The 72089-nt window shown below is 44.3% G+C and overlaps 1 protein-coding gene across 1 annotated transcript; it reads left to right on the top strand.

Annotated features, from left to right (window-relative positions):
• Nucleotides 1-15468: 15468 nt before the first annotated feature.
• LOC147635691 (Cyclophilin-like peptidyl-prolyl cis-trans isomerase family protein) lies at nt 15469-67349 on the top strand. Its single transcript, XM_086803093.1, has 7 exons — nt 15469-15693; nt 16087-16110; nt 16233-16320; nt 16592-16684; nt 16876-16908; nt 17016-17072; nt 66911-67349. Exons 1-7 carry the CDS (start codon nt 15548-15550, stop codon nt 67019-67021), a joined length of 552 nt encoding a protein of 183 aa, XP_086659219.1. The 5' UTR covers nt 15469-15547; the 3' UTR covers nt 67022-67349.
• Nucleotides 67350-72089: the final 4740 nt, after the last annotated feature.

Raw genomic sequence — 72089 nt, 5'->3', positions numbered from 1 at the left:
TCTCCTCTAGCTTCTCTATGGCTGATTGTAATGTTTTTGTCCTCCTACAAGACTTACATCTCTCATGATAATCATAAGCATAATCCAATGTGTCAGAAAACTTTGTCAATTTATCTCTAGCTTTCTCTATTTTTTTAGATGAAGATGCTTTGTAGAAAGATTTAATGACCTCATTTAACTCCTTTGCTAGATCAACCATGCACCAATATTTGCATCCATCTCCCTTACAAGGCTCACAAATATATTAGCATGCATTAGTTTTATGATCCTTGTCTAGGCAAATTGCACACCCTTTTTTCTACTTTTTCTTCCCCATCTCGATGATGAGGAGTGTGGACTCTCACATACAGTGCACCAATATTTGCATCCATCTCCCTTACGATAAGGCTCACAAATATATTAGCATGCATTAGTTTTATGATCCTTGTCTAGGCAAATTGCACACCCTTTTTTCTTCTTTTTCTTCCCCATCACGATGATGAGGAGTGTGGACTCTCACATACAGTGCACCAGTATTTGCATCCATCGACAAGGCTCACAAATATATTAGCACGCATTAGTTTTATGATCTTTATCTAGGCAAATTGCACACCCTTTTTTCTTCTTCTCCTTTCCCATCATGATGATGAGTGTGGACTCTCACATACAGTGCACCACCACGTTGTCCCAAGACCAAGCTTGCACACCATATAGAGAGCTTGGTACTATATTAAGGTCAATGCCATGTACACGACTTGGCTACCAACAGTACTTAAAGTCGAATGTGAAAAAGGAGACAAAAAATTGAAACAATGGATCATTCCACATATCTTCAAAAATCAGAAATAAAAAATGAACCTAAATGTTCCGATATACGGACTCCTAGAGTTGAACTCAAATCTCAAGATGGTTCAAAATTATGATTCCGGATGGTTCACATGCAATATGTTGCATCTGACCCTCCAACCCATTTATTTTTTCACCCCTGCTAATTCTTATGCGATTGGAAATGGTTTATCCAGCTCGGATGATGTAGCTCTTTGACTTCGCTTAACGTGGCTTCCTTGACTTAGCTAACTTGGACCTACGTGAATGGTAGGAGAAGCTCTGTAGATCCAGATCCAGCTTAGGCTTAGGTGGATGCAGACACTAAGATGGATGATGCTTGAAGGGTTGTCCACGGGCAACGTCCCTTCACATGCCTGACCACTGGCTATAGCCATGATTATCCATCGCTAATGGCCCAATCAAACTCTTTATCATCCCCATCTCACTAATCACCCTCTTCGGCACTGTAGCCTACACCCAATCTTCATCACCATGATAAAATCCATCCTTGAATTCAACCGCTAAACGACCATGGGTAATATCATAAAGCAGGATCGCCAGGTGTTGATGGTAAAACTTCCATTAACGAACTGAGACACAAAGATTGATTGCCATTGAAAACTTTATTGCTTGCTTCATTTAGGAAAATGCATGTCGAATACAAGAAGAAGATAGTGGTTATAATTCCTCCATGCACGTAAAGCGCTATCAAGAGCCAATAGTGTAAAATGAAAGGTTCTAAATGCTAAGAGTGCATTCACATGCTAACAAGCTAAACTCCAAGAGTATCACGTGCTACCTAAAATTGATCTACATCCCAAGACATCACCTATGACTTCATGCAACGGGCAACATGTTGTTAGAGCCTCTTATGTTGTGGATCTCTAAGAATATATAGTACTACTTTAAATATTATGCCTTTAAGAGATTTAAACCTTCATCTCCACCTTTTCTATTTGCATCCATGAATAAATTCTTGTAAAGAAATATAAGGATTAGAAAATTCCTATCTACATTTAGATGACTACAAAATCTAAAATATAGTTTAGTCACGTTAAGGCTCACTCACGTTTTCTATGCACCACCATGCATTACAAGGTTGATCATTGCAACCAACTGCCTCTTTCTCTATTATTACCCTAGTGAATCTATCAAATGCTTCTTTCATTTGTTTGCTAGTTATCACTGAATTGTTCTCAAATATTTATTATCATCTTCAAGGCCTTTCAGCTAGTCCAATTTGCTAACATTTCTAAACAATGATTGATCTCCAATAGTAAGATAGTTGTTGTTGTCTGTTAGTAAGAACCTTCACTTCCTACAACTTTGAGCACCTCACTTGCTCTTTTTGCAATGCTTGTTGAGCTGCACTTAGCCTAACTCAACATACCTCCAAGGATGATCAACTTTGAAAGGGAGAATTCGCATGGTATAATGGATCTTTTGAATATAGAGAACCATCCACCCTCCATCCACCCCACAAATCAATATTTTTCTTTCCTTATCTTTACATGGTATAATGGATCTTTTGCTTATAAAGAGCCATCGAGGGATTTTTTATGAGCATTTCCTAGTAGTGAGCGCTTTTTTATGAGCATTTCCTAGCGAGCGCTTTTTTATGAGCATTTCCTAGCGAGCGCTTTTTTAGAATTGGGCAAGCAGATTCCTAAAAGATTCTCTTCCTCCAAGAGAGAGAGGGAGGAAGAGAGTGGGAGAGAAACAGAGAGAGAGAGACATGACAACATTAAGTGAGAGGGAGAGGGAGTGAGAGAGAGAAAAACGTGTCAACATTACATCCTCTAAATTAAGCTTATTTCCTCCAAGTGAAAATAAAACCAAGTTCATTCACATACAACTTCCAAATATATTCAGTCAGAACTGTTGTTCAGTCTTGGTATGTAAGATACTAATAAGAAGTACACAATCTTGTTTACTTCCATGGGTTTTGCTTTGTACTCCGGGGTGAACACACAAAGTAAGCAAACGAAGTTCGTTCCCTTCCACACTTCCTCAAGTAAGAGACGCTTGGAAACATCATCAATAAAACCATTGGCTCGCCATATCACAATTAAGCCCACCACTTTGGTCTTCACTTGAGAAATATCATCATCACTACCAAGAAGTGGTAAGGATGTGAGACCTTTCCATGTTTGTGCGACATTTATGGTCTTTTGCTTGACCTCCGCATTGGTGGCCTCCCTCACAATACACCTAGCAACAACTTCAATGCTAACATTTGATGAGGCCATCACAAGAAATATGTAGGAGGGTTGTGGGTGGTGTACTCTACTAACAACACTTAGCTAAATGGTAATTAACAAGCTGCTATGGAGCTTATCTCTATATTTATAGGCATGGGAGAGGTGGATAAAGAGATATTTCTTGTAATTTTGTAACAAACAAAAAAAACACCTTTCTTTTTTAATGACAATAATAAAGGCATCTTTCCTCATTTTCTAGATTACAATAATAAAGGCATCTTTCCAAAAAAAAATTGGGGAAGAGCGAGTATATATGTTTTCTTTTTATACTTGCAATTTCAGAAAAGCTTTCTTGCTTGCTTAAAGGCTTCATTTGATTTGTGGCCTCAGGGGGTACACCACTAAGAAACCCTATGTACCACGGGCATTCAAGGGGTATTTTAAAAACCCCATACCTTTGAATTTCTTATGAATAAAATGACCCCTTTTTCTTTACAGGATTACGGGTTTTTTTTTAAATCAATTAAAAAACCACTTCTATAAATGTATTTTTGTAAATTTACCTTAAATTTTTGAAATAAAAAACACCTTCATTTAAACTCATGTGCTATACTTACATATTTTTAGGTGAACCTCCCAAGTTTGTGGCCCACCTTGCTTCTCTCTCTCCCTCATTGTTCCCCTCTCATTTCCCTAAGATTTCTAAACCATTTAATGCTCCTAATGCGATTACCATTCATCAATAGTAGAAGACCACATTATGCAATACAATACCTACTTGAAAATGCAATGGACTAATAATATTCAACAAAACTCAACTTTAAACTCATAATGCAATATGAGAAGCTTAACAAACTTTGCTTGGAAACAAGATCACAAAGTTCATACACATTCCCTCTATTAAGAGAGAGAAAGAGAGAGGGGGGGAGAGAGAGAGGGAGAGGGAAAAAGAAAGATATTGCACAATCGAACCCTCTATAATGAGGTTATTTCCAATGAGGTTACAAAAGTCCCAAAATACTATAGGACATGAAATGATAAAATTTAGCATGTGAAATTCCATGCATTCAATGGTCTAAATTAGGATAGGCATTTTAGAGCTCCAAGTCTGAAAGGATAGGTTGGGGATGAACATTTTCTCGTTCTGGCTCAAACCAAGAACACGCAAATATATGAAGTACAAGTGCTTGCATGCAAGATAAGGCTTCTTCTTGGATTCTATATCTACAAAATCTAGACACATACAACATGGTTCATCTTTCACATGCACATTGTATTTTCCAACATGTGCATCGTCCTCGTGCGATTTGATCTTGAAAACTTGATACTTGTTCTCCAGCCTCTACACTTCTTCTACCACCCTAGCTTTCATTTTCACAGCAGCCTTTATTTTTTTTGCCGCTTCCTCTGATATCGATGCCCCACTGCCAATAGGCGGGGTGGGGATGACACCTTTTGCATTCTTTCTCTCCACCTAGTATCCACCTTCCCATAATGAATAGACCTTGTTTGTAAGGTTAATTCTCATAGCAATTGGCCATATCTTAGGTGGCAGATTGGATTTTGGATCTATGTTGGTGTCCATGCACACCCTTTGTAGATCTGGCTATATGTTTTCCACACCTCTTACCACCTCAAGGAGTCTATAATATAGAAATGAAGCATGTGATCAGGGGAAAACCACATCCATTGTCTGATGAGACTATTAGGGTGCTTACGATACCCTTCAAATAAAGGTACAGGCACACCCTTTGCAGATCCGGCTATATGTTTTCCACACCTCTTACCACTGTAAGGAGTCCATAATATGCAATGAAGCATGTGATCATGGTAAAATAACATCCATTGTCTGATGAGACCATTAGGGTGCTTGCGATACCCTTCGAATGAAGGTGCGAGCACACCCTTTGCAGATCCGGCTATATGTTTTCCACACCTCTTACCACCGCAACAAGGAGTTCTGTTGCATGTGACTTTATTGCCAATGTATGTCTTTTGGATTGCCCACATTGCTTCATTCACCTTGCGCTCAATCACACTAAACTACGTGGCTTTCGCTACTCTTTGAGAAGTAGTGCTCATTTATCCTCACTCTCAAGTGGAGTAAAGAGCAAAAGAGCTTGAAGAGCCGTTTTTGTATTTTGGAAGGGCTCATTTTTTTTAAAGTATTTCTTTCTCCTTAAAAATGGGTGGAAGGGCTCATTTATCCTCACTCTCAAGTGGAGTAAAGAGCAAAAGAGCTTGAAGAGCCGTTTTTGCATTTTGGAGCCTTTTTTGGCATTTTTGACAAGTCAGGGAACACATTTTAACTAAGTACTTCCCATTGAAAAGTTGAGTGTTTTGTTTTATTTTTTTACGTATGTATTTTATCTTTTGTCATCTTGCTCACTCGTGTTGCAAAAACTAGAAAAATCAAAGTAGGGGCCTTTGTATTCTAGGGAGATCTATAATTAAAAAAAGATCATTTAAAAAGGAGATGGTTCTTGCCTCATTTATTAAGTAAAATCACGAATAAAAGGGGTTTAAGAAAAACTTTAACAAAACTTGAAATTTTAAACTTTTGAATTTCAACGAAATTAGTTCTTCACATTAAATTTTAACACTTAGCATCTTAAATTACACAAGCTTTAAAAGTTAAACGGTTGGGATGGATTCTGGAATCCAACCTTGTGAGTGCACTTTATTAGAAATACAAACTTGATGTTTGTGCAAAGTCCTTTAACCAGGTTCAAAATATAAAATCAAAGTCCTTTAACCAAGTTCAAAATATAAAATCACTTAGCATCTTAAATTACACAAGCTTTAAAAGTTAAACGTTTGGGATGGATTCTGGAATCCAACCTTGTGAGTGCACTTTATTAGAAATACAAACTTGATGTTTGTGCAAAGTCCTTTAACCAGGTTCAAAATATAAAATCAAGGTCCTTTAACTAGGTTCAAAATATAAAATCAAAGCAACGAACTATAGGGTAAGGTTTAGCTTCAATTTTGGTCAAAGGCATCTCTGGAAATACAAACGAGGTCTTTGATTTGAGGTAACAAATGAAACATGTTTGACTTGTTGGTATCCTAGAATATCCATTTGAGAGAGCCTTTGTATTGCAAAATACCAACAAGAGTTGAGAGTTGACCATTATCTTCTTCCTCGCATAAATAACTACACAAAAAGCTCCATCACACCGCCCGGGCTTCTAGACCACCCCACCTTGTCACACTTTTGGAGGTCTTCCGCGTAGAGCCACTTTTGCTCTCAAAATCCATTAAAGATGTTTTGCAATCGGAGTTATAGGTAGAAAGCTATGGCCATTTTACTGAAATCAAGTGTGCAAAAATAAGAATTTAGAGTACACATGATGTTAAGTCATGTGTTTTCCAGAATACATTCCGAAGGATATAAAACTAAAAGAAAACACTTTAAGTACATTCCTAAGTACAGAAAAACTAAAAGAATACTCTTTCCAAAAAAAATTGTGTTTTTTGAAAAAATTTGTGCCAAAGGATTTGTGGCCAGTTCTAGCTGTGAAGATGAGTACAAGGCAGCATTTACAGGTATAGTTAAGTGTGTTTGGCTCATACGCCTTATAAATTACTGATTTGGGTATTGAAGAGTCCTTAGACACTACCATCTTTACTCACAGGCAGATCGCTATGGCATTTTTGCGAGAAATCCAGTTTTTCATGCTCACACAAAGCACATTGATGTGTATTATCATTATGTCAGCAAGAGATACCTTGCGAACATTTTCTCGTTCTGGCTCAAACCAAGAACACGCAAATATATGAAGTACAAGTGCTTGCATGCAAGATAAGGCTTCTTCTTGGATTCTATATCTACAAAATCTAGACACATACAACATGGTTCATCTTTCACATGCACATTGTATTTTCCAACATGTGCATCGTCCCCGTGCGATTTGATCTTGAAAACTTGATACTTGTTCTCCAGCCTCTACACTTCTTCTACCACCCTAGCTTTCATTTTCACAGCAGCCTTTATTTTTTTGCCGCTTCCTCTGATATCGATGCCCCACTGCCAATAGGCGGGGTGGGGATGACACCTTTTGCATTCTTTCTCTCCACCTAGTATCCACCTTCCCATAATGAATAGACCTTGTTTGTAAGGTTAATTCTCATAGCAATTGGCCATATCTTAGGTGGCAGATTGGATTTTGGGTCTATGTTGGTGTCCATGCACACCCTTTGTAGATCTGGCTATATGTTTTCCACACCTCTTACCACCTCAAGGAGTCTATAATATAGAAATGAAGCATGTGATCAGGGGAAAACCACATCCATTGTCTTACGAGACTATTAGGGTGCTTACGATACCCTTCAAATAAAGGTACAGGCACACCCTTTGCAGATCCGGCTATATGTTTTCCACACCTCTTACCACTGTAAGGAGTCCATAATATGCAATGAAGCATGTGATCATGGTAAAATAACATCCATTGTCTGATGAGACCATTAGGGTGCTTGCGATACCCTTCGAATGAAGGTGCGAGCACACCCTTTGCAGATCCGGCTATATGTTTTCCACACCTCTTACCACCGCAACAAGGAGTTCTGTTGCATGTGACTTTATTGCCAATGTATGTCTTTTGGATTGCCCACATTGCTTCATTCACCTTGCGCTCAATCACACTAAACTACGTGGCTTTCGCTACTCTTTGAGAAGTAGTGCTCATTTATCCTCACTCTCAAGTGGAGTAAAGAGCAAAAGAGCTTGAAGAGCCGTTTTTGTATTTTGGAAGGGCTCATTTTTTTTAAAGTATTTCTTTCTCCTTAAAAATGGGTGGAAGGGCTCATTTATCCTCACTCTCAAGTGGAGTAAAGAGCAAAAGAGCTTGAAGAGCCGTTTTTGCATTTTGGAGCCTTTTTTGGCATTTTTGACAAGTCAGGGAACACATTTTAACTAAGTACTTCCCATTGAAAAGTTGAGTGTTTTGTTTTATTTTTTTACGTAAGTATTTTATCTTTTGTCATCTTGCTCACTCGTGTTGCAAAAACTAGAAAAATCAAAGTAGGGGCCTTTGTATTCTAGGGAGATCTATAATTAAAAAAAGATCATTTAAAAAGGAGATGGTTCTTGCCTCATTTATTAAGTAAAATCACGAATAAAAGGGGTTTAAGAAAAACTTTAACAAAACTTGAAATTTTAAACTTTTGAATTTCAACGAAATTAGTTCTTCACATTAAATTTTAACACTTAGCATCTTAAATTACACAAGCTTTAAAAGTTAAACGTTTGGGATGGATTCTGGAATCCAACCTTGTGAGTGCACTTTATTAGAAATACAAACTTGATGTTTGTGCAAAGTCCTTTAACCAGGTTCAAAATATAAAATCAAAGTCCTTTAACCAGGTTCAAAATATAAAATCACTTAGCATCTTAAATTACACAAGCTTTAAAAGTTAAACGTTTGGGATGGATTCTGGAATCCAACCTTGTGAGTGCACTTTATTAGAAATACAAACTTGATGTTTGTGCAAAGTCCTTTAACCAGGTTCAAAATATAAAATCAAGGTCCTTTAACCAGGTTCAAAATATAAAATCAAAGCAACGAACTATAGGGTAAGGTTTAGCTTCAATTTTGGTCAAAGGCATCTCTGGAAATACAAACGAGGTCTTTGATTTGAGGTAACAAATGAAACATGTTTGACTTGTTGGTATCCTAGAATATCCATTTGAGAGAGCCTTTGTATTGCAAAATACCAACAAGAGTTGAGAGTTGACCATTATCTTCTTCCTCGCATAAATAACTACACAAAAAGCTCCATCACACCGCCAGGGCTTCTAGACCACCCCACCTTGTCACACTTTTGGAGGTCTTCCGCGTAGAGCCACTTTTGCTCTCAAAATCCATTAAAGATGTTTTGCAATCGGAGTTATAGGTAGAAAGCTATGGCCATTTTACTGAAATCAAGTGTGCAAAAATAAGAATTTAGAGTACACATGATGTTAAGTCATGTGTTTTCCAGAATACATTCCGAAGGATATAAAACTAAAAGAAAACACTTTAAGTACATTCCTAAGTACAGAAAAACTAAAAGAATACTCTTTCCAAAAAAAAATTATGTTTTTTGAAAAAATTTGTGCCAAAGGATCTGTGGCCAGTTCTAGCTGTGAAGATGAGTACAAGGCAGCATTTACAGGTATAGTTAAGTGTGTTTGGCTCATACGCCTTATAAATTACTGATTTGGGTATTAAAGAGTCCTTAGACACTACCATCTTTACTCACAGGCAGATCGCTATGGCATTTTTGCGAGAAATCCAGTTTTTCATGCTCACACAAAGCACATTGATGTGTATTATCATTATGTCAACAAGAGATACCCTGCGAGACAAATCAACTTGGCTTATGTGCAAACACAGGTCATGGCAAATTATTCACGAAGGCTCTCTCACAAGTAAAGTTTAAAGCTTTTCATCGCAAAGCTTTAAACTTAATTCCCTTTGGGGATTAGTTTGGGCTCCCTCTCATGGTCCAAAGAACCTGGCACATCTATACTTTTAGTGTCAGCTCACCCCTTGTTCACATCATCACTCCTAGTAGGGAGGGATTTGTAGCCATACGTGTGGGAAGAACTAGGACCAATCGGCCCACTTTTTCCCTCTTTAGGAGGGCTTTTTCCCTCGTGCTAGTATACACCCATGTTGGGGTATACTTATCATCTTTGTACAGCACACATTCATTATCTATCTATCATCTCATTCTGTGCTGCTCCCTTGAGCTTCTCCACTGTGTGTGTGTGTGCGCGCACGCGCTCACATACTTGCAACCCTATTTTCAACATGATCCTCTTGTTAGTAGCTGGTGTGTTCACAAGGGCAGAGTTGAGAACATGGGGAGCTTTGTCACAGTTTTGTCCTTAATGTTTTAGCCATTGTTGATGTGCCATAGGGTTTTAAAGCACCACACTTTGTGAATGATGATGTTAAATATGGTGTTTTTTCTTACAAAAATAGTAATTAAAAGAAAGGTTACTTGTTCTGAGTCTTGGGCAATGGTCTTCTTTCATGCTCATGACCAAATCTCTACTGTAGAGAAAGTTTTCATTAAGCCAAATTGTTCACCAACTTTGCATCTGGTAAGCAACTTCTCTCTTAGATAACTCTCCATTTTACTTCCTTGACTTTGTTTGTATATTAGTTACTTACCTTTGTCTTTTTCCTGTTGTAGGACTAAGCCCAACATTCAAGGTTACAAACTTGATAAGATTTCCTTTGCTGCTATTGAGTTTGCTACAATTGGACTTAGTGTGGTAGAGGGAGTTTTAATTTTACCATAAATCCTAATTGCACAAATATTTTTCAAAGGCTAGGGGTCTTTAGAAATCTTAAAGAGTTTAGTGCCACCACCACCAAGGTCATATCAAAAGCCTCAACTTCTTATGATAGACTTCATTGACCTCCTTGGATCTTGGATGTATTTGCTGCTGGCATTTGTGAAGGACTAATAAATGTCCACACTAGGCGACAGACTAAAAGTTTATCAACTCATGGCCTTCACCTTGAAGAAGGCAATGTTATTATATAGCATCAAGGAAGATGCTTCCTCCAATGCTTCTCCAACCTATTCGACTAACAAGTCTCAATTTGAAACATTGCAAGTTATTCTTTAAAATTTTCAAAGTGTGGCCCTTGTCCCTTACCCCTAAGAAAATATGCCCTTATTCCTGTGAAAATATGCCCAAATCAATTTTTGAAATGAAGTAGGAAGAACCCCCCAAAATTAGTGTTATTCATCTTTGCACGAAGATCAACATAGCGGAGTTGAAGAGTAGGCTTAGATTTGAGTTTATCTCTTTCTCCTCGTTGCTAGCTTCATGTGTGTCTTCTTACATCTGTGAAAAAGTTAGTAGGCGTTCTATGAGATTCCTCTTAATATTTAGCACATATAGAACATTTGAAAGTGTTATACTAGAATTCTACTTTTATAGTAAAGAAATGGTACTAGTTTCTTTACTAAAGAATTTTGCATTGTTTCCCATGCTATAATGATGTAATCTCTTAAAGGCTCTTAAAGACTTGAGGGTGGAGTGCCAATCTTTGTGTCTAGTGTTAACCACTCTGACTAACATGGTTTTGCCCATTGCTTTTCCATATTACCTGCATGTATTGCTTGTATGTAATGGAAGCTTATCTTTTGTAAGATGACACAAGAATATATGAAACAGCCTTACTCTGCGCTTAATGCCAAATAGGGAAGTCAAAGACTTTGTGTATATACTTGCTTAAGACTAGACATAGTGGCCATAGAGTACGTTTAAGTTATGGCCGGCTAAGTCCTCTTCTCCCTACTCTCTAGCTTGTTGCTTTAGTTTTATTAAATTGCTTGCATGCCTGATGGATGCTTGCTTGAATAGGTTTGATTGTAGGATTATTCCTTTCATGAGCTTCCCTCTTCTATCCACCTCTTCAGAGTGAGAACCACAATGATTAATCAATGCTCGATGGATTCATGCATGCTAGATGGATGCTTGCCTTGAATAGGTTTGATTGTAGGTTTCTTCCTTGCATGAGCTTCCCTATTATATCCACCTCATGTGAGTGAGAACCATAGTGAAGGAAATCCTCTTCTTGTCTCCATTTAGGTAGATAGAGCTCTTCCTAGATGGATGCTTTTCTTGATTAAGTTTGATTGTAGATTTCTTTCTTGTATAAGCTTCCCTATTCTATCCAAGTGAGAACCATAGTGAAGGAAACCTCTTCTTGTCTCCATCTAGGTAGATAGAGCCCTTCCTCCACACTCATGGTGGCTACTATGGAAGCTCTCTGGTGTGACAATGAAGTGAGGATATAGGTGTCGGGGCTAGCACACCCACAACTAGGAAGTTGCTTCTCAAGGCTCTATGACAAAACTCCCAAAATGACACTTGGTTCAACATAGATAAGGTAATGTCTTAACTTGAATATATTTATTTTTTCCACCCTTGGCGAGAAGCCTAAGGACTTAGCTTTGATTCCCATCCATTCCAAGCTATTAGGACCATCCAATATTTCTCGATGTTGATTAGGAGGTCACACCCAAAAGGCATAGGGTTTATAGCCTTGGAAGTGTTTGTTTTATTATTTTTATTCTTATTTTGAATAATTTTTTGCATTATGACATTTAATTTGTAGGTTTTGGTTGGAAGGGGAAAACCCTAATTTCTTGGCCATTTACATAAGATTTAGGCCCAAAAGTCTTAGATTTTGTTGTATTAAGCCAAGAGGCTTCTTAGTAATTGAAATTAGGAGTGACATCCACTTTGAAAACATTGTCTACAAGCTCCAATTGTGTGAGTTATAGTTGGAAGTTATTTTCTTTTACTGTTTATACATTATTTGCATTTGGTAGCATTATAGCACATAAAATCAATTAAAAACAACCAATAAACATTTAATTTTCACTTGCATTAGAAATAATAAACACCCCAAAACAAGTCCAAGAGACTAAGATAAACTAGGCCCAAACAACTCTCGAGTTGGTCACATGAGCCCACAGTGAGCCCATCTAAATGTGATGCGAGCCTAGTCTGAGACATAATGTGAGCATAGTGGTAGTTTCACCTAATATTGTACTAGGCTATTATACAAGGCCATTAAACACGCTTTGAAGAATTGTAAGGTCACACCTTCCCATGTCCCAAATACCAGAGCCTCAATTTCCAAGGAAAATTCTTACCCTTCTCAATTATGAGGATTAAGGCCCAATTATTACTACTCACCAACCTTATCATAGGTACATGGCTCTGATTACCACTTAGACACTAGACAACCATGAGCCTAGCTCACCAAAACCAGTAAGTCCCAACCATATATGATGTGAGCCCAACGAGATGTGATATGAGAATAGCCAGACATGACGTGAACCTACCAACATAATGTTGTGAGTGCACTAGACGTTAGCTACCCTAATATGACATGAGAGACAAGCTCACCAAATATGTCTAACCATATTTCATATAAAACGGTGCAAGTCCCCACCACTATATGTGATGTGAACCTAGCTAGACATGATGTGAGCCCCACAAGATGTGACGTGAGTCCCCAAAACGGTGCAAGTCCATGATGTGAACCTAGCTAGACATGATGTTAGGCCAACAAGATGTGAACCTAGCTAGACATGATGTTAGGCCAACAAGATGTGAACCTAACTAGACATGATGTCAGGCCAACAAGATGTGACATGAGTCCACCAAATTTGCATGAGGCAAGTTGTTCAAATTTACGTGAGCTTACTAAACATTGAGCCAACAAAAATAAAGCGTGCAAAAGTTTTTTAAAAAACTTAACACAAAAAAACATTTCATTTATTTATTTATGCAATGTAAGCTTATCTGATTCTATTTGGATGTGACCCAATATCAAAACTGTAACGTTTCCTTATTTCCTAATAACGCGTTACCGACATGCTTAAACTTTCTAATATAATTATAACCAACCACTCAATGATTCCCCTAAGAAAAACTATGTGATATGTAAACTTGGTCCAAGAAAAAGGACACGATAATTTTGTTAAACATACTGCATCAAACCATACTTCCTTAAACCCACCTAGTCGTTGGTTGAATGTAGTGGATCAAACCATACTTCCTTAAACCCACCTAGTCATTGGTTGAATGTAGTGGATCAAACCATACTTCCTTAAACCCACCTAGTCGTCGTTGGTTGAATGTAGTGGATCAAACCATACTTCCTTAAACCCACCTAGACTTCAATTCATCAACAAAGTGCTTCTCTAATGATAAGGCAAGCTTTCTTTAAATCTACCTTAAGCGAGGAGCTTTCGGATTTCGAAAGACCAGATAAATAAATGTAGAGTTGGGTGGAGATACGTGCACCATGATCTCCCAAGCCCTAAAATTTCCAATAGGCTCAATGTGAATAGCACCATCATAGATCAAACCATCCTCTCTTTGGGCAAAGCTCTAGTGAGGAAGCGGGAGCAAGACCAAGACCATCAAGTTTCATCCCAGTTAGAAGTGCTCAAGCTAGACACACTTTTTCAAACTCTAAGTGTCAATACCGAGCTAGGAATGCCTTTAGCAGGGGCCTAGGCCAAGTTGCTCCATTACTTCCCTTGTGGTAATCAAGACATGTATCTTTCATAGCACCATCACGAGCATGTAGCCAATCCACAACATACAATGCAAGCGAGAGTATTGTCCCTTAAAGGGTCCTATTTTGGATGCTTTCTCATTGCAAAACCAACTTCTAGTTCCTCTAGACGAGGACAAGAAGGAGCATGGAATGTGGGGAAAGGTAAAGAACCAGTCCCAACATCAACTTCCAACCTCGATGTTCCACAAGGGCACGTGATCAATGCTATGAAAGCCATGCACAGCCTGGACCCTATAGGGCTTGAAACTCCGAACCTAGAGACATAAGGTTATGCAGAACCATATTCCCTTACATTCCACTGCCTCCCACAGGAATATGCACAAGACATGTTAAGGATGGCATTTGGAATGGGAAGGAGGGTTGCTTTGAATAAAGCACCCAGAGGCCCAGATCTGGGCAAGGCTAAGCATCACACAAGTATTAACTAATGGCCCCAAGAATAACGCTTTGGGGCCTTATTGGATTGGCAACATTTTTGTTTTACCTTGCAAAAATTATTTTCTCAAGTTTGAAAAATCAAAATCTTCAAGATCTAAGGTGTTTTAGCTATATTTTAGTTCCAAAATCTACAAATTCTCAATAAACACCTTAAAAAAAATGATATAAGTTTTGTGATTTGTTGAGAAAAATGTTTTTTGTTTTGTTTTGTTTTGTGGATGGTGCTCTCAACCTATTGAAGCCACCTCAAAGGTGGATCTAGGACCCTTTCACAAACGTCTAGCCAAGTGCTCGAACATGAAGGAATACAATTAGCTTAACTTTTTTGCATTGTCCGAAAAAATACGCATTCACAACCGTCATTGGACTAGTGAAGCAAATCCGAGGTGGTAGTCCACCAATCACAGCCATTGTCAACAAAAAGTGTGACCGACAAGAATTGCTTGCGGTCGTCATGTAGCCATGCATGAAAATGGGATCAAGAGAGTTTCGAACCTTGAGCCTCTTTTAAAAAGAGTGGGCGATTCAAAAATGGCATAAACTTATCATCGGGCAGTAGCTCAGTTGTTAAGGTGTTTTGATGTCAAAACCCAGGTTATGGGTTCGAACCCTGTTGGCTACCTGATTGATGTGCCTTGCCCCTGATTTGTGGGATAAGGGGGGTCCCATGGGTACTAAGCCCGTCTCTTCTCTAACGCCAAACTTTTTAAAAAATAAAAAAATAAAAAAAAAGTGGCATAAACCATGTCCATCTATAGGGTTTGTGAAGCCAAAAACGGACAAAAATGGCATAAACCATGTCCATCTATGGGGTTTGTGAAGCCAAAACGGACGAGCAAGATGCTTGAAGATGGTCGGCCGTCCGGGCGGCCATCTGCATACAGTCCGGACACACTTTACACCAAGAGTTCATCGGCGATACAATGTTCGTCGGACCGGTTGCCGACGCCCAGGGAGAGACCGGTTCTTCTTCGTTCGTTCGAGAGGGAGATGGCTGCAGTAGAGTGGCACGTGCGACCGCAGAACCCTAAGAACCCTGTGGTGTTTTTCGATGTGACCATTGGCACGCTCCCCGCTGGCCGCATCAAGATGGAGCTCTTCGCTGACATCGTTCCCCGCACAGCCGAGAACTTCAGGTAAATAGTCATGCTCTTTTGCGAGCTCCGAGGGCTTGGGTGGTTTCATGTTTCATCAATAAGGGTACCCCCCACATGTATCTCCCACAATGCAAAGTACCGGTAAAGATACCCTTATGCTTATCATCTTCCTTTCATTCAAAGCTCGGGTCACCGTTAACCCTAAGGGTTTCTGTACCCTGCCCCGGTGATTAGATGCTTTCAATGAAACTTTGCAGTCACCCGCAGCATTTGGGGTTCTTCATTGAAAGGTTTAAACGCGTATGAAATTCTACACAGCCAGTTCAGTTTCTTTGCACTTGCAAGCATTAAAGTGGCTGAAAAAGAAAGCAAACAATTTCAACTTGCAGCTGCAAGTTTTGAAAATTCTTACTATCTCTCATGTTGTGGCAGGCAGTTTTGCACGGGAGAATACAGGTATTGTTGAAGTCTGGTGCTGTGCAGACGATCAGTTTCTTCATTCTGTTATCATTGAGAAATTTCATTTCTCAAGTTTCACGTCTGCGGCGAAAGTTTGAAACTCTATGCATGTATACCAGGAAAGCTAACATTCCAGTAGGGTACAAGGGCAGTGCCTTACATCGTGTTATCAAAGATTTCATGATTCAAGGAGGCGATTTTGTGAAGGTCTGATAGATTATTTTTTATTTAATCTCTAATGGCAGTCACACACACGCACACACGCACACATTCACATGCATTTGTATATGTACATGTATACATACATACATATATACATATATGTATATATACATATATATGTACACACACACACACACACACACACACACACACACACACACGTGTATATATATATGCACGTATGTATGCAGTGTATGCATTTATCTATGCGTTATTCTCAACACATCATTATAATATTGTAAATTTTTTCTTCTAGGGAGATGGAAGTGGATGTGTTAGCATTTACGGGACAAAATTTGAGGACGAGAATTTTGTTGCGAAGCATACAGGTCCTGGTCTGCTGTCCATGGTGAGTTTTTCTACCACAAATCTCTCATTGCCTTGATTATATTGGTAACTAGATCAAGGGTTGTAGATGCCTGCTTTGACATGCGCTGTTGTCTTCCCCGCCCCCCCCGCCCCCCCAAGATGCGCAATTGTCTTTTATACTAATCAAAACAATATTTTCCCTGATTTTTCATCTGATCTTTTCTTTTGCAGGCAAATAGCGGACCTGGTACAAATGGCTGTCAAGTAAATTCTCTCAATTGCCTTATGGGTTCTGTGTACAATCAGCTACCATGTATTGATGCTAAAGTTTTCAGACTCTAACTTGGGCTTCTTATGCAAACTTGCCACAGTTTTTCATCACGTGTGCCAAATGTGACTGGTTAGACAACAAGCACGTTGTTTTCGGGGTAGGAATACTGACCCCTCCTCTTGCACTTGATTGTTTAACGTGTGGTAGACAAATTTCTATACCTTCCCTGCATCTAGTTCTGTTCTTGCCTCTTGTCAAATCCCACGATCTCTCCGAAAGGGAAACATGTAAAACAGCCATGAAAAGCAAGACAAAGCAACAAACCCTAACCCTAGAAGGTAAAGCGGAAGAAACATATTTGGGTGTAGGCATACTCGCCACCCAACTGTGATAGCCATGAGCGAGGCTTACAATCTTGGCCATCCCCACCGAGCCACGAGCTAGAGCGTCATGCTCTCATGAGTGCCTTGCCATCGTCCTCATCCGGTGTACTCTACCACCCGGGGTTGTCCCCCAAGGACGACGGCCTCCTACGCGATGGTGCTCCTGCTCCATGTGCTCTGCACTCTTGTGCCCCATCCATCGGGGTGTGCCCAACTGGTACCCCTCCCCCCAATAAATAGGGAAGGAAGGCCCAAAAAGCACACGCTATCAATAGCGGACCAAAAAGCACGTGTCCTTCCACAATATATCACACTCTAGCTCGCCAATGTGCCGGCCCCTAGCGTGCACATGACATACTCCCCTTCCTCAAAAGAGCTCACTCTTGAGCTCAAGAAAAAAAAAATTCCTGTTGCCGATGCAAAGAGTAACTAGCCAAGGGAACCCCTACCCTCGATTGGTTGCGACTCTTCGCCAAAGGATGTACCTCTTCATCGAATAGCCACATCCCTTCGACGAATGGTTGTATCCCTTGATGAATGGTTGTGCCTCTACATCGAATAGACACATCCCTTAGCCTAAAGTTATATCCTTTCGTCTATGGTCATGTCCTTTCGTCAGAGGACATGCCTCTTCAAATGTGTCTCTTCATCTCCTATATAAGAGACTTATTGTACTCAGTTTAATCAATTCGATTCAATCTTCTCTCAAGTGTTCTCCTGAAGGCTCTTGTTCTCTAAGTTAAGTACTTAAGTAGTAATTAGTACACAATATGAGAGATTAACAACATAATCCTCACAGTGGTATCAGAGCAAAATTTTTCCTACCCGTGGGTTGTGAAGCCCTCACCCTCTCCACGCCACTCCCTCGTCCACCCCTCTTCTCAGTGTTGTATGGAAGCAGCGGAGCGATGGTGGGCTTGGTGTAAATCTTTGCCCATGGTGATGTAAAAAAAAAATAAAAATTTCCACACCCACACGCACCGTGTGTGTTTCAGAGAGGGAACCCTTGCTGCATACATGGATTACCCCCCTCCTTGCTGCCGGTGGTGGTAGTCGTTCGCTGCATGGCAGGAACCCCCCCCTCTCTGTTGAGTATGAAACACCCCCCTCCTCGCTTCGTTCGCTGCAGGCCGTGAGCCCTAGCTCGCTTTGTGCAGCTGCCGGCCCTGAGCCCCACGCCGCCGAATATCGACCGCCCTCCCCCTTTTCGCATAGTAGTTGGCGGCGCCTTTTCGAAGCGGCGCACCCTTCCTCCGGTCGGCTACGTGATCCAGGCCACCGTCACCTTTACACCATTAAAAAAAATAAATAAAATTGGCACTTGGGTCTCTAATAATAATAAAAAAAGGGCGTGCGCTAGTGTGAACCGAACCTCCCCTTCCGTTGGCGATTCAACGCGAGTGTGAAGCGTCCCCCTTTCCGTTGGCGATTCGGCGACCATTCTCCCCTCGGCTGTCAGGATGCCGCTAGCTACACGTTCGCCTTCATCCCTCCCGGCTCTGCCCACGCCACACTGTGTGTGCGCTCTTGCCATCCACGTGCATGCTTCATGGACAATTTTCCGGAGGAGCCCTACATGCACATCTCCTACCTGAGTTACATCGACGAGATCCCCGAGGCTCTTCTTCCCGAACACAGCCCTCCTCGTGCCCCCACTCCGGAATCGGTGCCACTTTCTACCGATGTTGGGTGGATTTCAAGTCTCCCGGACTCTCCTATCCCAGTAGCCCCGGCCTCACAGGTGTACCGCATACATGTCAGCAGCCCGCATGTAACCGAACCCGACACTTGGGCGATCTGGACTATTTTCCTCACCTACGAGCCACTGCACCTTGCTCATTTCGAGTACTTTCTGTCACGGTACCCTCAGTTGGTACACTTTCTTCCAGAGTGCAATGTGGATGGCCTCCACAATATCTCCTCCACGCGCCCTCCTGTGACATTCTACTACGAGATCTTCGTCCCCGATTATACTCCATTATCTCCGGTGTCCATCTCTTCGGTCCCGACAGGACCGTCGCAGCAATGATCGGCGCAACTTCAAGCGAGAAACCTCTTTAGGACAGCAAACCTCTTCATCGATTGCCACTTCATCCCAACCTAGTCGTCCAGGCCTTTGTACAATTTGTTCTGGTGATCACCGGTGGTATGAATGTCCTCAGCGACCTAAACCCTCCAACACTCGGCGCAATTCTCAGGTGGACAGTTGCCACCATGTTGATCATGATCCGCCTCCTGTGAAAGACAAAGACAAACAAATAGCTTGCTCTTCGCGTTTCTGAAGTTGTCAGTATCCTGATGCTTAATGGCCAAAGTACCAACCCTGTTCCAGTGAATCTTTCCAAGCAGGTCCTTAGTCTTCTGGGTTTTATTGGCGACCATCCCATCAATGTGCTGGTGGACAATGGCTGTTCCACTAATTTTGTGGGCACTTCTTTGGTTCACAAGCTTCGCCTACAGACCCGACATTTTGTGGATGCTTTTCAAGTAGAGCTTACTGATGGGTCCTTCCTTAATTGTAACAAAAAGGTGCAACAGCTTCAGTTTCAGATTCAAGATTACCAAGATCACCTTAATTTTTCAGTGATGTCGTTGTCACATTATGACATGATACTGGGACAATCTTGGCTGTATCGATATGATCTAGTGATCAGCTTTCGTTCTCATTCAATCCAGTTATACTATGATGGTCGAGAGCTGGAACTTCGTGGCCTTTTCAGTGCCAAACCCATCATTGTTGTTTCTGCCCTGTAAGTCAAACGCCTCGTCCGCAAACGTAACTGCACAACATCCTTGGTCATGTTACGGGAGATTGAAGTAGAAACTAGTGAGCAATCTCAAGCCTCGTCATCAACAACTGCTTACTTGGAGCAACCCTTCTTCAGGCCTTTTCAGGATCTGTTTCCGAATGATCTTCCGACGACATTGCCCCCTTGTCGTCTTATGGATCACTCGATTGATCTTATGCAGGAGATACAAAGGCAATTACACGAGTTGCTGGACAAAGGTCACATCCGCCCCAGCAAAAGTCCCTTTGGAGCCCCGGTTTTGCTTGTCAAAAAGAAGGATGGATCAATGCGGCTTTGCATTGATTACCGTGCTCTCAACAAGCTGACAATCAAGAACAAATTCCCTTTGCCTTGCATCGATGAGTTGTTCGACCAACTGCTTGGTGCAAAGGTGTTTTCCAAGATTGATTTGAAGTCCGACTATCATCAAATTCGTATCCGTAATGGTGATGAATACAAGACAGCCTTTCAGACAAAATATGGCCATTATGAATTCTTGGTCATACCTTTTGGGTTAACCAATGCCCCGGCCACTTTCATGACCCTGATGAATGAAATTTTTGGGCCGTACTTGGACAAGTATGTGATCGTTTATCTCGATGATATTCTGGTTTTTAGCCGATCTATGGTCGATCACAAAGAGCATTTACAGATTGTCTTTGAAGTACTACACTCCAATATGCTGTACATCAACAAGAAAGCGAATTTTTCAAGAACCATGTGGAATATCTTGGTCACATCATTTCTGCTAATGGGATTGCAGTAGATCCTAAGAAGATTCAGGCGATTGTGGATTGGCCTTTGCCTCTCACCATTTTAGATGTTCGATCTTTCTTGGGACTTGCTAACTTTTATCGCATAGGTTTTTAGAGATTGCTGCCCCTTTGACATAATTGACAAAGCTGGACAAACTTCAGTGGTCTTCTGAAGCTGAGCAATCCTTCATTGTTCAATGATCTCAAGCATGCCTTGACGACAACCCCGGTCTTGGCCATTGCAGATCCCACCCAGCCCTTTGATGTAATGACAGATGCCTCAGATCGTGCTTCTGGTCTTCTGGTGGAGTTTTGATGCAGAATGATCGTGTCATTGCTTTTGATAGCAGGAAGTTTTCAGCCATTCAAAGCAGGTATCCTATGTATGATAAGGAGTTTTTGGCAATTGTGCATGCTTATCGAACTTGGAGACATTATCTTCTTGGAGCAGATTCAGTTGTACGTACAGATCATCAATCTCTGACGTACATTTTCACTCAACCTGTTATGAACTCTCGACAAGGCTGATGGGTTGAATTCTTGGCTAATTTCCACATGATTATCCAGTATGTTCCTGGTCTTCAGAATGTGGTTGCAGATGCTTTGAGCCGCATGCCTCGAGCCACTAATTTTGCCATCACAGATGTACAAATAGAAATCCCTGCTTGTTTCAAAAATGAGTATTTGACTGATAGAGATTTTGGAGATGCGTTTCGTGCTCTCAAATCTTCTAATCCCAGTCCTGCAGAAATGAACATGTTTGCAGCCTACACCATCATAGATGAATTGCTGTTCTTTTCTGATCGCATTTGTGTGCCTCACAATACTTCATTGCGGAAGATTCTTATTCAAGAGCATCATGAAGTTTCTTATGCTGCTCATCCTGGTATCAACAAGACATATTGGCTCTTGTCTGCTACATACTTCTGGCCTCAGATGCAGCAAGATGTTATCAAATTTGTCAAAGCTTGTCATTCATGTCAGATAATGAAAGCCTCTCGACAACTTCCTCAAGGGTTACTTCTACTGTTGCCAGTTCCCAATGAGAGATGGAAAAGTATCAGTATGGATTTTATTACCACTTTGCCTCGTTCATCCAAAGGCAATGCTCAGATTCTTGTAGTGGTTGATCGATTTTCCAAAATGGCGCATTTCATTCCTTGCAAGAAAGCTGCTTTAGCCCCAGATGTGGCGTCATTGTTCGTGCAACATGTCTTCAAATTGCATGGTTTGCCGAAGACCATCATCTCTGACAGAGATCCAAAGTTCAGTGGACATTTTTGGACGTCTTTGTTCAAATCTCTTGGCACGAATTTGTTGTTCAGTTCAGCCTATCATCCTCAAACAGATGGACAGATTGAAAGAGTCAATCAGATTTTGGAAGAAATGATTCGACATTACATTCAATCCCGTTTGGCATCATGGGAAGATTATTTGCCACTCGTGGAATTTGCTTATAATAATTCCCATCATGCAGCAATTGGATTAACTACATTTCAAGTAGCATATGTGCATACTCCTCTTGTGCCTACAAACTTTGTTTTACAACACAAAGTGGCGTTGGCAGATCAGTTGGTTCAGGAGATGCAAGGTGTGCTTGTGCAAGTTTGAGATAAATTGGTCCATGTGCAACAAAAATATCAAAAACAAGCCAACAAGCATCGTCGACATGCAGATTTGTTGTATGTGGCACCTCACCGCTACAAAACAGTGAAGTCAGTTTTTCCAAAGTTGCGACCTCGCTTCTATGGGCCTTTCAAGATTCTTAAGAAAAATTCAGTTGTCAGTTACAAGTTGGAACTTCCACCTTCATGGGGGAAGGTTCATCCGACTTTTCACATTTCTTGGCTCAAACAGTATGTTCAAGGAGATTCGCATGTTCCAGACTTATCTTCATATGTACCAGAAATTGGAGTCGGGTAGGCCACGAAGTTCTAGCTCTCGACCATCATGGTATAACTGGATTGAATGAGAACGAAAGCTGATCATTGGATCATATCGATACAGCCAAGATTGTCCCAGTATCATGTCATAATGTGACAACGGCATCACTGAAAAATTAAGATGATCTTGGTAATCTTGAATCCGGAATTGAAGCTGTTGCACCTTTTTGTTACAATTAAGGAAGGAACCATTAGCAAGCTCTACTTGAAAAGCATCCACAAAATGTCGGGTCTATAGGCGAAGCTTGTGAACCAAAGAAGTGCCCACAAAATTAGTGGAACAACCACTGTCCACCAGCACATTGATGGGATGGTCGCCAATAAAACCCGGAAGACTAAGGACGTGCTTGGAAAGATTCACCGGAACAGGGTTGGTACTTTGGCCATTAAGCATAAGGGTATTGACAACTTCAAAAATGCGAACAGAACAAGCTATTTGTTTGTTTTTGTCTTTCACAGGAGGCGGGTCATGATCAGCATGGTGGCAACTGTCCACCTGAGAATTGCGCCGAGTGTTGGAGTGAAACCGGCCTCTGGTAGAAACCAAAGTGCGGTAGACTAGCAGTCACCCTTCCACTTGTAGTCCAGATATAAAAACAAATTTAATTGGAGCTAGAGTGCCCCAAATCTGAAATGAGAATGACACCTGTTGGCCCCAAAGCTTGGTGCCCCTTTCGGTATTTCTTTATTCAAATTCAAAAAGATGTAAAGCTGAGTACAACAAAACCAGCCAGGAGAATACACCTGTATGTCCAATCTGGCAGCCCACAAGACCTCTTAGCACAGAGGATTCACACACAGATCTGTGTCCTACAAAAGCAACACTCTGTGTGTCAAATCCCCACGGATCCCCTCGTGATCGATCTTGGTTCGAAACTCGAATCCTGCAAACAAACGAACAACAAACAAGCAAGGGGGTGCAGGCCTGACTCACCTCCCAACCATGACAGCCGTGGGCAAGCCCACAATCTTGGCTGTCCCCACCGAGCCACGAGCTGAGCTAACTAGGATGACGTACCGACCAATCTCCTCCTCACGACGTCCCATACCGCCGCGAAGCTGCCCTCGCGGGCCTCCAGATTTCTGCCGGCCTTGGCTGCATAAAGCAGGTGCACGTCTGCACTAGATCCAGGCTCCAAGACCATAGAGCTCTCACAAACTCGCGAGACTCTCTATATTATAATAACTAACCTTGGCCACCCTTTTATAGGCTCTTGGCCGGTCATCGGGCGTCCACACTTGGCCGCCCGCCCGTCCATACTTGGGTGCCCGCCCGTTAGTATATCCCTAACTCAGCTCGTCAATCAGCCTGCCTAGTTCCAAGCTTCCCCAAGCCTCGAAACTAGTCTTGCATGCGTATAGCACACGGTAGATACGCACTGTGCACATGACATACTCCCCTTCCTCTAAGAGCTCACTCCTGAGCTCACTAAAAAGCCAGGGTAATCTCTCTGAAGAGAAGTCAGTGTCTCCCATGTAGCGTCCTCCTCAACACGATCCTTCCACTTGATCTTGTATTCCGTGATAAGCGTATGACGCAATCTTCGTTCACGAAATCCAAGAATCTTTTCAGGTTCGTGCGGAACAAATGTCATGTCCTGGACATCTATAATTTCTTGAGGAGTAACTAACTGATCTGCTCCACCCAGTACTTCCTTAAGTCTACTGACATGAAATACAGGATGAACTTTCACATGAGAAGGCAAATCCAATTCATATGCAACTGAACCAATCCGTCGTGTAACACGAAATGGTCCACAGTATCTAGGGGATAATTTCGGAGATCTACCTGTCCGTAAAGTCTCGAAATCTTTCGGAACTCGCAAATATACGATCGTTCCTTCAGAGAACTCTCTAGGTGAACGATGTCTATTAGAATAAAACCTGTCTCGGTCTTGACACTTCTAATAGATTCCTTCGCAACTTGTAACATTTCCTGCATATCTTGCAAAAAATTACGTGCTGCATCATGCTGAAGTCCTGAGAATCCTACTGTAACAGGTGATCTAGGTTGAAAACCATACATAAGCATGAAAGGACTAAACCCTGTACTCGTATGCTTAGTACTGTTATAAGCAAATTCTAACATAGGAAGATAATCCTCCCATGAACTTTGTCTTTTGGATACATATGCTCGAAGCATATCCTCCAAAATCTGATTCACTCTTTCAGTCTGGCCATCAGATTGAGGATGATCTGAGGAACTCAAATTCAAAGTTGTTTCCAACTTCTCGAAAACAAGTTTCCAAAAGTCACTCGTAAACTTAGAGTCCCTATCACTGACTATGTCCTGCGGTAACCCGTACAGTCTAAACAATTGCTCGATAAACTGCCGAGCTAATTGCGTAGCTGTAATATTCTTCCGGGTCGGTAAAAATCTAGCCATTTTTGTCAAGCGATCTACCACAACCCAAAGAGAATCGTGGCCTTGATGTGTTCTTGGCAATCCGGTAATAAAATCCATGGAAATACTTTCCCACTTATTTACCTGGGATTTGCAAAGGATGCAACAACCCAGCCTGTCTAAAGCGTTCAGCTTTATTTGCCTGACAAATCTGACACTTGAGAACATAATCTTCTACATACCCTTTCATCTTCGGCCAATAAAAAGTGTGTTTCACTAATGATAATGTCCTGTGTACCCCAGGGTGTCCAGCAGAAGGGGCGTCGTGACACTCCTTAAGAATCTTGGACCTAATGTCCGGAATCTGTGGTACACAAATTTTGTCATTACGGAACAGTAAACCATTCCGAATCATCCACTGACCTCCTGCAGCCTGAATGGTAGACTGCGCAGTCACCGAGTCTTGGTCAATCAATGAGCTCCCGTCCTGGATCTTCTGCCAAAATGGACCAAAATAACTATCAGTCCTGCAAAGCCCTCTCAATGACTGAAATAAGTCAGTAGAAATCTCGGTGAACGACAAAGTATTCACCTCTCTAATCCGACTAAGCGCATCTGCAATATTATTCATGGACTCTTTCCGATAACGGATCTCAAAATCAAAATCTTGCATTAACTCTGCCCAACGAACTTTCCTGCCTCTCAAATCATCCGCATCACACACATACTTGATTGACTGATGATCAGTCAATACCACAAAGTTGGAGCCATATAAATAATGTCTCCAAACCTTGAGAGCATGAATCACAGCATAAAGCTCCTTCTCAAGGGTTGCCCAACGAGATTGAGTGTCGTCTAGCTTTTTACTTTCAAAAGCAACCGGTCTACCATCTTGAAATAAAGCAGCCCCGATAGCATAGTCACTGGTATCAGTTTCAAGAACATAAGGCCGACTAGGATCAGGCAATGCTAAGATAGGTGCTTCCTTGACTTTATCTTTCAAAAGTCTGAAGGCCATATGCAAATCGTTATTCCAAGTGATAGGCTGATTGGACTTACGTCCACGACCTTTCAATAAGTCGGTCATCGATAGTGTGAGCTGAGAGTACTCCCGTACAGATTTCCTAAGAAAAACTACAAAACCGAGAAAAGAACGAAGTTGTTTCACTGTTCGCGGTATAGGCCAGTCCAAAACCTTCTGAACTCGGTCATAGTCAATGCTCAATCCATCTCTAGTGATCTTGCGTCCCAAGTAAATGATGTCGGTCATAAAGAACTCACATTTACTCAATTTAGCATATAGTCGATTCTGTCTCAAAATAGATAAGACAATCGTGAGGTGTCTGACATGATCCTCAAGAGTACGGCTATATATCAAAATATCATCCAGGAACACCACCACAAATTTCCCTAAATGTTCACGAAAAGATCGTTCATCATTTGCTGGAAAGTGGCTGGAGCATTGGTTAACCCAAAAGGTAATACGAGAAACTCGTAATGGCTATACCTAGTCCGAAAGGCGGTTCTTTCGACATGCCTTTCATGAATACGTATCTGGTGATAGCCAGTACGCAAATCTATCTTCGTGAAATATTTCGCTCCTGCTAACCGGTCAATTAGGTCATCTGATCTAGGGAGAGGATAACGGTTCTTAATAGTCAGCTTGTTTAATCTTTTGTAATCTATACACATTCTCCAAGTATTGTCCTTCTTTCTCCTAAGCAACACAGGTGCACCCCAAGGTGATTTACTTGGACGGATCTGGCCCATCCTCAAATAATCTGCGAGTTGTTTAGCCAACTCATCTTCCTCAGCTTGGCTCATCCTATAAGGTGGAATACTCACAGGATGAGCACCAGGGATCAAGTCAATACGATGATCTACTGCCCGTTCAGGTGGTAAACCTGATGGCAGTTCCTTAGGAAATACATCTTGAAACGAATCAAGTATCTTCTGTAATTCTTTGCTTTCAAACACACTTAATTCATTCACATCCATGGAAGGGATGAGAAAAGAAGAAAGTGAAATCAAGACACAATGGAAAGCGGTGTACAAAGAAGAATTCATTATATTTCTAAAATCAATTGTATTTACAAGAGGTCCCTGAGAGGGATGAATACAATCACCTAAAATACTATACTTGGTGTCCCTATGCTGAAAAGAAAAAATATGACTAGACCAATCTATCTGGACGTCAAGAGTCTTAAACCACTCAATCCCTAATAAGAAGTCTACATTTTCCAGATGCATAACATAGCATTCCAGAGTATCTTTGTAGTCCTGAATCTGAATTGGAAGCATCTCGACCTTGCGATCCCAAACTTGTTTTCCCGCAGGTAGACGTACCTCATAGGTATGGTCGCTGAGTGTCGTGTCAAGACTCAATTTCTGCACAAGTTTGTAGTTAACAAAGTTATGCGAACTGCCAGGGTCTAAAAGAATGTGAATTTTATGGCCATTCACTTCTCCATAAACTCGGAGAAGATCATGCATGCCAAATACTTTAGAATTGAACAGACAATCAGAACAAGTACGAGGGCGAGAAAGTACAGTAATTGACGTACCTGTCAAAGACAACTGGTTAGCTGCCTTTGGCTTGAGTCCTGCGTTTGACTTGGTACCCTTTTGCTTCGGGCACTCATTACGCATGTGTCCTTTTTCTTCGCAGATAAAACAACGTCCTTCCTTCTTGAGCTTCAAAGTCCTAAGGAGTCGTTTCTTCTTCGCTGGTGTCGAACTTGTATTCTTCGAAGGTTGGTCTGAAGACTTGCCTTCAGTCGTGTTAGCCATAGGTGCGGAGAACTTTCTTTTATGCTTGTTCCCCTGCTCGGTAACGGGTTTCGACTTGGAAGAGACCATCGTATCATCATAGATACGAGCTGAATGAATGGCCTCGTCCAAAGTTTTACATTTATTATTTTTAACCTGTAATCGGTACGAGTCGGGTAAACCACCTACGAAAAACCCCAAAAGAGTAGTGGGATCCATCTTTGTAGCTTTCATCTGCAAGTCACGAAATTTCTGGAGGTAGACCTCATAAGTGAGGTGCTGCGAGGTCATGGTCAAAGCTGAAAACCGGGCAACAACATCGTAGTCATCCTCTTTCTTGAGGAATTCTTTCTTGAAGATATCTTCAAATTGTGCCCAAGTCGTTGGCTTTGGGTGAAGTTCCTTCCACCAAAGCAAAGCTTTGCCGGACAGGAAACCTGCTGCTAACTGTATCTTCTTTCCATCATCATATGGATGAAACTGAAAGTGAACTTGCCACTTGTGTAGCCACGTGTCCACGATCTCCTTGGTTCGCTGCTTTTGCTCGTCCCCAAACGGTTCCGGAGTAATATTGGGGCCTAAAGCTGAAGCCAAGGTATCCATTCCCGAAAAAGTAGAGAGGGTAGTGGTTAATAGAGCGATGGAGTTCTGCAAAGCCTGCATCTGGGCTGCGATTTGTGCCTGACGTTCCGCCGAAGAAGCTTGGAGAGCTACTTTGAACTCTTGGAAATCTGATTTTGACACAAACTCGTCAAAAAGATCGGCATCAGTGCCTTCCGTTAGCTGGCAAGCCTTCGCGTTCCACGAGGGGCTCCAACTCTGATTCTTGGGTCTACATCGTGAAGAGGGTACGCGGAGAGAAAATTCGATCTTTGCACAATGAAAGTGCGAACGAACTCGAGAGCTTGAGAGCTTGAGAACTTGAGAACTCGAGAACTCGAGAGATATGTGACAAGAAGCCCACGTGAGGGGGATTATAAAGGTTTCCCAAAAGCCAAAAAAAACTCGAAAAGCTAGGCTTAGCTTTTGCTTTAGCTTTTGTGTTTTTTTTTTCCGTGAATATATATATATATATTTTAATATATATATATATGGATATATATATATTCTCTAGTCTTAAAAAATAAAAAATAAAAACCTTGGAAACCTTAGAGAGAAGAGGACTTTTAAACCTTTAAAAAAAAATAAAGTTTAAACTCCCCTAAAAAAAACCCAAAAACGAAAGCACTAAAACGATGCTTTCCTTACGTGTTTTTTTTTTCGCTTCCCTCTTAATCTGCTGGCGTCCGGGGCTACTGGCGTCTCCGTCGGCGGCCAATTTGCATGGCGGCTGCTGGCGTCACCAAGCTGCGGTCGTCAACCACTGCCGGCCGCCTGATCGCCGTCGACGGCTGCTGCTGACACGCTGTCCGCGTGGGCCTGGGTATGGCAGCGTGGCTGGGCTGGCTACGCAGGCCTGGTCGCCTAGCGTAGGCCTGGGCGCTGCCCGCGTTGGCTGCGTAGGCCTGGCCTAGGCGCTGCCTGGCTGGTTGCGCAAGTCGCTTGTCTTGGCATGCTTGGCTGCCCGACTGCCCTACAGGCCTAGTCCGCCAGGTGATGCACCCGCCCGCCTGCAACTTGCCTGCGTGCCTGCCACGTCTACAGAACCCCGCCAGCTCTTCTCTCGCTCTCTCTCTCATGCGCCAAAAAGCTACGAAAAGCATTATGCTTTTTTTTTCTTTTTTTTCCTGTTTCTCTCCCTGCAAATTATGCGTATGCACAACAAAACAGGCCTCTTCTTTGCCAAGCAAAAAGACCCTACTTCTTGCAAAACAATCAACCCTTCTAAGACTACCATCTCCCATCAACATGGGGTTCTTTGATGAAGAAAAAACACATACAAATCTGAAACTGCAGTATGCACAGAAAAAACAGCAAGTTTTTTAACACATACCGTTCTTCGACCTCTTCTTCTCTACCTACCGACTTGCTCGTTCACGAGGTATGCTCTGATACCACTGTCAAATCCCCACGGATCCCCTCGTGATCGATCTTGGTTCGAAACTCGAATCCTGCAAACAAACGAACAACAAACAAGCAAGGGGGTGCAGGCCTGACTCACCTCCCAACCATGACAGCCGTGGGCAAGCCCACAATCTTGGCTGTCCCCACCGAGCCACGAGCTGAGCTAACTAGGATGACGTACCGACCAATCTCCTCCTCACGACGTCCCATACCGCCGCGAAGCTGCCCTCGCGGGCCTCGAGATTTCTGCCGGCCTTGGCTGCATAAAGCAGGTGCATGTCTGCACTAGATCCAGGCTCCAAGACCATAGAGCTCTCACAAACTCGCGAGACTCTCTATATTATAATAACTAACCTTGGCCACCCTTTTATAGGCTCTTGGCCGGTCATCGGGCGTCCACACTTGGCCGCCTGCCCGTCCATACTTGGGTGTCCGCCCGTTAGTATATCCCTAACTCAGCTCGTCAATTAGCCTGCCTAGTTCCAAGCTTCCCCAAGCCTCGAAACTAGTCTTGCATGCGTATAGCACACGGTAGATACGCACTGTGCACATGACACTGTGTTTCCCTCTGATTAGCCAAGACCATTCAGTAGGGCAGCCTTGAGCACACATCTAGCATATCCCATGTACATGGTTCCACAATTCAGCACAAACATACATCCACTGTCCAATCTCTGTTTCCACCCTTTCAATCTGCCATACCCCTCCTCTCACAAGAGGCCAGATAGCACAATTCTGCAGCAGACATAAGCCAATGGAAAGAAAGAATGATGGACAAGTTCAGAGCTTACCAAATCAGCACGTGGTTCTACACTCGTGAGGCCAATCGTACCAGTCTGTACATGCCAGAGATTGTCTGTACTTTTCCTCCCTGCAACCACTTGACTGTTTCACCAACCAAGCTCTGGAAAAGCTCTGCCTGCAAATGTCCAAGTTTGAACAGAACTGAGAACAGCTGTACCTGTCCGTACAGGTCAGTAAAACCCTACTGTACCTGTCCGTACAGTCTCTGCAACACCTGACTGAATCTGTCTGTACAGAACAGTACGGACTGTGCTGCCGTCGCCTGAGTCTGCCTGTTCGCCTGCTGTACCCGACTGTTCCAGCTGGTACAGTTCTGCACCTGCAACCAGCCGCTTGTGTCAGCAGTAGTACAGCCGCCTGTACCTGGTGTACGGTTCTCTGATGGCTTCACCTGCACCAGCCAGCAACAGAGCAGCAGCCTCCTGAACCAGCGCTGCCTGTACCCGCAGCCACCGTACTCTGTACCTGTCGTCCGTACAGAGCTGTACGGCCTGTTCTTCAAAAACTCACAGCAAAACAACAACCACACCCTATGCAGCAGTCGACCAGCTTCTCTCCCACGCATGAAGCTTGCACGTTTTCCAAAAAGCTAGAGAGAGAGATGAGAGAGGCGTGTAACTCCAAAAGTGGAGTGGCCTCTCTCCAAAATTATCCTAGGCCCCCAACTTTAATAATTATTAAAGTTCCCTAGGGGCCACTAAGGCCTAGGGTCCACCCATGTTTCAAACATTAGAATTCATTAATGTTTTGGTCCCCCTTCACACGTGAAGATGTCCACACATCATTCTCTTTGTCCGGGCACCCCAAATGTGAATCATTTAATATTTTTGCTCAGCAACCACCATGCCCACACTTGTGCTGTTCCAGTTTCACAGGGTCATGACATACCCCCCTCTTGAAAAATGGCAAGCGTCCTCGATTGCATTCTGGTGATACAGCAAAATATCCAAAGTGAAATATACAATATGGCAAGATCAGCGTCCCAATCTCTCTAAGCCATACACATGTAACATCATTCACTGCAAACCAATGGCGTAGTAGTAGTCCAAGTTGTATACCACTGTGAACCATACACAACCACAATACCCAATGTGACTGGTACACATATATCATAGAAGTCCCATAAACAGATGTACTGTCAGCCATCAGTACCTTCGGGTGAGACAAAAACTGCACCAAGCGACCTCTAGATGTCATATGAGCCTCTCTGTATCAAGGGAGTGGAGGTGCTACCCCCCTCTTGAGCATCAAGCAATGCTCCAGACCCATGCTCTGCTGAACCTGAATGAGCCATAACAAGAGTCGGCTCCAACTCAAAGGCATCGAGATAAAGCCTCAAAACCTGAGGTGAATCTGTTAAGTCACCTTCCTCCATCCACTTCGCATCCATCGGTGAATAGTTCTTGAACTTCACAAGATAGCGACGGGAAACTTTACCTCGTACCTTTCTTTCCTTATGTTCCAGTATCTGCTCTGGAATAAGAACCTCATCAAGTTTCTCAACTTTCGGCTGAGCCTCATCTGATACTTCCTCGGGCACATCCCCACGGAAAGGTCTAAGGAGACTCACGTGAAATCGATTGTGAATCCTCCAGTGATCTGGTAGCTTCAAGCGATAGGCCACCTCACCAATCTTTTCCATTACCTAAAAAGGCCCATAATAACGCATGCTCAACTTAGGGAATAAGCGCTCTTTACCCTTCATCTTCTTGAGCCTAGCCTTTTCAAATCGCAAAAGAACCCAATCACCCAATGCAAACTCTAATGCACGTATGTGACGGTCTGTTGCTTTCTTTTGCTTTTGCTGAGTTTTCTGGAGTGCCAACTTAACTCTCCGTTAAGCTTCATCCATGTTTTCCACATACTGATCAGCCTCAAAGATCTTATCCTTTGTATGCAAAATGGGTGGTACCTTCTTCCCTCCTTCCACAATCTCAAAAGGTGCCTTGCCCGTCGAGGTATGAACGGTGTTGTTATATGCAAACTCCACCAAAGGAAGATACTTTTCCCATTGTTGCTTGTGCTTTGACACATAACACTTAAGAAGATCTAACACTGTAGAGTTGGCCTCTTCCGATTGACCATCTGTTTGTGGATGAAATGATGATGAAAACTTGAGAGTTGTACCCAGGTTGTCAAACAACCCTCTCCAGAACAAACTAGTCATCCGTGGATCACGGTCACTAATGATAGACGTAGGCAAGCCATGATACTTGAAGATGTTCGCCATGAACAACTTCACCATATTATCAACTTTGATCGTCTTACGCACGGGAATGAAATGAGCCTGCTTACTGAACCTGCATATGATAGTCCAAATGCCATCATTGCCCGTTTGTGTCCGTGGCAGATCAAATATAAAATCCATGGCAATGCTCTCCCAAGGTCTATCTGGAATAGGTAAAGGCTGTAATAACCCTGGTGTCTTTTGACGGTCAAACTTTACCTTCTGACATACGATGCATTGCCTTACAAAAGCATCAACATCTCTTCTCAAGGTTGGCCAATAAAAGAAAGTCTCCACTGCTTTTACCGTGGCGTCAATACCTCTATGACTTGCATACGGTGGAGCATGACTTTCAATCATAACCTTGAGTCGCAATGGCCTGGTAACACACAGTCTGCCATGCATCAACAAAAACCCATCTGTGAGAGTATAATGCTCATGCCGCTGACCCTCAGATATCTGATCATACAACCTTTCAAAGTCCTCATCATGGGCATACTGCTCTTTCATTTCATCAAGCTCATGATGATAGGCAAGTGAAACTGCTGAGACCTGTGGCTTGCGTGACAAAGCATCTGCCACTACATTCTTTTTGCCTTCCACATGCACAATCTGGAAGTGAAACATAGACAAAAAGTTTGCCCATCGCATATGCTTCTCTGAAAGCTTAGTTTACGTGAGGAAATAACGCAAGGTTTGATGATCTGTCTGCACAGTGAAATCAGTCCCAAACAAATAGTGTTTCCATGTAGAAAGAGCATGAATTACAGCCAGCATTTCTTTCTCATAAACCTGTAAATGCTTCTCGGCATCTTGCAATATTCTACTCTCATAGGCTATCACATGTCCTTCCTGCATGAGAACTGCCCCAATGCTACTTCCACATGCATCACATTGGACAACAAAAGCCTTTCGGAGGTCCGGTAATACCAATACTGGATCCGAAGTAAGCTTTTCTTTAAGCTTTTTGAAGGCTGTAATTTCCTGATGAGCCCATCTAAACGGAGTTGCCTTCTTTGTTAAGGCATGAAGAGGCGAAGCAATTTCAGCAAAATACCATATGTACCGCCTATAATAGGAACACAATCCCAAAAAGCTGCGTACATCATGCACGGTCTTCAAATCTGGCCAATTAAGAATTGCTTCCACCTTCGCTGGATCCATACGGACTCCATGCTTAGACACAATATGTCCCAAGAAGTGTATCTCTTGCAAGAAAAACTCGCTCTTCTTGCCATTAATAACCAGCCTATGGTTCCTGAGTTCTGCAAACACAATGGCCAAATGCCTTCTATGCTCCTCCTCAGTTTGTGAATGCACAATCATATCATCAAAGAATGTGCCCACAAACGCTCTATGAGCCGGAAAATCCTGTCCATCATTCTGTTAAATGTGGCAGGTGCATTTGTCAAACCAAAGGGCATAACCAAAACTCATACAACCCAAACGTGGTTCGAAATGCTGTCTTATGCACATCCTCGGGTCTAATACGTATCTGATGATACTCGCTTTTCAAGTCAATGCGACTAAAGACCGTGGAGCCCTGTAAGCGGTCCAAAATGTCATCGATCCTCGGAATGGGGAATTTATTCTTGATGGTATTCTTGTTGAACGCCCTGTAATCAATACACATGCGCCAAGAACCATCCTTCTTTTGCACTAAGAGTACAGGTGAGCAAAAGGGTGATGAGCTAGGCTGTATCAACCCTTTATTCAGAAGCTCCTGTACCTGACTCATAATTTCTTCTTGTTGGGCTGCACTAACATGGTACGGCGGTCTATTTGGTGGAGTACTACCAGGAATTAGATCAATGGCATGATCTTCTGGCCTCTCCGGAGGAAGTTCCCCTGGCAATGACTCGGAAAAACAATCTTGGAACCCACATAAGAAATCAGTCCTGTCCTTATCTAACAGAGACAAATTAGACTTAGACTCATCATCTTTTGCATCCTTTACATAAATCAAGTATGCGGAAAGATGCTTTTTCATTACTGATGAAATTGCCGAAGCTGATACAATAGGAACAGATTTCCCTTTAAGTTTTACATCCAAAACATGTTCTTTGCCTCTATGAGTCAGAGTGATCTTCCTATTGTATGTATCCACCACCGCATGTACTCTGTGGCACCATGGCATTCCCAACAAAACATCACATCCATCAAGTGGCATGATGAAAAACTCTTCGCTGTCCCCATAACCCTGCAAATGAAGCCTGAGCTTCCCAATGATAGGAGTGACGGGTTCTGCATACCCTGGACAAGCCATGTTAGCCTCATATAACGGCCCCCTCCTCTGCACGAATCTCCAATTGGCCAGCCAAATCTGGTGAAATGAAGTTGGCTCGAGCACCTGTGCCAAAGAATATCAAGGCATTTTGATCTCTCACTTTGCCCCATGCCCTGCACAACTCTGTCTCTTCACCACCTGGCTGTTTCCCAACAAGATCAGGAACTAACCCTGCAGAAGGTTTTGGTTTCTTTGACTTGGGCTCTCCTTTATTGTCAGAGTCTTTTTGGGACTTTCTCTTGGGACAATTAAAAGACATATGTCCCTCTTCTGTACAGTAAAAACATTTCCGAGCATCCCTCAAAGCCTGTCTCTCCTCAGAAGTTCTCTTGGGCATTGGCAACTTCTTATATCGCGTCTCTGTAGACCCTTTTGCATCACGTGAAGCATGCCCAGACTTTTCAGATTTCTTGCTCGAGTTCTTACTGCCTTTAAATCCAGATGAGACTCCAGTGAGTAACGCATTAGCTGTCATAGCATTCTCTATCATCTGTGACATGTTCGTTACTCGAGTCTTGATACAATAGTCACGCACTTCCTTGGGCAGCCCACAACAATATTTCTCTACCTGCTCAGACAAAGGCACTGCACGGTAAGAAGTAACTGGGAGTAAAGCATCCCAAAACTTCTTGTTATAATCTTCAAGATTGTCACACTTTGATGCATCCAACTTGTGCCATGCTGTCATTACATCCACCTCAAAAGTAGATGTGAGCCATACGGAAGAGAACACCTGTTTAAATTGTACCCAAGTAGTTGGTGCTGTGCCCTGCAGAAGAAGAGTAGACCACCACTGTAATGCATTGCCTTTGAGAAAAGTCGCAGCTTTCCTCACTTTAGAGGACTCCGTGTAATTACCACCAGAAAAAGGAGCATCAAACTGCTGTAAAAAGGTAAGTGCTTTTAATTTATCTTTGGCTCCACTGAATGTATCAAATTTCACAGCAGCTCCCCCTTCCTTATAATCCTTCGCCTTACCCATAGGCCTTACCCCCAGCATTCATGCCCATCATAGGGTCAACATTACCCATTCCCACACCTGGCATGCCATACATTCCAGCCATGTTTCCAAACATTCCATTATGCATATCGGGCTGCATGCCACCATACATATTTGCTTGCAATCCAGGTTGCATGCTCCCAAACATGTTTCCTTGCATTCCGGATTGCATACCACCATACATATTCCCCTGCATTCCAGGCTGAAAGTTAGCTCCAAAAGTCCCTGGCATACCCATGCCTCCCCTGAGGATAACCCCCAGTCATAGATTGGAACACAGAGCCACCACCAAAATAACTTGGATGCATAGTCTGCTGAGGAATAGATGGCTGTCCGAAGAAAGAACTCTGAGAGTTAGCACCAAAAGCATGCTGCATGTTCGGAAATTGTCCAAAAGATGGATCCTGTGGGAAGGCACAACTATGACCCTGAGGAAGGTTCTTAGAACGCACCTTCTTCTTCTTCTTTTCAGGCTCTGTACGGGATCTCATAAATTCAGCAAACTTCTCACTTTGTGTGAGCTGCATAAACACATCCATAACACCAGCCAAACGATTTTTAAACTGAGCATCATCTACCTCTTTACTAGGCACATCTTCTGGCTGTGTTACATCCTCATATTGCTCATCATCTGCAGCCCGTTCTCCTACAAGAATATCCTCAGATTCATTTCTCTCAGGAGAGGTCTCTTGCTCTTCCTCTTCATGATAAAAATATTCGTCTTCTGTATCAGACATGTTGCTGAATTTTTCAGTGATGACTTTCCTCGAGTCAACCACGAGCTCATCCCCTTAAGAAAGTTGATGATGGGTCCCGGCGACGGAACCTTGAAACCGGCCTCTGGTAGAAACCAAAGTGCGGTAGACTAGCAGTCACCCTTCCACTTGTAGTCCAGATATAAAAACAAATTTAATTGGAGCTAGAGTGCCCCAAATCTGAAATGAGAACGACACCTGTTGGCCCCAAAGCTTGGCGCCCCTTTCGGTATTTCTTTATTCAAATTCAAAAAGATGTAAAGCTGAGTACAACAAAACCAGCCAGGAGAATACACCTGTATGTTCAATCTGGCAGTCCACAAGACCTCTTAGCACTTTCAATCTGCCATACCCCTCCTCTCACAAGAGGCCAGATAGCACAATTCTGCAGCAGACATAAGCCAATGGAAAGAAAGAATGATGGACAAGTTCAGAGCTTACCAAATCAGCACGTGTTTCTGCACTCGTGAGGCCAATCGTACCAGTCTGTACATGCCAGAGACTGTCTGTACTTTTCCTCCCTGCAACCACTTGACTGTTTCACCAACCAAGCTCTGGAAAAGCTCTGCCTGCAACAACTGTCCAAGTCTGAACAGAACTGAGAACAGCTGTACTTGTTCGTACAGGTCAGTAAAACCCTACTGTACCTGTCCGTACAGTCTCTGCAACACCTGACTGAATCTGTCCGTACAGAACAGTACGAACTGTGCTGCCGTCGCCTGAGTTCGCCTGTTTGCCTGTTGTACCCGACTGTACCAACTGGTACAATTCTGCACCTGCAACCAGCCGCTTGTGTCAGCAGTCGTACAGTCGCCTGTACCTGTTGTACGGTTCTCTGATGGCTTCACTTGCACCAGCCAGCAACAGAGCAGCAGGTGCCTGAACTAGCGCCGCCTGTACCTGCAGCCACCGTACTCTGTACCTGCTGTCCGTACAGAGCTGTACGGCCTAGCTGTATGGCCTGTTCTTCAAAAACTTACAGCAAAACAGCAACCACACCCTATGCAGCAGTCGACTAGCTTCTCTCCCACGCATGAAGCTTGCACATTTTCCAAAAAGCTAGAGAGAGAGAGATGAGAGGCGTGTAACTCCAAAAGTGGAGTGGTCTCTCTCCAAAATTATCCTAGGCTCCCAACTTTAATAATTATTAAAGTTCCCTAGGGGCCACTAAGGCCTAGGGGCCACCCATGTTTCAAACATTAGAATTCATTAATGTTTTGGTCCCCCTTCACACCTGAAGATGTCCACACATCATTCTCTTTGTCCGGGCACCCGAAATGTGAATCATTTAATATTTTTGCTCAGCAACCACCATGCCCACACTTGTGCTGTTCCATTTTCACAGGGTCATGACATGGAGGATTTAGGGCGCTAAGGACATTCATACCACCGGTGATCGCCAGAACAAATTGTACAAAGGCCTGGACAACTAGGTTGGGATGAAGTGGCAGTGGATGAAGAGGTTTGTTGTCCTAAAGAGGTTTCTCGCTTGAAGTTGTGCCGATCATTGCTACGACGGTCCTGTCGGGACCGATCTCGGTTTCTACTGCCAGAAGATTCGGTCTGAGAGGACCCTGTGTTTGACGCGGGAGCTTGCCCGGAGAAGCGTGACCGGAAGGACTGTTGTCCAGAATATGGTCGCCGAGAGTTGGGTTGTCAAGGATTGGGACGTTGGGGTTGGCTAGTCCCATTGGGTCGATTCCGTTGGTAAGAACGGGCGCCGGAGGAAAATTTCCTGGGAGGATGCTTGTAATCACTAATGCGCTCGACATACGAGATTGCTTCATCCAGAGTGGCAGGATTGTACTTGTGGACTTCGTCTTCGATCGTGGGTTCAAGCCTGTCAATGAAGCTGTGAAGCTGGTCAGAGGGGCTTAGTGTCTCTATCTCCAGAGCGAGTTTTTGAAACTCTGAGATGTACGCGGCCACGGAGCCAGTTTGACTCACGCGGCGGAGAGAAGACCTGGCATGAAAGTTCGCATTGGTAGGCTCAAAAGCCTTGGCGAAGAGCACACCGGAATTTATCCCACATTGGAGTAGACTTGCCATTTGAAATCCTGCGTCGCAGGCCACCAAAGGAAGGCGGTATCTTTCAAGAGGGTACTGGCCAATGCAACCTTTTTATTTTCGGGCAATTCGGTATTTGAGAAATAAACCTCCATCTGGTAGAGCCAGTGATCGATTAACCGCTTATCGTGGCGGCCATTGTAGGGCTCAGGTAACTTGATATCCATCTTTCTTGTCTGTGTTGTGGTCATTAATTTATACAAAAGTTGGAGTTCAACATTGTCTACCTCGGCGGTCGGATCGGGAGGAGTTGAGGGATCGTTCTGTTGGCCCACTGAGGATGATGATGATGATGTTGGAGAACGCGAACGACACGCTCGCTGTGACTTCTTGGATCCCTCGCGCTGGTGTTGGTGCCGTTGTTGCATGTCTTCCATTTGTGATCGCATTGATGCCATACCGTCGAAAAGGGCCCGTTGCAACTCCTCCATCCGTTGTTGAAGAGTGGTCATCTGCAAGGCCTCTATCTAAGGATCGACAGGTGGCACATGGAGAACTCAGAGAGAGTACTGAGGTGAAGCAGGAAAGGTCGACCCGAAATGTAGGATGGAAGGAACAACTGCTAGAGAGGCAGTAACGGGATCCTCGTACTGGAAGTCGGGGTCCTCCACTTCCTCGGGATCGTCCTCGGAGGTTACTTCGTCTGCTTCCCCTTCTTCGTTTGGTTCCGCCAAAGAGCTGGGCATCGGAGATAATGGAGTATAATCGGGGATGAAGATCTCGCAGTAGAATGTCACAGGAGGGCACGTGGAGGAGATATTGCGGAGGCCATCCACACTGCACTTTGGAAGAAAGTACCGTGACAGAAAGTACTCGAAATGAGCAAGGTGCAGTGGCTCGCAGGTGAGGAAAATAGTCCAGATCGCCCAAGTGTCGGGTTCGGTTACATGCGGGCTGTGGACATGTATGCGGTACACTGTGAGGCCGGGGCTACTGGGATAGGAGAGTCCGGGAGACTTGGAATCCACCTAGCATCGGCGGAAAGTGGCACCGGTTCCGGAGTGGGGGCACGAGGAGGGCTGTGTTCGGGAAGAAGAGCCTCGGGGATCTCGTCGATGTAACCAGGTAGGAGATGTGCATGTAGGGCTCCTCCGGAAAATTGTCCATGAAGCATGCACGTGGATGGCGAGAGCGCGCACACAGTGTGGCGTGGGCAGAGCCGGGAGAGGGGATGAAGGCAGACGTGTAGTTGGCGGCATCCTGACAGCCGAGTGGAGGATGGTCGCGGAATCGCCAACAGAAAGGGGGGCGCTTCACACTCGCGTTGAATCGCCAACGGAAGGGGGGGTTCGGTTCACACTAGGGCACATCCTTTTTTTTTTAAATTAGAGACCCAAGTGTCAATTTTATTTATTTATTTAAATGGTGTAAAGGTGACGGTGGCCTGGATCACGTAGCCGACCGGAGGAAGGGTGCGCCGCTTTGAAAAGGTGCCGCCAGCTACTATGCGAAGAGGTGGAGGGTACTCAGCAGAGGGGGGGTTCTTGCCATGCAGCGAACGACTACCATCACCGGCAGCAGGGAGGGGGGTAATCCAGGTATGCAGCAAGGGTTCCCTCTATGAAACACACAAGTGCGTGTGTATGGGCGTGGTTTTTTTTTTAACATCACCATGGGCAAAGATTTACGCCAAGTCCACCATCGCTTTGCTGCTTCCATACAACACCAAGAAGAGGGGTGGACGAGGGAGTGCCGCGGAGAGGGTGAGGGCTTCACAACCCACGGGTTGGAAAAATTTTGCTCTGATACCACTGTGAGGCCACGAAGTTCCAGCTCTTGACGTGCGACAGAAGGAAACAAGAAGAAAGTTGACTACAGAATTTCTTGTGAAGTGGATGGATTTGGATGAGTCTGATTCCACTTGGCAAACAGATGAAGAAATGCAGCAGTACCCTAATCTTCTTCAGGAGTTCTTTGACAAACGGATGTCTATGATTTGACACATGGGTTTTATTTTAAATGGGAGGGAATGTCACGATTGTGACGTATGTATGTATCAGATACTCTCTTCATTGCTGATTCCTGTTGTTGCAGATGCAAAGAGTAACCAGCCAAGGGAACCCCTACCCTCGATTGGTTGCGACTCTTCGCCAAAGGATGTACCTCTTCATCGAATAGCCACATCCCTTCGACGAATGGTTGTATCCCTTGATGAATGGTTGTGCCTCTACATCGAATAGACACATCCCTTAGCCTAAAGTTATATCCTTTCGTCTATGTTCATGTCCTTACGTCAAAGGACATGCCTCTTCAAATGTGTCTCTTCATCTCCTATATAAGAGACCTATTGTACTCAGTTTAATCATTTCAATTCAATATTCTCTCAAGTGTTCTCCTGAAGGCTCTTGTTCTCTAAGTTAAGTACTTAAGTAGTAATTAGTACACAATATGAGGGATTAACAACATAATCCTCACAGAAACACCCTCTATTGGTCGAAACCAATAGTCTCAAGGACAATCCGACTAAGAGATCGACGTGCTCAAGTAACATGACATGAGCGTCAATTCCTAGTCACAAAAGCTGAATCCAGAGCAAATGGATCATTTGGGTAACTCGAAGCTGACGATGCTACCAGTACTAGAAGTAAGCAACCACTGTCCTAAAGAGTTATCTCGAAACCAGAAGTATCTTTCATTTGACTACCATGCTTTCATCTTGATGTCCTCTATAAATCTGGTCTGGAAAAAACCACAAAACTGCGAAAACCCAAAACCTACTACTGAAGCCTGAACCAAGTAGAACAAACAGTAGTCTCTTCCCAAACAAGAGAAGAACCGATCTTCTAGAAAAGATCATCAATCTGTCCTTCGTCACCTTGGAAGTCTAACTTCCCAAACAGACCTCGGAAAGTCTATGAGTACCTTGGACATGAAAGGAACAATTGTTCCAACAGACCTGGTTATCACACAAGCTAGCATCTATCATAACTGTTTGTATCAAAAGTAAAGTATCTATCCCTCAAAAATGTTGAGATAGCCTTGTGTTTGTAGGCGCAGAGTCTGAATAAAGCCTTGACAATCTGGCGTAGCCCCGTAATCATGGCGTCCCATACCACCATGATACACCCCATACACGTGCTATGATTACTACAAAACACCAGTTTGTGGATCTGTCGCGATCTATCAAAAACAATAAATGCCAATGGCTGACCATGTGCCACAAACTGAAACAAGTTCTCGAAAGGAAGAACTCCAACGAGACTAGTGATCTTAATTCAGTCCCCCAGGGATTAGACAACATTTGTGTACACAAAGAAGAACAACCTTGACCAGCGTCCCGGTCAAAGCATATGTCTAAACCCGGAAAAGCTTGGAAACCAAAACTTGCTTCCAAAAACTTATGCGCATAGTGCAAATTCCTGAATAACCATGATGCAATAGTCTTGGCAAAAGAATAGGCGGGTATATTTGGAATACTGTGAATATCTGTACACTCCTTCTATGGACATAAAACTAGAGGACCATCAAAACCTTAAGGACTGTAAGGTTGAAAAGGAACATATTGGGTATTGTCGCATAACCATCTTGTCATGCAATCTGACACTGAATCCTAACACGTAAATTTAATCTAGATGCCCTCTCTATCAAATATCCGTGTAGTCACAGTGGCAATGTGTGGTCAACTATTCCTCAATCCTACATATGTAGATAAGTCTTGCTTATCAAAGCCCAACAATGAAAACAATGGTCATTCCAATATCCGTAGGGTGTTAGGTTTATGTCTTGCATGGTACAATTCCATGACTAATTCGTGTGTCCGTGAAGTTCTTGGAGTAAAAACTCCCATGTGTACCCCATAACAAACATGTGTACTTGCATAACACGGTACAACTTTGTGCTTTTATTGTTAAACCCTATCTTGCATGTTCCTTGCATGTGAAAAACAGACACATTTACCTCATAACACGCTGGTCCAAAACTGAGATAGAACGAAGCACGTGCATCCGAACCTTGCAAGTACACAAAGTCCCATACAGAACCTAGACATCTTGGAGAGAAAAGAGTCTGAAGTGAGATCGTAGAAAAACATGTCGCCATCACTTGCTGCTGTAGGGCAGCCCACTGACGATCGTATGCCTCTCTCCAGACAACCTACATGTGGCTGTCCACAACCTTTGGCTGCGTGCGCCCTCATGCATGGTGTAATGTGGACTATGTTAGAATATGCAGCGGAGATGAAGACAAGATCTGAAAACACTAGAGCAAGTGCATTCCAGAAAATCACAGAAATAGAGAGAGAGAGAGAGAGAGAGAGAGAGAGAGAGAGAGAGAGAGAGAGAGAACCGTATAACTCTGTTAGCACTTTCATCCTCAGTTTCTGCTCTTTTGTGGTGCCCATTTGGTCCCCTTTTGTATGGCCCTTGCTTGTGGGCTGGCCACCCCTTTTTTACTATTTTTCTGGGATTTTTCCGAGCCATTCTGGCATTTTTCCAGTTGGCCATGTCCAACAGCTCCAGTCGGCCTGTTTATGAGCTCCAGTCGGCTAGCACTTCCCCACTATAAATAGTGGGTTATGGCCTCTCATTTCTCATTCAGTCTTGTACATATTTTGCTCCCTCACTTATGAGACTGACAGTGTCTCTTGCTTGGGACTGTTTTGGTTCAGTATATTCAGCATAGTTTGCTCCATATCTCTCTCTCTCTTGCACTCTTTGTTCAGCACATTCTAGTGCCACTCTGCTTCCGCTCTGTGCACTCTTTCATGGTATCATCTCTCCTGGTTTAGCAACCTTTCTGCTGCCCCAGATTCAGCCCTGTTTTCAGCACCTACTCCTCTGCGTTTTCTTCCAGATTCATAGCTTTTGCTGCTGCGTTTTCTGGACAGCACCCTGCTGGTCGCTTTTCCTTAAGATTGGCTTCACCAATTCAGCCATCTGGCTCTTATTGATCAGCGTTTCATTGCCCGCTTGGAGATTGGACTGCAGGCGACCTGTTTTCTCCAGGACAGCACTTGTTCACTGCTGCGTTTTCCTCTCCAGTGGCCCTTTCCCTTTGCAGAGGGGGCTTGTGGTGTTGCAGGCTTTGGTGGCACTCTTGGTACCTATGGAGGACACCTTTTCTTCAGAGTTTGTGCATTTCTTGAGATTGAGCTCAAGCTTTTGTGATGGTTGCTCCCACTTCTCTTCATATGTTTGCTGAGTTTGCCAAGTTGGATGGTTCCAACTACACCCTATGGAAGGTGAAGGTGAAACCGGCCTTGCGTGGCATGGATCTCTGGGATTGGCTTGTTACACCGGCCAATGCCACCCCTCCCACCCTTGCTTCCGGTGGTGTGACTCAGGCACAGATTGATATTTGGCAGTTGAATGATCGATGTGTTTTCTCCTTCTTGATGTTGAACTGTCAAGATGCCGTTCTCTCTCATTTGCGTACAGTAGATGCTGCACATGAAGTTTGGAAGGCTTTTGCAGATCTCTATGAGATTAAGTCTCCGGGTCGAATTTTGGCATTGGAAAAGCAACTTATGAACTTATCAGTTTTTGCGTTTCCATCTTTATCTGCTTTCATCTCGAAGATGAAAGATCTCTGGGACGAGCTTGCTGTTTGTGGCAAGGACATCTCCACAGAGGATATGGCTATTCGGCTGCTCTCCAAACTTCCAGAGAGGTTTGATGCATACTTTCAGTCTCTGGTTTCTTCTCCTCATCTTGTTCCAGTTACTTGGGAGGAAGTTCTTCCCTCCGTTATGCAGATTGAGTCTCGCTTTTTGAGGAGCGGACTGGCACCTCCGGTGGCCCTGATGGAGCTTTGGCAACACGAGATAAAGGGAAGACCCAACAAAAGAAAGGAAAAGGGGGTTCTGACAAGAACTCCAAGGATTCCGATAAGGATAAAGACAGCAAATCTTCAAAGAATAAGGACATTGAATGTCATTATTGTGGCAAGAAGGGTCACAAGTCACCCCAATGTCGCAAAAAGAAGCGTGATGAAGCAGCAAAGAACTCTTCCTCAACGGCGGTGTCTCAACCCAAGAAGGATGATGGCATTCTTCTCTTAGCAGGTACTAGGCGTATACTTGCTCTTGTGACTTCTCAGTCACGGTCTTGGATTGTTGATAGCGGTGCTAATATTTGTCCTACACCATGACCCCATTGTGAGCCCTAGTCCAAGGACATGTCTAGCACGAGCAGCGTCCTTGCCTGCTGCCAACATCTGGCAAGCCAACCACCATCTGGTTCCGAAAAGCTCGCCGCAGTGCATCCACATTTAAGTGGCCAAAACGAAAGTGCCATAGATCTTCGACCTGAGAACCTGTCAATGAGGAGAGTGCAGAGAGCTTGTAGATACCATTCTCCACACCGCCTTCCCAAACAACTTGGCCAGTCTCATGGTCCCGTAGAGCAACTGAATGCTCCTCAAATTCCACCCGAAAGCCAGTCTTGCATACTTCATGCACTGACAGAAGATAAAAACCAAGAGCAGGGACATAAAGAACACGGGAGGCATGCTTGCCGTCGGGAATAATCTCCATCCGGCCCTCACTGTGTATCGGAATGGTGGAGTTGTCGCCAATGAAAATGCGACCTGATTGCCGTTTCAGATCCAAAAAGAAGTCACAGGACGAAGTCATGTGCCTGGAAGCACCACTGTCAAGAATCCATTCCTGGGTATCCTTTGCGGTGAAGCCAACTGCCTCCTCGCTTGAAGACAATGAAGCATCGGAGTCCATCATCTCTAAGTGCACAAATGCAGGAGTCTTTGCAGCTGAGGCTGCAGAATCAGCACTCTTCCCAGTCCGCTCAGGACACTTCCTCCAATAGTGGCCCTTCTCGCCACAATCATTGCAGGACCGCTCGGCCTTCAGTTTCTCTCATTCTGTGTCAGGCTTCTTCTCAGAAGACTTCTCCGGTGAAGCCTTCCCTCTGCCCTTGTTGTTATTCCGGCCTTTCGGCCGTTGGCCAGTTAAGGCCTCCGAACCTCCGCTATGAGGAGGGTTCGTGAATCGTTCCTCTTGGTCCAAGACAATGGGCACAAGCTCCTCCCAGGTAATGGTGTTGAGCCTGCCACTAGTAATCAAAGAGTAGTAGAAAGCAGAATACTGAGTAGGCAAATGGGACAGCAAAGTAATGGCCATATCTTCTGATGATATCTCCTTCCCATCTCTCTCGGTGACGGAGTCGGGGTGCTCTATGTCCAGTTTGTCTAGGTCTCCTCCTGGCTCTCAATTCCTCTGCTCTCTGTGCGGTCACCCCACGTGGTACATCAGCTGGCACTGGCATAGCTCTCTGGAAGAAATTTGTGAGGTGGGACTGTCTCCCACCCCTAGTGGGAGTGGGTGTCTGGAGGAGTCTCTCTCGAGAACTATGAAGCTCTAGTAGTAGTCTGCCAAGCTCGCTGGTCCGAGGCCTCCATCAACTGATGTAGTGAAGAGTGCTCCTCAAACAATCCTGCATATCTATCTCTGACCCCTTGGTGGGCTCTACATCTACATACAAAGTGATCCTCAGTCTCCACCTCCTCGCGGCACAATCTGCATATCCGCTCGGCTCGTGGAACCCGTGCCGCTCTCCCAGCCTCTTATCTCTAGGTGATGTGATGAGACTCGTAGCTGTCCAATAGCAACGCGAGAGCTGTGTGGCATGTATACATCCATATACTGCGGTTGATGTATAAACCCATCCCCTGAGATGCTCATAAAGTGGTCTCTGTAATACAGCATCTTCGGTGGTAGTGGGCTCTCTGGTGCTGTGCATGTCTCCTGTATGTAGCGCTGCCATATGTCCTGTCTCATCACTCTGTTCCGCTCATTTGAGAGAGAGGTAACCCCGTGGAGCAGACTGATCATACTAAAAAGGTGGCAACCGCTCAATGTCTATCCCATGATGTGAGAACCACTGTAGCATCTGTGCATACCAAGATCCAGTGTGTCCAGCCTCGGCCAGCTGTCTGGATGCCTCAAAAGCTGAGCGGGATAATCTCTCCGTGTGCATCTCCCTCATCTTGTATATAAAGGAGATCGTCTGGAACAATGCCTCCACTGCCATAGGTGGTGCAGCAAACTCAGCTGGAACAATGTCGTGCGGGACGGATGGTTTGCTGCGTATCATCCTCGAGAGCATCAAGATCTGTGGTCTCTCCAGCTGTACCCATGTGGAGGCTGCAAGCCCTGGTGCCCCAACCGCTGTTGCATACATCAAGGCTGGTGTCACTAATGTATCAAAGAGCCACCCCTTCGTGCGGGGTTCCTGAAAATGTGCCTGATGACACTGACGCTCAAGGCCAGCAAGAGCTGCATACCCCCGGGTCACTCTGTCTCGGACTGCCTGAGCCATGGAGAAGCGTCCAGCTGAGCTAGTAAATGTGATGCCAAGGTAAACATAAGAGATCACCACCTCGACCCGCCCTCCTGCTAATGTGAGAGTAGTGTGGCTCCTGACTGCGGGTGAGGTGTGGAAGATCATAACCTTGGTTTTCCCAAGGTTCACTGTGAGACCCTGCTTTGCGCAGAAGTCATCAAGAGCCACAAGGTGTCTTTGAAGCCCAACCTGTGTGTCGGATACCAAGACGATGTCATCAGCATAAAGCATAACATGGACAGTAATACCTGATAGCTCAACCGCAGAGCCTCCTCCCTGTGTGATGTAGTAGACCACCTTATCAATATAGAGCCCAAAGAGCGTGGGGGAGAGCGAGCACCCCTGCTTCACTCCAATGGTGCTAGCAACTGTGTCGGACAAGCCTCCTGGCCCCTGGGCATCGGACTCTCCCAAAGACTTGCTCATATAGCCTGTATATGCCCCACATCATGTCTGAGGGTATGCCTAGTGTCTGTATAGTCGCCGAAAGAGGCTCTCTCTGGGCACAGTATCAAATGCCTTGCGGAAATCCACAAAGCAACGATAGAGCCGTTGTCTCTGTGCCTTGGCTTGATCAATCAGGCACCTCAATGTAAAAATGTGGTCGATGGTCGAGAAGGCTCGTCGCGAAAGCCTGCATGGCTTGCTGCTCTCAATCCTGTATGATCTGTCGCCCGTCCATGTAGGAGTCGGCATATGGCCCTCCTAACCATAGGTGGGGTGAAGAAGGTGGAGACTGTGGGGCATGGCTCTGTGGGCTGTGGTATAGGGGGCTGTGCAGGCACATCATAGAGTCTCTTTGCATATGTCTGCTGGGTCTGAGGATCGGTAATAGGTGTGGGAGGACGGGGCTCTCTGAGTCTCCTCTAAGCAGCAGCAGCATCTCTGCTCATGAGCATGTGATATGTGTCCCAGTACTGAGCCTCCTCATAAGCTCGCCGTTTACGGCGGGTGAGAGTATGCATCCTCCTGCCTGCCTGTCTCTGGGTGATCTCCCCGCGAGCCCTCATTAACGTTTGACAAAAGACAACAGGGGTCTATTGGACTAGTAGTTCATCGATGTGCACACTGGCATATGTAAGCCTAGCGATGCATGCTGTGACAAACTCAACCACGTGTCCAAGAGATAGATATAGAGAGAGGGGAGAGATAGAAGGGAATAGGGATCTTGCACAGTAGTACAGTACACCACATCGAGTGGGGAACAGGCCCCGCCTCCTTTGAGGAATTTATTTAGGAACAATCCACGGGCACGTTGGCTAGGATCAATACAATCAATGAATACAAGACAAAGTGATATGCCAATGTAGGATATCCAAGTCGATTTCAATGTCGCACGAGATCTCTGATGCTGAGCACACCACGGGGATGACCCGCAAGTATCTCTCACCAGGCTAGTACCAAATCTAATATCCAAATCCAATGAATCCAAGTCCAAGTCCAAGTCCAAGTCCAAGTCCAGATCCGAGTCCAAATCCAAGTCCAGATCCTAGTCCAAATTCCATGTTCATGTCCAAGTTCCATGTCCAAGCTCTATGTCCAAGCTCCATGTTCATGTCCAAGTTCTATGTTCCATGTCCAAGTTCTATGTCCAAGCTCATATCCAAGTCCAAGTTCAAATCCAAGTTCAAGTAGTCCAAGTTTCCATGAGTAATCTCCACGACTACAACCTTGTCGATGAAGAAAACCATGGAAAAGCTCTTTCTAGCAAGAAAACTGATATAAAACCTGTTTTAATGGTTTTAGGGCGATAAAAACCTTCAAAAAGCAATTTTTAGGGTTTTTTGAAATTTCTATTCGTACATGTCCGTATCGCTCCGTACATGCGTCCGTATCGCCCATGCATATTTCCATACAAGTTTAGGGTTGACCGTACATCTGAAAAGCAAGTTGGAGAAGGTGTTGATGGTGAAGAAGAAGCTCTCCATGATCATAATGATGCCCACACACACTCCACGATCTCCTTCAATCTTCAATGATCTTTCTCATGGTACTACAAGAGAAGTCTAATCCTTTTTATACTTGTAAGAGACCTTGCTTTTTGCCAAAAAGGCTTCATGCTTTTGCTTTGCCTTTATATGCTTTGCTTTTCTCTTTTTGTCTTTTCTTTTGCTCTTTTTACTTTTATTAATAAAATATTACTCAACTTTTGGTGCTTTGCTTTTCTGGCTTTAAGGCCTCGCCTTTTGGCCTTAGAGCTGCTTTTTGAGAAAGCGCCTTTTAGCTTTTTGGTCTGGCACAGTCTCCTCTTTCCAATGGTGCCCTTGGCTCGCGGTCATTTTTTTTTTCTCGAGAAAAGATCCTTTCATTAGTTATAAAAAAAACCCACTGGGCTACAAAACCCCTCTCTTGCTCATAAGAAGGCAGAGCAGAGATCCAATCAAAGCAGCTAGGGAGACTCTCCCTAGGTGCAGAAAAGTACAAATAGCTGAGAGGCTATATCATACAATAGGAGGGGGGAAAATCCAAACAGGTGGCTTATAGTGCCAGTGGGGGCTACCCGCGTGCAGAGTATAGAAAGGGCCGCTGCGCCAAGTTGTGTGGAAGGCCTGGTGTCGCAAGATCGCTCGATCCGAGTCGCCCCGGATGCGGTCATACTGTCCTCGCAGGGTGTGAATCAACTCTTGCCAGATAGCCCGAACAGTCTCTGCTGGTGGCTCTAGTCTCCCCTCAAAGGCCCTGAAACAACGGGCTCTCCAGGTGAACCATATGGTGAGGTTGCTGAGGAGCTCCCATCGTATATCCCTCTCCTGTGTCTAGCCGGCTGTCAAGAAATCCGGTGAAGGAACAAGGCGAGGCTGGCCCCCAATGAATCTGATGGCCTGGCTGTCCTGCTCCGTCTCGTATCCCAGAGCTGGCCCTGACGAAGTCGACCAAGCAGCGGCTCCCCACGTATACATGCCCTCTGGAGAGAGGGGGGCCGAAATGCGCAGCATTCTCAGCCAAATCTGCTACGCCTGTGGACATTGTTGGGGTAAAGGCATAATGCCCACCCTTATAGTGTGTACAAGCCCATAAGTTATAGTACATAGTACACTTAGTACTGTTAATGTACTAAGTGCACTATGTGTACTAGTGCAATATACATGTGTGATAGGGGAGTCACACACTCATTCCCATGAGTTGACTTATCCCCACAACTCTTTCTCTCTCTCCCTTGTTTTCTCTGTGTATGTCTCCCACACATGAACTCTAACTGAAACCCTAATTCATCTCTCCCATTCAACTGGTATCAGAGCACAGGCAAAGGCAAGAGCAATTGAGGACTGAATTTCAGTCGCATCTGTTGGGTAGAGTCGCTGCAAAACAATACAGGCTGAATTGATGATTGTAGCTTTCGTTTCAGCACTGTAGTAACCTGCAGAAGCTGAGGTAGCGAGGAGGCCAGCGCATCACCCCCTCCCATGAGGAGTAGCTGTGGTGCGTGTACTAGCGAAGCCCTGGCTGCAGCGCAGGTAGCCAATAGCCAGGCGGAAACGTCGTAGGCAGCAGGCGTGTTAATCGCTGAGCGAGCGCATCGTAGCGTAAAGCCACTAGGCAGGCGAGCTCGAGCGGAGGCGACGTCAACAAAACACCCGTAGCGCGAAGGCGAAGGTGGCGGGCGTTGAATCATTCGCGGCAACTGGGCGTGCATCCATTCGTGCGAAGTCGTCGGCTGGCTACAAGGCGTCAACAAGTCGTCGGCGGGCAGCTCAAAACTCGTAAATCAAACTCCCCGCCTCGCTATTCGAAAGCTTCCCGTTTCTCTCTCGCCCCCGATCTCCTCGGCGCCCATTCAAAAAGCAAGTTCTTGGTTCTGCTGTTCAGATGCCTGCAGCCCGATCGAGAGGAGGATTGGCTTGTCCAACACGTTTTCCATCATCAATCGTCTTTTAATGTTCCATGCAGCCCAAGCTCCTTCAATTGCCCACCTGCACAACAGGAGCATCATCACCCCCTTTTCCTGCAACAAAAACAAAAAATCAGAAAATTACAAGGTATTTTGCTTCAATTTTTTTTTGGGACTTGCAATTGAGCAGGTACAATTATCAATTGAGCAGGTACAGGTGCCGAATTGCTCAATTTCTGAGCGAAATTGGCAAAATTGGGTGACATTGGTCACAATCAGGATCAATTTGCAGGAAATTGGATGTCGAAATTTGGGGCTTTTGATGTAATTGTGCAATTAAACATTCATACATGCTGTATGATGTGAGAAATCGCACATTTGGGCAAAATTGTAGCAAATTGCAGTGCAAATCAAGGGGCTTTTGTGCCGATTAAGTTGATTTGCATGCAGGCACTCGCAGTTGATGCTTTGGGCAACGTGTTGATGCCTGTTAAGCACTCAATGTGCCTGTAAATCAAGGGGCTTTCATGTATTGGATGTATATGTGGCCAGGGGGAAGCATCGCAAAGACTCTGGATGCCTTCATGTGCGTCAATGTACCATGTATGATCAGCAATTGATCTTAAATCAAGGGGCTTTTCAAGATTTTATGCTTGTTAAGCTTGGCAAAGCAGCAGGCAAGACATTTATGCCTTGAATCCTCAGAAATCAGCTTGCAGTCAAGGGGCTTTTGCCCAATTTCTGTTCGGAACTGTTGTATGCAATGTTCGGGACTGTAAAAGTCTGATTTTCACTCATTTGGACAGCCAGGAGAGCATTTATTGCTACTGTACTTGCTGGTACAGATTTGGCACAGCTTTGTGCAAGTTTTGGCATGGCTGTAAATTGATTTGAGTGAGGAAAAGGTTCAATTTCAGCTGCTGTACTTGTCGGTACAGGTTTGGTACATCACAGGTGAGCACTAAGTACTGCTGTACAGTACTTTGGAAGGGGAACAGAGCACATTTAAGGAGCTGTCCTAAATCTGCAGCAACCAGATTTTGATGTTTTCATCACATACAGTGGGAGAAAAGTTGCATTTGTGCTTCCGCAGTGGGAGATAAAGCTTGGGAGAACAACTGTGAGCACTTTGTGTGCTTTTGGTGCAGTGTTTGCACACTTGCAGGGAGTCAGGCATTGACAGGTTGCATATTGCTATGGCAACCACCACAGGTGAGAGCTCTTCATTGCTTCACATCAAGAAGCTTGAAGGCTCACATAACTATGATATTTGGCAAACCCAGTGCTATAATGTGTTGCTCCAGAAAAAGCAGCACAAGCCTATCAAAGAAAGGCGTGTGATGCCTGCTTCTCTTACTGCTGAAGAGTGGGAAGATATGGATGAGCTGGCAAGATCTACTATCATGTTGTCTGTGTCAGACTTATTACTTTTCAGCATTCGTGAAGAGAAGACAGCTTGGGGAATGTGGCAGAGATTGCAGGACTTGTATGCCCAACAAAGTGCCTCAAGCAAAGTGTATTGGTTGAAGAAACTCATAGGTCTTCAGATGAAGGAAGGGGCGTCTATGACAGCCCATCTAAATGAGTTTAATGGTATTGTCAGCCAGGTCATTAATCAAAAGTTGGCAATGGACGATGCAGATGTTGAGGGTGCTCTTCTTCAAGAAGAGATGAATAGGAAAAACAACTCTGTTGGAAAGTCCAATGCAATGAATGCACGTGGGAGATCCCAACAAAGGGGAAAAAGCCAAGAACGGGGAAGGAGCAAGTCTCGCTCCAAAAAGGATTTGGAATGCCATTATTGTGGCAAGAAGGGACACATTAAAAAGCAATGCTACAAATGGAAAAATGATCAAAAGGAAAAGGGAAAAGGCAAAGACAAAGAGAAAGATGAAGCCAAAGATGTAAAGCCAAAGAGCAAAAGTGGAGTCAAGATTGAAGAAATCAATGTGTCACATGTAGGTGGCAGGGAGGATGAGGTCCTATTTACGTCTTCACTTGATGCCCATTCACTTCTTACAGGTGGTCATGGTATGCACTCATGGATCATTGATTCAGGTGCCTCCTTTCATGTCACAGGTTGCAGAGACTTGTTTGTCAGGTATACTGCTGGCAATGAAGGAGTGGTTTATTTGGGTGATAACCATGCATGCAAGATTCTTGGCAGAGGTGATGTGAGGCTTGTGTTTTCAGATGGCTCACAGCTTATGCTCCATGATGTCAGGCATGTGCCTGAGATCAAGAAGAATCTGCTTTCTACTGGACAGCTTGATGATGCTGATTATGTTACCACATTTGGTCGTGGAAAGTGAAAGATTAGTAAGGGCTCACTGGTTGTTGCCAGAGGCTCTAAGGTGGACACTCTTTACTTTATGCATGCAGGTGTTTGTCACCATGCTAATGTAAATGCAACCGAGCTGCCGGAAATCTCTATGTGGCATAGCCGGTTGGGACACATGAGTGTCAAAGGAATGGAGCAATTGTCTCGTTTGGGTTACTTGCCTTCTCTAAAGTTTTCAAGTTTTCAGTTTTGTGAGCATTGTATATATGGCAGGCAACTGCAGTGCCCCCACAAGAAAGCTCTTGGACAGAAAGATGCTCAGTTAGAGCTTGTGCATACAGATGTATGTGAGATGCCTCAACTTTCTTTGGGAGGGGCAAAATACTTTGTGTCTTTTATTGATGATGCCACACGCAAGGTGTGGGTCTATCCTCTTCGTTTGAAGAGTGATACATTCTCAGTGTTTCAGAAGTTTGTTGCTCTTGTTGAGAATCAAATTGGCAAAACATTGAAGGCTTTGCGTTCCGACAATGGTGGAGAGTATATGTCCAAACTGATGCTAAAGGCATCAAGAGGGAGCTCTCTACTCCTTATGATCCTCCACAAAACGGGACAGCAAAGAGGATGAACAGCACCATTCAGGAGAAGGTCCGTTCTATGTTGTCACATGCTGCGTTACCTCATGGTTTTTGGGCTGAAGCTGTTATGACAGCCGTTCACCTTATAAACAGGTCACCTAACACGAGGCTTGGTGGGAAAGTGCCAGAGGAAGTATGGACAGGGAAGCCTCCGTCATACAAGCACTTGAGAGTGTTTGGTTGCGTTGCGTACGTGCACATACGCAGGGAAATGCGCACCAAACTTGATCCTAAGTCTCACAAATGCATATTCCTAGGATATGGTGACAGAGGTGAAATGGGGTATAGACTTTGGGATCCCGTGAATAGAAAGATTATACGCAGCAATGATGTCATTTTTGATGAAACATGCATGTATAAGGAGCCTGCAAGGCAACAGGAGCCTGGCAGAGTCATCTTTGATGATGATGGACATCATGGACAACAACAAAGGGCTGTAAATCAGCCATTACAGTAGGAAAACCAGCCCTTAAATGGTGCTGAAAATGGTCCAAATGGACAGCTAGAGATGGCAGAAGATATCCCTATAGATATACCACAGTTAGAGGAGATACCGGGCATGATATTTCAGCCTTATGGTATGGAACAGGAGCCACCAATGGGTGATATGCAGGTTGGACAGCAACCTGCAAATGATGGTCATTGGGTACGGAGGTCCACAAGACCCTCCAGAGCCCCTGATAGGTTTGTTCCAGGGGTTGACTACTTGATGCTCACTGACTGTGGGGAGCCCTCATGTTATAAGGAGGCTTTACAGAGGGCAGACAAAGCTCTATGGGAGCGTGCCATGAAGTCAGAGATGGATTCTCTGCACAAAAATGGTACATGGAAGTTGGTGCATTTGCCTGCAGGCAAGAAGGTTTTGCCATGCAAGTGGGTATACAGGCTCAAAGTTGCACCAGATGCAAAGCCAAGATACAAAGCCAGGTTAGTGGCTAAGGGCTTCAAGCAGGAATATGGAGTGGACTTTGAGGAGATCTTCTCTCCAGTGGTCAAAATGACCACACTTAGAGCTGTGTTAGCTTTGGTCGCGCATGATGATCTGGACTTGATTCAGATGGATGTGAAGACTGCTTTTCTTCACGGTGATCTCCATGAGGAGATATATATGCAACAGCCAGAGGGTTATGCAGTAAGTGGAAAGGAGAAGCTTGTATGCAAGCTAGAAAAGAGTCTTTATGGGCTCAAACAGGCACCAAGGGAATGGTATCATAAATTTGATACATTCATGAAATCCCAGAAATTCAGGAGAAGTGACATAGATCACTGCTTATACACCAAGAAAGCTTTGTATGTTGATGATATGTTGATTGCGGGGAAATCTCGTAAGGAGATGGATGCCTTGAAGCAGAGGCTGCATCAAACCTTTGATATGAAGGATTTGGGTGATGCAAATCACATTGTGGGTATGCGGATACTTCGGGACAGAAATCAGCATGTGTTGTATTTGTCTCAGAAGGAATACATTGGCAAAGTTTTGCAGAGGTTCAATATGGACGGGGGGAAGAAAACTAGTACTCCTTTGCCTCCATATGTGAAACTCAGTGCTATGGACAGCCCACAGTCAGATAGTGGCAGGGCTGATATGGCCAAGATTCCGTATGCTTCAGCTTGTGGCAGTCTCATGTATGCCATGGTTGCTACTAGGCCGGACATTGCATTTGCAGTGGGAGTGGTTTCTAGATACATGGCCAACCCTGGCAAGAAGCATTGGGAAGCAGTGAAAGGTGTCATGAGATACCTGAAGGGCACACAGGATATGTGCATTTGTTTTGGCAAACAGGATTCATTAGTGCATGGTTACACGGATTCGGATTATGCCGGTCATCCAGATAACCGGAAGTCTACTACCGGTTATGTGTTTACATTCACAGGAGGTGCTGTGTCATGGATATCCAGGATGCAGAAGTGCACTGCCTTATCTACTACAGAGGCCGAGTATATTGCAGCCACAGAGGCTTGCAAGGAGGCATTATGGCTATCTCGGTTAGTGGTTGATTTGGGTTATACAGGGGATATTCCATTGTTGCATTGTGACAGTCAGAGTGCCATCCAGTTGGCAAAGAACCCTGTCTTTCATGCAAAGACGAAGCATGTGGATGTGAAGTATCACTTCATCAGAGAGGTGATAGAGAACAAGCAAATTCAGCTTGTTAAAATTCATACGGATGACAACCCGGCTGATCTGTTGACAAAGAGTTTGCCTCCGGAGCGGTTTGCTCATTGCAAACACTTGATGGGCATTGGATGAGGCCAGTTTCAACCTTGATATGGCCTTGTATATTATCATGTACATGCTGATTTTTTCTTTTCCTTCATTTAAGGGCACTTTGCCTTTAAGTGGGAGGTTGTTGGGGTAAAGGCATAATGCCCACCCTTATAGTGTGTACAAGCCCATAAGTTATAGTACATAGTACACTTAGTACTTTTAATGTACTAAGTGCACTATGTGTACTAGTGCAATATACATGTGTGATAGGGGAGTCACACACTCATTCCCATGAGTTGACTTATCCCCACAACTCTCTCTCTCTCTCCCTTGTTTTCTCTGTGTATGTCTCCCACACATGAACTCTAACTGAAACCCTAATTCATCTCTCCCATTCATACATTCCCATAGGCAATGTCTCTGTGTCTCCAATGGGTGGCTGCATCGGACGTAGGCCGGCGGAAGGCCACTGTAGACAAGCCAGGTGTAGACAAGCCAGGTGCCAACTGCAGAGCCCCTGTGGGCAACCAGCCACTGGAAAGCCGAGATCCTACGTGCCTATCTGCTAGCCCAGAGCCTGGTCCAAAAATCCTCCAGGAACTCCTGTGAGAGTTCGTGAAGCCGCCAGTGCTCCGATGCAGCTGGAAAGACTGTCCTCCTCACAGTCAAAATATGCCTCGGCCCTCCCCAAACGAACAGTGTACTGGAAAAAGGTGATCTCTGTGGCCTCGGGGGACGCATAAGGATCATGCCACTCGTACTCGCCAGGGTCCCACTGGAGCCGGGCCAAGGGGTGCGCAGCATATGCCCATATGCGCCAATCACAGTCCACATCTGCAGGGTCTGGATCAATATGCCACTTCCGAGAAGCGGCGGCCACTACCCGTATCCTCTGAAAGATGCACTCTGCAACCAAAGGCGACTCCGCCTCTACTCTCTGAAGTCTGCCCTCATCCTGTATCTCATAGTAGAGGCATCTACCATCCTCAGTGCAAGCTCTGACAGCAATACCACTCCTCAGTGAGTGCCTCCTGAATGTCATCCCTCATAATCAGCCCCCCTCTGAAGTGACTCAGCCTCTCCGCTTGGATCTCCTCCGAGAGCTGCAAAAGGCCTGCCAATCTCCAAAACTGCGCGCTGGGCCTGCCGCCAATGGTCCCCAGGCTAGACGAGGCCGAGAACCCAGCATATGACCCTGCTGTGTGCGTACTGCGGGGCTCCAGATGAGCGGCTGTCTGGCCCGCTCTTCATCACAAGTTGGAGGTCTTTGAGAAAGCCCCGGTCTCGGCAACTCCCAAGCTCGCAGGATACTCAAGGCAAATCTGTCCTCCCATCCTCTACTGAGGCCTGTCCTCCTCATCTTTGTGAAGATCCACCGAATCTCTGGTGCCCAAGTGCCCCTTGCTGGGGGAGCTCTAGCCTGCAGCAGCCGCTAAAAAGAAGCTCCTTCCAAGGCTCATCGCCTGGAAGCAGCCCCCGAACAATAAGCTTCCCCAACAAGGCTCTACTTTGATCAGCTGGATCTATAATGCCCAAGCCCCCCTGGGCCAGCGGAAGAGTAATAACTGCCCAAGCAACCTTAGTCCGGGCCGGTTGACCATCCCGCCCAGACCAAAGAAAGTTCCTGATCAGCCTCTGTACCTGGCTGATGCAAGAGCTCAAGAAAATCCAGCAAGACGTGATATACCACATAGTCGCTAAAAGCACCTGATTTGTCACCACCACTCTCCCAGCCAAGGATAGCCGAGCTGTACTCCAATATAAAAGCTTCTTCCGAATGCTCAGAAGAAGCGGGGCGATCTGCTGCTCAGGTGACAAATCAAGTCCAATCTGGCATCCTAGATACCGCACTGCTGTGCCAGGAGGAATTCATCTAAAACCCGGGTCTGGGCTCCATGCTGGAGCAGTGGAGCGGGAGCGCTATCGATCCAAAAAGCCACTGTCTTGCGCCAATTGATCAATGCTCCCGAAGCCACACCATAAACTTGTAGCAACTGCTCTGCCCTCTGTAGATTGGCCTCTTGGCCATGCAGAAACAATCCCGTGTCATCAACAAGCTCAGAATCGAGCAGGTCCTCTCCCCAGACTGGAAGCTGGAGTCCTCTCAAACCAACCTCCTCCACTGTCAAATACATGCTCATAGCCTCTGCAAAGAAAAGAAAAAGGAACGGGGCGAGAGGGCATCCCTGACGGACTGATCTGGTCAACTCAAAACTCGGCCCCCGTCCTCCTGCCATCAACACCTGGCTACGAGCTGTGGAATATAGAGCCGCCACTCCTCGAATTTAGTTTGGCTCAAAACCCAGGCAAAGCATAGTGCCCTCTAGAAAACCCCAATCGACTCTATCGTATGCCTTCTCAAAATCGAGAAGCATAACGACCAAGTCCTCACCGAGAAATCTAGCTTGGGCCGTCGCCTCCCAGAAGGTGAAAATGTTGTCAAGGATACTGCGCTCCTTGACGAATCCTGTCTGAGTAGCATGAATCAAATCCCCAAGGAAGGGTTGGATCCTCAAACTCAAGGCCTTTGCTAGGACCTTATAGACAGTATTGAGGATCGTAATAGGCCTCCAATGCCGAATATCATTTGACACTCCCTCCCCCTTGGCTGCGGTGAAGGTCGGGGTCTCCTACGAGGGCAGGCCTTGGCCAGGTGGCCGACCTGCCTGCATATAAAACACTGGTTCGAGAGCCCCGAAAACTCCACTCTGTGATCGATCCAACCCCGCCCCCCCCCCTATCCTAGGTAACTGAATGACCTTCGGAAGGGAGGAGATGTCAGGAACCAAAACTCTGACCGAAGGAAGGCCAGTTGCTCTAGCCACCACTGAAGCTACTCTGGGGCCAATCTCAAGCACCGAGCCCACCAATGATCCTATCCTAGAAAGGAGCGGAAGATACTCGCGACGAAGTCCAGGAAAGCAAACTGTGACATGGAATAGGCGCTCTCCCTGCTCGGCCGCTGCTGGGTCGAAACCATGCTGCCAATGTTTGAAGAAGGCCCGAGCGCCCTTGATGTCAAGGGGACTCATGGCTAGGACCTGGGCCACGCTCTAGGCTGTCTCGAACTCAATCTGGTAGTGACTGCGGCCCAGTAACTGAACGTCCAGGATCTTGCCCACATCTGCAAGAAGGTGGGCCTGGAGAAGATCCCCGGATCTCCCCTCTGCTGGGGCGAGTGCCAACTATACGGCAAATGGTGGAATGTGCCTGGAGGCGTTCCATCTCTGCGGCGAGGCTCGCTTCCTCTTCTAGCGAAAGAGAAAGCTTGATGGGGGTATCCTCAGGGGCGGGCGAGGGGGCTGCGGAAGAGTCCCTCTGAGGTGGGGTGGGAGGAACCTCCATCAGAGTCTGAAGGGCTGAGTCGAGGGCGAAGCGAAGACGGAGGGTCCCGCAAGAAACAAGCTGCACGAAAAAGCGGAGCGGGGAGGGGAAGAGGGGGAAGGGCGGGAGTCAGAGGGGGAGGGGCGGAAGACAGAGGAGGGCGGAAGACAAGGGGGAGGGGCGGAAGACAGAGGCGGGAAACGGGCAGCGGGCAGCGAAAAGGGGGCGGGAAAAAGCGCGAAAGGGGGGCAGGGGCAGGCGGGGGCGGGACGCGGAGGAAGGGGGGAGCAGGGGGCGTGAAGGAGACGGGGGCAGGCGGGCAGGGGCGATGGGCGCGAAAGGGGGGGGCGGGGTGTGCGAAGAGCACAGGGGCGTGGAGGGGGGGGTACGAGCAGGCGGGGAGAGGCGAAGGCTCAAAGGCGGGGAGGGGGGGGTGCGAGCAGGCGGGGAAGGGCGAAGGTAGCTCGAGAAGGGGGGGAGGGGGGGGCGAAAGCTTCGGCTCGCGGTCAACCTTGTTTGACTTTTTGCTTTTTCTTGTTTTTTGACCAAGAATGGTGCTTTTTCTTAAGCAAACCTTATGGACCCTGTCTTCATGTCTTCTTCCACCTGTCTGATGTCCGGGCATGGGTTTCATCATGTGAAATAGAGCTAGGAGGGCCAAATAGTTACATTCCCTCCCTCTTATATCACAGTTATCCTCAACTGCAGACTGCAAGTGTTCCAAGCCTGTCCATATCTTCCAAGTACATCCATATGTCCTTGGTATATCCATATGTTCCTGGTACATCAAGTACATCCACATGTTTCAAGGTACATCAAGTACATCCATATGTTTCAAGGTATATCAAGTACATTTATACGTTTCAAGGTACTAGTCCCATCTGGTGAGCTTGTGCATGTGGTCTTTTTCCATATTTGTGGAGTCATCTGCTCATCTGGCAACATCTCAATGCCTTTTCTTTGACCAATAGCTTCTTCTTGGCTTGCCACATGTGTTAGAAAAAAAATAAATGCATACTTACCTCTTGCAAAAATTAGACACGAGCTAGTCAACAAACAAGTATGCATCATTCGCGTCTACTGGGTATTTCAGGTACTGGCAGGAGCCCAGTGGACTATCACATGCCATAAATCCAAGCATTGTCCACGCATCAAAAACAACACACAAAGTCAAAGAAATTCAAACATACATCAGAATGCAATGCACAAGTAATGATCCTCCTGTTCATGGATTATCCTGTCTGGTTTCATTGAAACCGTGTTGAGCCATTTGGTCACTAGGACCGCTCAGACTATCCTCAAGGCCATCTAGTCACTAGGACTGGCCGAGAGTTCATCAATAGTCATCTGGGCCATCTAGTCACATTGATCGCTCGACTATGAAATCCAATATAGTCATATGGGCCATCTGGTTGCAATTACTGCCCGATTGTGAAGTCCAATATATTTGGCATCGTTGCCGTCCAATGGGTCATTTGGCATCGTTGCCTCCCATATACAAATCTCATGGGTCATGTGGTGTTGTTGCCACCCATATACAAATCTTGCTCCTTGGGCTATTCGGCATTGTTGCCTGAAAGAACGGGTACTATGCTGAGATACCCACTCAGAAATGCTATAAGAACTATACAACATTGTATATGGACAGCAAGCATGAAGGAGAAAAGAAGATCACTGTTGAATATCACCAGAAAAGGTAGTACATCATGTGGAGTAGCATGAGGGAGGTCCCGTAGATGCTGCCTATCACTGCAGAAGCTGAAAAATGAGATGATCTGAGGGAAAAGGGAGCCAGCCCTTTTATAGTACCTCAGTATGCTAGTCGGCCAGCTCTAGCAGGCTGATATCATGGCCGTAGCAAAAAATGCTATAAAATGCCTAAAAATACCAAAAATGGTATAAAAAATACTGATTGATCTTTGCTAAGATATGCCCATTGCCAATGCAAGGCTTCATATGGAGCCAGATACAAGCATGAATATGCATGGGAAAGTCCATCTGGGGATGAAATAATTTCCAACACCTCCTCTTCAGCGCCAGATGGGTGGACCAACTCCGGCACGCTGCAAAAAATCCTCCAAAGAGTCTGAAGGAACAACCTCCTCATAAGAGGCACAAAGCTCCCGAAGATATGGTATATTTGAATACCGAGAAGGTCTCCGGAAGAAGCCACGAGAAGATCGAGAAGATATTGAAGACGAAACAATAGGATCAAGCTGGGGAGAGAAGCCCTCGGGAGATGGAACCATAGATGGCTTCGAAAAATGTGGTACCTCCTCTGCATCTGCAACAACAAGTATCGGGACCAAAGTAGAATCCTCCTCTGAAGAAGAAGGAAATGAAACAACCATTGGAACAAACTGACCATCAGTGATAGCTGAATTTGCCAGGTTCGAAGTAGGAACATGCTCCAAGATAGTGGAAGATACCTCCTCTGAAACATAAGAAGGAGAAGCAACTGCCAGGAGAAGCCGCCAAAGTAGGAAGCTCCAGAATATGTGAGGATATCTCAACAAAATCATCCACTTGCACTGTAGAAGAACCATTATCCTCTCCTCAAAGAGAGGAGAGAAAATCTGCAATAATATCATTAGCATGTAACAGCACAAGAGAAAGAAGATACTCATCCAAAGGGATTAGAGGAAGTGATAAGGTCTCTATCAGAAACTCCTATAAATAATCCTCTAGGGCACTGACTTCTGAATCAGAAGTCTCATGTGTGACCACCATGATGGACTCATCCTGCTCCTGTGAAGATGAAAGAACAAGGGGATCATAGACAGCAAGAAAAGCCATCTTAGCATGAGACTTCGTACTCTCCTCTGTCATTGGTGAAGTATCTGAGCCATCTGTCGTGGGGGAAGTGTCTGAGCCATCGGAGGAGGACTCTTGCTTTGGCTTTAGCTTTGCGAGACGCAGCTTGTCGAGCAAAACATTTGGCCTCTGAATGACCAAGTCGGCCACAATACTCACAAGATTCCTTCATCCTAGAACCCTTGATGCTGTTAGAATTGTCAGAATCGTTGTCGTCAGAAGATGACTTTGTGGTGACTTTCAGCTTGTTGTTGTTGGAGTTCCCTTTTCCGCCTTTGCCTTTGCCCTTGCCCTTGTTAGAGGTAACAAAAGCAGACTCCGACTTGCCAAGAAGTTTATGGATGGGATTGTCGATGGTGCTCCCGTACTCCTCAAGTTGCAACTTGATATGGGAAAACTCTCCAATCTTCTCAATGAGGTTATCTGACTCCGTGATGGTAAGCTTCTCCAGATCTGACTCTAATTTGGCAATCTTCACTATCGAAACTCCCCCATACCTCCTCTGGATCTCTGTCCACATCCGATGAGCATTAGTCCGAGAAGAGACAAACTGTGCCTGTATGGATGGCGTCACGCAATGGATGATGATAAGACGAGCCCGAGCATCCGATATGCTTCGCAAAGCAGGGTCCACCAAGTGAGGTGTGGAGATAGCCATCCACACACTGGCTCCTTCCAGCAACAACTGAGTGTAGAAAGACCAAGTATGATGGTTGGTTGTTGTAAGCTTCATGGAGTCACTGACTTGGGGAGGATTGTAGGATGGTATGTGGGCAGGGGTGGGAGCAAGACCTGGATGAGAGAAACTCAGAGAGGAAAGATTGGGAATAGGAACCACTTGTGGAGCGGCGGGAGAAGGGGATCCAAGCTATGATGGAGCGGGAGAAGAGATAGGAGAAGGAATGGCTGTAGAGAAGTGGTCTCATGAAGCCATGTTTGCTGAAAAAAACAAAGTACCTCCTCTCAAGCTGTGCACAGCAAGAGAAAAAAGAAAGAAAGGGGAGGGAGGGTGGGAATCTAAAAATAGAAGAAGCAGACTATCTCAGGGTTCCTATCCTCGGCACCTATGAGGAGGGTTTCAGCTAATAACAGTAAAAATGCAGAAGCTATGCAGAAAACGCAGAAGCTGTGAAGAAAACGCAGCCTACAGTAGCAAGAAATTGCAGCACTTGAGGCAGTCCCGAGTGAAAACGCAGCTCCACATGAAAACGGAGGTTACTGATGAAGAAACGCAGCAGTAAACAGCTCCTATATGCTGTAAACAGTCAACAGCAGCTTGGGAAAAGAAAACGCAGGTCCCTGTAGATTTTCCCCTCTCTGATACTATGAAAGAATGGGTACTATGCTGAGATACCCACTCAGAAATGCTGCAAGAACTGTACAACACTGTATATGGACAACAAGTATAAAGGAGAAAAGAAGATCATTGTTGAATATCACCAGAAAAGGTAGTACATCATGTGGAGCAGCATGAGGGAGGTCCCGTAGATGCTGCCTATTACTACAGAAGCTGAAAAATGAGATGATCTGAAGGAAAAGGGAGCCAACCCTTTTATAGTACCTCAGTATGCTGGTTGGCCAGTTGTAGCAGGCCAAGAACATGGCTGTAGCAAAAAAAATGCTATGAAATGCCTAAAAAATACCAAAAAATGGTAGAAAAAAATGCTAAATAATCTCTGCTAAGGTATGCCAATGCAGGGCTTCATCTGGAGCCATATACAAGTATGAATATACATGGGAAAGTCCATCTGGGGATGAAATAATTTCCAACATTGCCACCCGACCAGAGCATGTCCAAATAACCATTATAAGCAGAATAATGATCAATTCCAATCCAATATATATACTGTAAAGAGGGCTAGAGGTATGATCCCTCCCTCTTGAATCTGTCTTGATCGCAAGACGTCCATATTTGCACTTCAAATACATTTGGACCAACCACTTCTTCAATGCTCATAAGCTCGAAGTATATTTGGATAGTCCTAGAAGTACTCCTCTGGCATCCATTTCATGTCCAAAAGCGAATAACTCTTGAATTACAAGAGAAACTTTCTGATCAATGTCTTTTCTCTTTTTCTCACAAAATGAAAATCAATCTGTTTTGGCTCTTCCACCGTGGTTGATCCTTAAAAATAGGCTCCTCTGGGGGTAACCTGTACATGGTTTCAATAAACTGTTATGGAAGGCATTATGTGTCCTCCAATGATCTGAAAGGTCGAACCGATGATCTTCTTGGTAATCTGAAAGGTCCATATATCATCATTCCCTGACTTTGGCAATCCAAAGATAAAATCCATAGCAACTCTTCCATAGAACATTCAATGGGTGCAATAATCGTGCTAGCTTTTGTTGGTCAAACTTGTCCTTCTGATAAACCAAACATTCTCGAACATATAACTGAATGTTCTTTCTCATACAAGGCCAATAAAAGTAGCTCTCCAAAGCTTGAGTTGTAGCCAGTATGCTTCTTTGCCCTACGTAAGGTGGAGCATGGCTTTTTTTTTGTTCACTTTTGGCCTCGAATCCTTTGTCACATAAACGGGTTTGCATCATAAGAAAAACCCTTTTTGATGACATAGAAAGTCACCAAATCTTTATTTTGTAATCTGTTCCAAAACATCTTTGAAGTCTTCTGTGGTGGCATAAAGATGCCTCAACCTCATGGTTCAGGGCTCTCCGAGATAATGCATTTGCTCCCTTGTTGTCTTTGACATTCATAGGCCACAGCATGGCCTTTCCACAAAAAAAGTCTAGAATATCCAACACTGGTCCTTTGCTAGCATAAAGTTTCAATGCTTCAAAAGGATTGTGTTTCAGCTTTGGTCCACAAAGATCCCATGGCTTTATTTGTCGAAACATGCAATGGACTAAGCACCACTGCAAACCATTTATCGAATTTCCTGACCATGAGAAATCGTCTGAACTGCTGAAAGTCATGGTACTCTTTTGATGACCATGGTTCCCATCCTGAAGTCCTAGATCGGCCTCTTAGTTATTCCCTTCATGAGGCCCTTGGTCTCTCTCTGCTCTTGACATGGCTGTGTCACCCCAAGAAAGTTTCTTCAAGAGAAATCCTGCTCTGAAGCCCAGCGAGGTGTGTCATGACAGACTCAACCACGTGTCCAAGAGATAGAGATATAGAAAGACTGGAGAGAGAGAAGGGAATAGGGATACACCACATTGAGCGGGGAACAGGCCCGCTCCCTTTTAGGAATTTATTCAGGAACAATCCACGGGCACGTTGGCCAGAATCAATACAATCAATGAATACAAGACAAACAGATTTCCCGATGTAGGATATCCAAGTCGATGTCGATGTCGATGCCCGAGATCTCTGATGCCGCGTACACCACGGGGATGACCCACAAGTATCTCTCACTGGGCTAGTACCAAATCTAATATCGAAATCCAAATCCAATGAATCTAAGCCCAAGTCCAAGTCCAAGTCCAAGTCCAAGTCCAGATCCGAGTCCAAATCCAAGTCCAGATCCTAGTCCAAATTCCATGTTCATGTCCAAGTTCTATGTTCCATGTCCAAGTTCATATCTAAGTCCAAGTTCAAATTGAAGTTCAAGTAGTCCAAGTTCCCACGAGTAATCTCCACAATTCCTACAACCTTGTTGATGATGAAAACCATGGAAAAGCTCTTTTTGGCAAGAAAACTGAAAAACTTGTTTTAATGGTTTTTGGGCGATAAAAACCTCCAAAAAGCATTTTTTAGGATTTTTGTTTTTTTTTTGCTCCGTACAGCTTTGTACATGGGTCCGTATCGCCCATGCATATGCCCATACAAGTATAGGGCTGACCGTACATGTGAGAAGCAAGTTGGAGAAGATGTTGATGGCAAAGAAGAAGCTCTACATGATCATAATGATGCCCACACACACTCCACGATCTTCTTCAATCTTCAATGATCTTGTTCATGGTACTACAAGAGAAGTCCAATCCTTTTTATACTTGTAAGAGACCCTGCTTTTTGCCAAAATGCCTTCATGCTTTTGCTTTGCCTTTTTATGCTTTGCTTTTCTCTTTTTGCCTTTGCTTTTACTCTTTTTACTTTTATTAATAAAATATTACTCAACTTTTGGTGCTTTGCTTTTTTGGCTTTAAGGCCTTGCTTTTTGGCCTTAGAGTTTCTTTTTGAGAAAGCGCCTTTTAGCTTTTTGGTCCGGCTTAGTCTCCTCTTTCCAATGGGTGCCCTTGACTCACGGTCAACCCTGTTTGACTTTTTGCTTTTTCTTATTGTTTGACCAAGAATGGTGGCTTTTTGTTAATCAAACCTTATGGACCTTGTCTCCATGTTTTCTTCCACCTATATGATGTCCGGGCATGTGTTCGTGTGAAATAGAGCTAGGAGGGCCAAATAGTAAAACCAAAAACTGACGGCAAAGTAGTCATAGAAAGAATGTAAAACTTGAGAGAGAGAGAGAGAGAGAGAGAGAGCTAACATCTCTTTTTTGTTTTGAAACATTTTAGAGAGTGCTCGGTGAGAGTCTTTTGGTGGTAAGGAAGATAGAGAATGTGCAGACTGGACCCAACAATCGCCCAAAGCTTGCCTGCGTGATAGCAGAATGTGGGGAGATGTGAGCATGAGACATGAACACATCCACCAAAATCATTATGCTTACTAGGGTAGGATGCTTACTTTTCCCAAGACTCAAAAATATCAAGCCAAGACTCACTTGAATGGCACTTGTGAAACATCAAGTAGTGGTAATGACAGAAAAAGAATTAGTTATATGTATATACTACGGCTGACATTTCTAGGATACAAAATTTTGTGACAGGAAAGTTCTGCCTTTCTGGAAAATTGCACTGTTGCATACAGATTTTGGAATGTCTGAAAGCGTGTATTTGTGGCACCCTTTTGTGGAAAGGTCACAGTAAATACCATTAATCTGAATTTTCCTTGAGATATGCTTCTCCCAATGCAGTCTAATGTTTGCATCTACGCCCTTGAAGGAGATGTCGAGCACCAACTTTGACATCATGTGGGTCATACACTGCATGATGGGCATACAGCCATGCTTGCAATGCACACTTATGTGTATGTGAATGTAAGTAGGTAGTCAATTACCTAAGTGGTTTGAAGCAAGGGCCTAAACAATGTTAATTTTTCTTTGCGTATTCATTTTGAAGTCAGTAGTTTTAATGTTTTTACGTGATTATTTGGTGTCCGTGGTTCTAATGTTTCATCTACTTTAAAGAGATGATGACCACCAGATGTGCTACACAGCATGGTCGTGCTTGCAATGTACATTTTTGTTCGGTTTGAAGCACTCCATGTAGGATGCAATATGATGATCTTCCAAAGGGTAGGCACCATGCTTCCCTTGCTGATACTGCCAACTTGCTCGACTCCCTTGCTCAGCTTCCTTGCTCAACAAGAACCCTGCCACTGCCTCCTACGGTAGTCTGAGCGAATGTTTGCGTGTTTGGGCATTGTAAACTTTTTAAATCCTTACTTTGCATGCAATTATTTGTACTGGTTCCATGAGTTTTTCAGTATAGACACCTATTATATTATTGGGCTTTCAGGAGAGCTGCTCCTCGTGATTCTTGGCATGCTCTTCTTGTCGTCATTATTGTTAGCACTCATGTAGGGATGTGGGCTTTCCATTGACAACGGGGAGGAGGCTTTATTTTTGGTGTACATATCGATGTGATGTATTCACATAGATAAACTTTAAGGTGGCTATTTGTGCTTGCAAGTTTATTGTTAGTCGAATCCCCAAGTAGAGAATGTAAGAACCCAAAGGAAGCACCGGAGCAAGTTGTATGGCTCGCCACTTGGGTGAATTTTGTGTATGTGACATAGAAAAGAAATAGATGAGGTGCATGTCTTACAAAGATTATATAAGACTCACAATTATCTGTGTATGATATGGTCATACTTTGTGATTGTACAACGGTGGAGTTTAATGTCGACAAACCCTTGCACAAAAGAATACATATTATCAATGCTGTCAATGTACATTAATAATTATCAATGTACAAAAGTTTTGTGCGAGAGCTCACTCCAAGTGATTTACTCACTTTTTGAGCATTTAACATCACCTCCTATTGAAACACAATAGTGTTTAATGAACTAGCTTCTATGGAGATATGTATTCAAATATTAGTTTTAAGAAGGCTTTTTAAAATTAAAAGCGAACTTACTTTATCCTCTAGACTCTTTCTCTTGTTATAGTTGCTGTTTGCTTGTTTCCCACCACCTATAAATATCTCCTTCTCTCCAAATATACTTAGTTCCATTGAACTTTAAAGGTATAATCTCATGGTGATACACATGAATAATGCACTTTATGCTTTCTTATTTCTCCTTTTTATGGCGTAGATTGCTAGTAGTCTCCAATCCATCAAACCACCTTCATACGAGGTGATAATTATGAAGCAATATGGCATGTTGGTCTTTAAAGCAACTTTTTAAAAAGCTCTTTTCCATAGAGCTTGTTTCTATCTCTATTATGCATCCTAGGTGCTCGAAACACTTTATTATACGTAGGTGTAAGACTTATACCTGAGACTCCAATGAAAGAAATTACATTATTTTCTTGTAAACAAGGATGTCCCTTATCATCTTTGAATATTTTTCCATCTTTCGCGATCTTTACATTATCATATAACCATGCAACAAACTAAGCATTTTTCATAGCAGGTATAAACTTGCTACAAGCATATTACTACATATATCTATTTAAAAGAGTGTAACTTTAAGATAGTATAGTGATGCCTACCTTCTTTTGACTTTGCAGCCCCTTGGATGTCATTGATCATTGTGTTGATAAGACCTGACAAATTCTTTCTTTGCACATCATTTTCTTTAACATTGTCACTATCTACATTCATGCAGGGTGTTCAAGTCAAGAGCTTACCTTAGCCCTGTTGAAGCGTGTGTTGTTGCCTTCGAGCCGTAAATGCAACTTCCCATTGTGGGTGCACTAGCTCATCCGTCGCGTCCTCACTCTGTTGTCACATTGGAATGTTCCTTGCCAAAAGGGGTAAAAGGAGAGCTTTCAATGTCTAGATGGAGGCAAGAAGAGATTGTCCTTCGCGATGGTTCTCTCTCATAAAAGATGGGAAAGAAAAGAGCTTAGGGAAGAGGGAATCCTATGATCACACCTACAATCATACCTATTCAAAGTAAGCAAGTAAGAATACAATAGCATGCAAGCAAGCAAGAAGAGGGAAGAAGGAAAACTCACAAGAAAACTATTACAAGGGAATGATTGTCTTTCTTATAGTAAAAAATCACACATATACAAATGGTGAGCTTTCACACCAGGCCGGCTTAAAAATGGTATGGCCTCTATTACTAGTCTTAAGTAACTATGTACACTAAGTTTGTAGACTTTTCCTATTTGACATTAAGCGTATGTAAGGCTGCTTTATATATTTCAATGCCGTCTTACACAAGTTAAGTGTCCATTCGTGCGGTAAGATGGCAAATTGTCTTATGGTAGGTTGGGCGGGTGAAACCATGTTGACCAATGCAGTGGTTAACATACCCTCCTTTCTAATGGTGACCATTTCCTCTCATCACTCAAGTTGGTGGTGACGTTGTTTGCTAGGAAGTGGATGGTCCATGATACATCGAGGTAAGTGGTATAGTTTGGAACCAATCCATAACTAGATGCACAGTAAGGTGACGGAAAGCTGTGGACAACCTTGATGTGTTAGCAGTGTGTTGAGGGCGGCATGGAAAGTGATAGTGATGTAGAGGTGCTTCATGCTAGGCCTCCATTGATTGTGGAAGTGGTGTAAACCCTTCAATATGAGGTAGCTGGGAGAAGTGGTTCACACCCTGTGATGGGTGGAATGAGTGCCAGGACCCCATGGAATGATTTGCATGGGTAGATGGAGGTTTGGAATGTCATGGTATGATGCCTAAATTCATAGCGTGATGCCAAGATACTGGGTTGTTGCTTGACGAATACATTACGGCCATGACAAGGTGGTGTTGGTGTTGAATTGGAATAGTCTAAGCAGAGGATATAGGCATGGAAGCTCATTGGGGGTACCTACAAGGTCAAGGGTTCTCTGGGCAATGGATCATACTATAGACGAGGCTTGTGTTCACCATGGTCTCAGAGAGTTGGTATTGACGAGGTGCATGTGTATTAGCTCATGCTTTGAGTTGCCTTGCCCAGCGACCAAACCTCTTGGCCAGGAAGCACCTCCTCTTCACAAGGCGACCAAACCTCTCTCTCCCCCCTCCTCTCTACAGGCAGCAGCGTGGCTAGGAAGCGCCTCCTCCCCACCAAAGGTAGCAGGCGACCAAACCTCTCTCTCCCCTCTACTCTCAGCCGAGACGATGACTTCGGGCGACAGTTGGGGGCGCTTGCGTGACTTGGGCGGCCAAGCAAGGTGAGGGGGACGTAGGGTTCGTTTTTTGGTATAATTTAAGAATTTTAAAAAAGAGAAAAAAGGCACCCATGCCACTTTTTTAGTTTTTTAAGTTGCTAAGTAAGTAATTAGATTCGATTAATTACTTATTATTATTATTATTATTATTGTTATCATTATTTTTGATGGGAAATATTACTTTTTTTTCGTCTTTGAAAAAGTAAAACTAAAAAACAAATAGGAAAAAAGAGAGTGGGAAAAAAGAAAAAGAAAAAGCATTTTTTCTTTGAAAAAGTAAAACTAAAGAAGATAGTAGTAAAAAAAGAAGAAAAAGAAAATTTTAATGGAAAATCAAAATAATAAAATACTAAAAAATAAAAAATTACAAATAAGGATTTTTTTTGAAGAAAGGCGAGAGCACCACATGATACTTTTTATTATTATAAATATATATAAATAGATAAATAAATAAAAATATATATATAAGGAAAAAAAGAAAATTAAGAAAGCTACTTTTTTTAATTAAAGGAAAAAAATAAAGCACTACGGGGGACACACACACACACACACACACACACACACACACACACACACACACACACACACACACACACACATACATATAATATAGAAATAAAGAAGAGAAAAAAGAAAGAAAAAAGAAAGAAAATAAAAAGAAAAAAGAGGGAGAATTTTTTGGGATTAAAAAAAAGGTTTAGGGAAAAAAATTAAACGAAGAGAAAGAGAGGGGGGCTTTTTTTTTTGGGGGGGGGGGGGGAGGTGCCGGGGGGGGGGGGGGGGGGGGGGTTGTAGTGTAAGGGTGAATGGGAAGCTCTGGTACCATGGAAAGAATACAGGAAACAACCCAATATCATGGGGCTTTGCCCAACCGCACTCGGGAGCACAAGCAGCTCAATCGAGAAATTAGTTTATCGTGGCCTGGTGCACAAATGCAAAATCATTGTGTGTCACTCACCTTGTGAATGCCAGTTACCTGGGATTCTCATAAGAAGCGATGTTGCCATATAGCCGCACCTGAAAGCTCCACTCCACCACCGTCGCCGCACTTCAATGGAAGCTTGACCCTCCTTATAACTCAATCTCACACACACATGCAAGAGCAAGTACACATAAGAGCTCAAACAAGCAAAAGGCAAGCAAGTAACTTGATCCAATAATGGTCCATTAGACCGAAATTTCCATCTGAGTAGTCCTCCATGGGAAATTTCAATTATACAGATTTTTAATTTGTCATCCCTTAACTTGATTCACATGGGAAATTTCAATTATACAGGTTTTTAATTTGTCA

The sequence above is a fragment of the Cibotium barometz genome, chromosome 9, assembly GCF_041138505.1.
Source record: "Cibotium barometz isolate CiBa-2024 chromosome 9, ASM4113850v1, whole genome shotgun sequence".
In the NCBI taxonomy this organism is placed as follows: domain Eukaryota; kingdom Viridiplantae; phylum Streptophyta; class Polypodiopsida; order Cyatheales; family Cibotiaceae; genus Cibotium; species Cibotium barometz.
The sequence above is the reverse complement of the archived record's forward strand: the minus strand, read 5'-3'. Positions and strand labels throughout refer to the sequence as shown.

What these genes read in the sequence shown, in the direction of transcription:
- LOC147635691 (XM_086803093.1), top strand. Translation starts at nt 15,548, where the DNA reads ATGGCTGCAGTAGAGTGGCACGTGCGACCGCAGAACCCTAAGAACCCT. An exon ending in AAGGAGGCGATTTTGTGAAG is followed by an intron (nt 16,321 to 16,591) that starts GTCTGATAGATT and finishes TTTTTCTTCTAG; the next exon opens with GGAGATGGAAGTGGATGTGT. An exon ending in ACAAGCACGTTGTTTTCGGG is followed by an intron (nt 17,073 to 66,910) that starts GTAGGAATACTG and finishes GAAACATTTTAG; the next exon opens with AGAGTGCTCGGTGAGAGTCT.